General features: G+C 41.9%; 1 protein-coding gene across 1 annotated transcript; it reads right to left on the minus strand.

Moving 5' to 3' along the window:
• Window positions 1-305: 305 nt before the first annotated feature.
• On the minus strand, window positions 306-38759 carry LOC117346165 (vomeronasal type-2 receptor 26-like). The gene is made up of 3 exons (XM_033915569.1): window positions 38583-38759; window positions 35439-35565; window positions 306-1201 (listed from the first exon to the last, which is right to left on the minus strand). Exons 1-3 carry the CDS (start codon window positions 38757-38759, stop codon window positions 306-308), a joined length of 1200 nt encoding a protein of 399 aa, XP_033771460.1.
• Between the last annotated feature and the right edge of the window lie 33330 nt (window positions 38760-72089).

The following is a 72089-nucleotide window of genomic DNA, read 5'->3' on the forward strand; positions in this document are numbered from 1 at the left end:
ATTTGATACTGTATCACACATTTACATGGGTAGCGAAGAAAAAAAGTTGCCCCTAAAGACTAATTAAGTCTACATTAACAAGTTTGTAAGTGCTCATCTTCATGGATTAGCAAGCTAACACTGGACTATTCATTCCCATTACCCATCCCATTAAAAAAAATCTTCCCAAATAAATAAATAAACAAGGTGCAAATAGGACATGCTAACAGGAAAACTACTGCAAAAATTTGAATGCACTTTCTGATCAATCCTTTTCCCCATTTTAAGCGTGTGATAGCACTTAATGCAGTTTAGTAAAAGGGCCCCTACAGTTTTCTTAGTTCTTTCCTGTTGTTCCTTTCAGGCCTCAGCAGAATAATGTAACATTTGGGAAGAAAAATGCAACTCAGTATTCCACCACTGGAGGCCAGAATAGCAAAAATCTCTACTGCCACCATGTACTTTCCCTTGGTGCTCAGGTATGTTGGGATGAAGGAAATCCAGACACTGCAAAATACCAGCATGCTGAAGGTGATGTACTTAGCCTCATTGAAACTGTCAGGTAGATTTCTTGCTAGAAAAGCTACACTGAAGCTGATACCAGCCATAAATCCCAGGTAACACAGAACACAGTAAAATGCAACTATTGATCCTTCATTACATTCAATTAATATTGTTCCAGTTAATGACTTCATATTTAGATGTGGGAATGGGGGAGCAGTGAACAACCAGGCGAGACACAGGACAGTTTGAAGAAGGGAAAAGCAAAGGACTATAGAAACTGACACCCTGGAACCCATCCATTTTCGGAGGTTGCTTCCTGGTTTGGTGGCTTGGAAGGCCATGACCACTGTGATCGTTTTTGCTAGTATAGAGGAAAGAGTGATGGAAAATGTGATCCCAAAGGTAGTCTGTCTGAGAATGCAGTTCACTTCCTGTGGATGACCAATGAATATCAAGGAGCAGAGGAAGCAGAGCATGAGGGAGATGAGGAGAATGTAACTGAGGTATTGGTTGTTAGCTCTCACTATGGGAGTATCTCGGTGATGAATAAAGATTCCCAAGATGACAGCAGTGATGAGAAAGAAGAACATGCTGATGGAAGTTAAAGCAATCCCTAGAGGCTCTTCAAAAGACAGGAAAGTTACCACCTTTGGGATGCAAGCATCTCTTTTCTGATTGGGCCATTCATCATCAGGGCATGTTATACAGGTGTCCATATCTGAGAAGGAAGATTATTATATTATTACCTCACTCATGCTACCAGCAAGCAGATACCACAAACCACTGCACAAAAATGCAACTAATCCTTTCAATCTGAATCCTGATTCCATTCTGACCCCCAGCATCTACTGTCTACTGTCTCTAGTAGGTTAGATAGAGGGCATGAGTAATCCTCAGACATTTTTGTCTCTTCTCAAGCTCAAATTGAAAATAATGGATCTGTTCCATAGCTGTAGGATGGCACAACCTTATTTGATAACTTGACCTCTAGAGATGGTTCTGAAAGACTACAGCTATGGATCAGAGCCACCATTTTTAATCCAGGCTAATAAAGCAACATGAACAATTGGGGATCAATATTGCCCCAATGGTAAGGCATAAGGGATAACAGCAGTATGTGTTTGGGACATGATTTAGAGCTGGGGGCTATGGCCCTTCATCAGGTCAAATATATTAAGCGGGTCATATGACCCAAACCTCATTGAGATGGTGGGAAGGCTGGGAAGGATGGGCAGGAAAGTAGTATGGAAGTCTAAATTCTTCTCAGGGGTGGGGTGGTGGTTGGGGATGTTCTTAGTGATTATACTCATTTGGGATTGTTCTTGGAGGCATTATGTTTTTTAAGCTATTGCTATGATAGCTAGGATAGCTGCAGTTCCAGTGTTGTCAATGAATTTTCTGGACAGTATGGGGTTCATAATAAAAAAAAAAACGTCTAAAAAGTGTCCTAAATGGCTACTTGGATGAACAAAAAGCCTGATCGTCCAAGTACCCATAACCAAAGCTGCTGGTGCGGCTGCTTGTCCTGTATTGTTTTTGCACTCTTCCCAGCCACTTGTATTTGTTTGCATCTGTATTTCCCAGTTGCATTTGTATTTCCTGTATGTCCTTTGTTGCTTTGGTTGACCTCAATAAACATGATATTAAAACAATGAACTTCTTCTAAAGATGAGTGAACTAGGTATACATGGAATGGTTCTAAAATGGTTTTCAGACTTCTTCGGAAATAGAACCTATGAAGTAAGAAAGGGAAGTTCCCAAATATAATGCTTTTGTGGAGTGCCACAAGGCTCTCCACTGTCTCATTCCTTGTTCAACATCTACTTAAGAGCATTAGGAATAAAAAATCTTGTCTCCTCATGTTCACATATTTTTTATACAAAGACAATATCTTCCTACTTTGCATAGCCAAATATTATTTTGATGTTACCCTAACACAGACTATTGAATACCTGAGTACTTGGACATAAAAGAACTTCCTTAAACTTAATAAATTGAAGACCAAAGTGCTCTGGTTTGGTGACTATAACTCATTACTCTGTACAGATCTAGTATTAACTACATAAGATATCCTTAAGATTGAGAAAACTTCAAAAATACTAAGCATTATTCTAGATTCTTATTTTTCCTTTAGAGATCAGATCTATGCTTTGGTCAATTTTTTTATACTAAGACAACTAAGAATGATTAGATCCTTCCTATGCCAAAATTATTTCAGAATTGTTGCAGAAGCCATCTTACTCCCATACCTAGACTATTGTAACTCTTTGTACTATGGCATCACTGAGAAGAAATATCAGACATTGCAACTACTCCAGAATGCAGTGTCTAGATTAATTTTTGGGAAGAGGCAAATTTGAGGAGGCTAGCCTGCTATTGGGAGAATTACACTGACTGTTAGTGAAAAATAATAGTTCATTTCAATATTCCTTGCATGACCTACAAATCAATTTATGAAGATAACTCTAACAGACTTGTATTGGGCATCAAGTTTCCCTGCTGTTTCCATAACTCAAGAAAGACACAATACCTGAAACTGACCTTTCCTTTTCCCCACCAAGTTTAACACCATAAACTATTTAAATCTATGTTCAAATTCCAAAGTCCCAAAGTCTGGAATAGCCTACCACTATATTTACATCATAGAAACATAGAAAAAAGCAGCAGAAAAGGGCTATAGCCCACCAAGTCTGCCCATTCCAAGTATCCCCTCCCTTGAATTTACTCCCTTAAAGATCCCACGTGAGTATCCCATTTTCTCTTAAAATCTGTCACGCTGCTGGCCTTTATCACCTGGAGTGGGAGTCTGTTCCAATGATCCACTACTCTTTCGGTGAAGAAGTACTTCCTGGAGTCGCCATGAAACTTCCCTCCCCTGATTTTCAGCGGATGCCCTCTGGTGGTCGAGGGTCCCATGAGCCAGAAGATATCATCTTCTGACTCGATGTGTCCCGTGATGTACTTATATGTTTCATAAGAACATAAGAACATAAGCAGTGCCTCCGCTGGGTCAGACCATAGGTCCATCCTGCCCAGCAGTCCGCTCCCGCGGCGGCCCAAACAGGTCACGACCTGTCTAAATCACCAGTAGGTGCCCCCATGCCTCCTTGGTTTCCTAATTGAGTCCTATCTTCCTATCAAAGTCCTAGCCCTCCGGTCTTGCACCTGCACGACCTGGTTGGGTTTCTACATTTATTTTCTGGTTAGCTTTCTCAGTATCCCACGATCCCTTTATCCCTCAGGAATCCATCCAGTCTCTGTTTGAATCCCTGTACCGTACTCTGCCTGATCACTTCCTCCGGTAGCGCATTCCAAGTGTCCACGATCCTCTGGGTGAAAAAAAACTTCCTTGCATTCGTTTTGAACCTATCTCCCTTCAGTTTCTCTGAATGCCCCCTCGTACCTGTTGTCCCCTTCAGCCTGAAGAATCTGTCCCTATCCACCCTCTCTATGCCCCTCATGATCTTGAAGGTCTCTATCATATCACCCCTGAGCCTCCTTTTTTCCAGAGAGAAGAGCCCCAGCCTATCCAACCTCTCAGCATATGGGTAGTGTTCCAGCCCTCTTACCAGTTTCGTTGCTCTCCTTTGGACTCTCTCAAGTACCTCCATGTCTTTCTTGAGGTACGGCGACCAATATTGAACGCAGTATTCCAGATGCGGACGCACCATCGCTCGATACAGTGGCATGATGACTTCCCGCGTCCTGGTAGTTATGCCCCTCTTTATGATGCCCAGCATTCTGTTGGCTTTTTTTGAGGCCGCTGCGCACTGTGCAGATGGCTTCAGTGATGCATCCACCAGCACACCCAAGTCTCTCTCAAGATTGCTTTCTCCCAACAATGCCCCCCCCAATTTGTAGTTGAACAACGGGTTCTTTTTCCCTATATGCATAACCTTGCATTTTTCCACATTAAAGCGCATTTGCCATTTGTTTGCCCAGTCTTCCAGCTTGTCTAGGTCCCTTTGCAGGTCCTCACACTCCTCCCTGGAGCTAACTCTACCGCACAGTTTGATATCGTCTGCAAATTTTATAACCTCGCACTTTGCCTCCTTTTTCAGGTCATTGATAAATATGTTGAAGAGTAACGGCCCCAGCACCGATCCCTGTGGCACTCCGCTCGTGACTCCCCGCCAGTCAGAATATTGGCCCTTTACTCCGACCCTCTGCAGTCTACCCGACAACCAGTGCTCGATCCATCTGTGCACATCCCCTCTCACCCCGTGGTTCCACAGTTTCCTAAGCAGCCTTTCATGTGGTACCTTGTCAAAAGCCTTTTGAAAATCGAGGTAAATGATGTCGATGGGTTCTCCATTGTCCACCCTTATTCCCTCAAAGAAGTACAGAAGGTTCGTTAGGCACGACCTTCCCTTACAGAATCCGTGCTGGCTTGTTCTCAGTAGGCCATTTCTTTCAATGTGCTCGCAAATGCCGTCCTTTATCATAGCTTCCACCATCTTCCCTATAATTGAAGTCAGGCTCACCGGCCTGTAGTTCCCGGGGTCACCTCTCGATCCCTTCTTGAAGATAGGTGTGACATTCGCCAATTTCCAGTCCTCTGGTACCTCTCCAGCTTTCAAGGATAGGTTACAAACATGCTGGATTGTGCCTGCTATTTCTTGTCTTAGTTCCTTCAGAACCCTTGGGTGGATCCCGTCCGGACCCGGTGATTTGCCGCATTTTAACCTGTCTATCTGTTTGAGGACATCCTCCTTACTTACCTCTATGTGCTCCAATTTTTCAGCCTGTTCCCCACTCATGAGCTCCTCTGAGTCCGGTATATTAGATGTGTCTTCTCTCGTGAAAACCGACGAGAAGAACGTGTTCAACCTCTCAGCTACCTCTTTATCCTCCTTAATCACTCCCTTCCTATCCCCATCGTCCAACGGCCCCACCTCCTCTCTCGCTGGTCGTTTCCCCTTTACGTAACTGAAGAATGCCTTGAAGTTTTTTGCTTCCCTGGCCAGCCCCTCTTCGTATTTCCCTTTTGCTTTTCTAACCTCTCGGTGGCATTCTTTTTGGCATTTCCTGTGCGCCTGGTGATTTTCCTCCGTTGGATCCTTTTTCCATCTCCGGAAAGATACTTTTTTGTCATTCATTGCCTTCTTTACTTCTGCTGAGATCCAAATCGGGTCCTTTGACCGCTTGTTCTTGCAGCCTTTCCTGAAACTGGGGACGTATGTTTTTTGTGCTTCCTGCAGGGTGTCCCTGAATAGGGTCCAGGCGCTTTCCACAGTCTCCATCCTAAAGATGTTTCTGAGCTTCCTCCCCACCATTTCCCTCATAGCAACATAGTTCCCTTTCTTGAAGTTGAGCGCAGTTGTTGCAGTTCTCCTTACTATGGGTGTCCCCCTTTCTAATGTGAATCTGATCGCATTGTGGTCGCTGTTGCCTAGTGGTCCTCCCACTTCTACCCCTCTTGCAGGCCCCCCTAATCCGTTCAGGATGAGGTCAAGGGTAGCACTCCCCCGCGTCGGTTCCTTGACCAGTTGCTCCATGAAGCAGTCCCTCACAGCTTCTACAAATCCTGTTTCCCTAGTGCAGTTGGATTGACTCGTACTCCAGTCTATCCCTGGGTAGTTGAAGTCCCCCATCACTGTTACACTTCCAACCCTGCACTCCTGTCTCAGTTCAGCTTCCAGGTCATGTCCGAGTCCTTCCGGCGTGCCAGGTGGGCGATAGTACAGCCCCAGTTTTATGCCTGCACCCTTGTTTCCCGGCAATTTGACCCATAGCGATTCCAGCCCCTCTGCCTTCGTTGCCATATCCATCCCGACCGAGTAGATAGAGTCCTTTATATATAGTGCTATGCCTCCCCCCTTCTTGTGGGTCCTGTCTCTCCTGTAGAGCTTGTACCCCGGCAGCGCCACATCCCATTGATTTTCTTCTGTCCACCATGTTTCTGTAATTCCAATTATATCCAGGTCTTCCCCCTTGGCCACGACCTCTAGTTCATCCATCTTGGCCATGAGGCTTCTTGCATTTGCGTATAAGCACCGCAGGTCCCGTCGTTTTTCCTCCACCTCTGCATTCACCTCTGCAATCACCTCTGCATTCACCTGGGCCGCCTCTCCTGCTCCCTGTACTTCTGTTTTGCCCTTTGCGTTTACCCTCGTAGCTTTCAGCTTCCCCACATTTCCGCCACCCCACTTCCCCGCTTTTCCTCTGGGTTTTCTTGCCCCCTCCTGGGCCCCGGCCTCTGTTCGATCCCCCTTGCCTTGTGTAGCCCCTATAATGCCCTCAGCTTTCGCCCTCTTGCCACCCAGTCCCCCTGTGTCTCCATGCCCCTTAGTCTCCACCCAGCAAGCTCCCTTTACCTGTTGTTTCCCTCGCTGTCTGATCCTGAAATCCACTGGTCTCTCTACTTCCTCCGTGCAGTCAGCCCGTTCAGCATCTGTTCTGGATACTGTTGTCCGAAGCGTCAACATCAGATCAGCTGTCGGCTTTCTCCCTCTCCTCAGTTTAAAGCCCTCTCGATCTCCTTCCTCACATTGGCAGCCAGTAGTCTACTTCCCTCTGTGCTCAGGTGCAGGCCGTCCCGCCGGTAGAGCTTACTCTTTCCCCAGAAGGACGTCCAGTTCCTTACAAAGTGGAAGCCCTCCTCCTGGCACCATCTCCTCAACCATGCATTCACAGCCTGGAGGTCTGCCTGCCTTTTTGTATCTGCTCTCGGCATAGGCAGGATCTCTGAGAATGCTATCCTCCGGGTACTCCGCTTCAGTTTTCATCCCAGGACCCTGAACTGGTCAGTCAGCGTGGCCATGCTGAAGTTCTTCCGGCTCACATCATTTGTTCCGACGTGGATTATCACCGCAGTCTCCCCGTTCTCTTCTTTCCTCAAGTGAGTACAGCCGCAATTTTTTAAATCTTTCTTCATACGTGAGATCCTTGAGCCCCAAGACCATCCTGGTGGCCGTTCGCTGAACCGACTCGATCCTCAGCACGTCCTTTCGGTAGTGTGGTCTCCAAAACTGAACACAGTACTCCAAGTGAGGCCTCACCATGGCTCTGTACAACGGCATCATAACTTCAGGTCTCCTGCTGACGAAACCTCTGCGGATACACCCTATCATTTGTCTTGCCCTGGAGGAAGCCTTCTCCACTTGATTGGCAACCTTCATGTCCTCACTAATGATCACCCCTAGGTCGCGTTCCGCCGTGGTCCTAACCAAGGTCTCACCATTTAGTACATAAGTTCTACGCGGGTTTCTCTTACCCAGATGCATTATCTTGCATTTTTTAGCATTGAAGCCTAGCTGCCAAGTAGTTGACCATTGTTCCAGCAACAGTAGGTCGTGTGTCATATTATCAGGTAATAAGCTTTTGCCTACTATGTTGCAAAGTTTGGCGTCGTCGGCGAACAGTGATACCCTTCCTCTAAGTCCTTGCGTCATATCTCTTATGAATAAGTTAAATAGAATCGGGCCCAGGACCGAGCCCTGCGGCACTCCACTGATCACGTCCGATGCTTCGGATGGGGTACCGTTCACCACCACCTTCTGAAGTCTACCGCTCAGCCAATCCCCAACCCATGTAGTTAGAGTGTCTCCTAATCCTATCGATTTCAGCCTCTTTTCCTTGTAACTGTCTTACCGCTATCCTTTAATACTTTCTAGAATCTTAACATAATTGTAATGATTGATCTCAAATCTTATTGTTAAACACAATGAATCCTTGTTGACAATTGTGGGATATAAGAAACTATATGGTATGGTAGTTAGTCAAGTGAAATCTTGCCTCACCAATCTATTACATTTCTTCAAAAGGGGTAAATAAAATGTGCTTAAAAGTGAGCCAGTCAATATTGTGTATTTGGATTTTCAAAAGTCATTTGACAAAGTACCTCATGAAAGTCTCCTGAGTCATGGCATAGGAGGAAAAGTCCTATTGTGGATTAAGAACTGGTTAGGTTTAGTTTTCTTTTAGTTTAATAGGACTTGATATACCACCCTTCAGAACAAATCAGAGCAGTGTTAGCTAGATGCCATTGACTTGTGTTTGTGTTCTAGCGACTTGATGAACTACAGATCAAAAATAAATTGGTTTTGTACTAGTCCAGAATGGTCCTCCAGCATCATCCCCAAGTTTTTTTTCAACATGTCCATCTCTCTGATTGCAGGCTGCCCACTTCACTTTATTCCTTTGATCTTCTCAAACATAATGACCTTCTCTAATGATATTTCTCTTCTGGCAGTGTGAACAAAATACGTTGTACAGCAGTGTACAAATAACAAACAACAGTTTCTAAGAAAAGGAAGGGAACTACAATGTCATATGAAAGGTAAAGCATGGAGATAGAATCAGAGCATTCAAATATAGTAACTTAAAGACTGAAACCAAGGCAGGCAGCAGCAACAGAAAGATCTTGAAAAAAAAAAATTACACTGGAAGCCAAAACACACAGTAATAACTTTTTTAGGCATATTAAAATCAATAAGCTGTGGGAAAAATCACTTTTACTACTATATGACTGAGTTTCAAGTTTATTAGGTGTTTATATACTGCCTATCAAGGTTATGTAAGTAGTTTTTTAATCAGGTGCTCAAGTATTTTCCCTATCTGTCCTGGTGGGCTCACAATCTATCTAATGTACCTGGGGCTATTGAGGACTGCGTGACTTGCCCAGGGCCACAAGGAACATATGGATAAAGGTTAGCTGGTTGATATTGGGTATCTGGATTTTCAAAAAGCATTTGATAAAGTACATCTGAAAGCAGTGGCGTACCTAGGGTATGTGGCACCCGGGGCCCATCATTTTTTGACCCCCCCCCCCCCATGTAAATTTTTTTTTTTTTTTTTTTGCAATAACCATGAAATGGAATAAATGGTCAGAATAGAAACAGGCAGTGAAAATTTTCTTTTATTGAACCTCATATATGTAACCATTATTCCAAACATAACATAACATAAATTATGTCTAAATTGTCATGACATTAGAAGTACATATGGAGTAGTTGCAGGTGATGCTTGGGACAGTTCTGATTGTGTTAGTTCGGTTTTATGTGTTTTTTTAATAGAAGGGTTTTTATTTATTTTTGGTGGTGGTGGAGAGTACAAGGATCAAATAGCCTGAACATTGCTAAATGAATTGGTAAAGGCTGAACAGGAATGGGGAGGGGTGGGGGGTGATTAAGTGTTAAAGTTATTAGATGATCAGAGAGGGGAAGAAGTAAAGGAGGAAAAATTAGAGTGAACAGTTGGAGAAGTTGACAAGATCAAGGCAGTGGCCATTCTGGTTAGTAGGGATAGTGGAGCATATCTGGAGACTGAGTAAGAAGGTTAAAACAACAAACTTAAAAGCAACTTAGAATTCTCTTCCATTTTTGTTCCCATTATAAAAAAACACTGATAAGTTCCCAGGAAAAAAATACATTAAAATAAGAAGTGAAAACAAAGGCCCCTACAGATGAGAACATAACATAAGAATAGCCTAACTGGGTCACACCAATGGTCCATCATGCCCAGTAGCCCATTCTCATGGTAGCCAATAGTGCTGCCCGATTCAGAGAAAAATATTTCATTCGATTCGATTCACCCTGTTGAATCGATTTTTCGATTCGATTCACTGTTAATGACACCGCTTTTTAAGTTTAAACAAAGTACAACAATAAATTTCACAACAACAATAAATTTCAAAAGTACTTAAAAAAAAATCACATTTTTCCATTAAAGCAGTTCTGGAGACATTTGCTTGAACAGTCTTTTTTTCCCAGTCCATAAGCAAGCAATATGAAAAAGATTTCCTTAATTATCTACTCAAACATTTTTGCTATTTACTTTCATTGTACCTAGACTATTATTCAGTAGAAAAAATTTAGTTGTTCAATCAAGCAGAACATTCACTCATAGAAGTCCAATGTCCACACAGGATTTGATTGAACAAACTAAATTTTTTCTACTGAATAATAGTTTAGGTATACTGAATAGCAAAAATGTTAAAGCCACACAGAAAAGCAGTAAAAGTCAATAGGTTCTCCAAGTGGGAACAACCTGATGTCTCAGCACTTGAGGAAAAGACCACGTAATAATGTTTATAAGATAAATCATATAAATGATTATACTGAAGTAGGGTGTCCTCAGCGTGAGAGGTAAGCGAGAGGAGAGAATTCTCCAGCGCTTTACACAATAAGGCACAGGTTAATCACCCTGTGTGCACACCACCTCAGGTGTGCTCAAATTAATCAATGTGATAAATTAAACAGTGATAAACAATTGGTCAATCACAAGAGTGCAAGATCAAACAGGTTGTTCCCACTCAGAGAACCTATTGACTTTACTGCTTTTCTGTGTGAGTAGATAATTAAGCAAATTTCTGATAGCCTACAGAACTGATTCTCACCTTCCCTCCCCAGCCCCCAAGACTTACCAGACCCCCTCTGCCGATGTATTTACTTACTGCCTGAACTGGATATTAAATTGTGGGGAAGAGAGGAGAAATGCGGGGAAAGAGCCAGCCAAAACTAGTATTTGTTGCTGCTGAGTGCCGAGGTCTGCTGCACGAGGTCTGCTCGCTCGCCGCTTGACTCTCCCACTCCTTTTGTTTCTTCCGATGTAATTTACTGTTTCGCAAAACCGGAAGTTACATTAGATGGGAAGAGTCCGGCGGCGTGAAATAGTCCAAACTCGTCGATTCACCTGATTCGAATCGGTGAACCGATTCGAATCGTGAATCGGGCAGCACTAGTAGCCAATCCAGGTCACTAGTACTTGGTGAAAACCCAAAGAGTAGCAACATTCCATGCTACCAATCCAGGGCAAGCAGACACTTCCCCCATGTCTTAATAACAGACAATGGACTTTTCCTCCAGGAATTTGTCCAAACCTTTCTTAAAACCAGCTACGCTATCTACTTTTAACATAACTTCTGGCCACTTCATTTTTAAACTTAGATCTTTCCTTCCAAACAGAGACCTTGCTAGATGTCAAATACAGCACAAGGTAACTTCACACGGACTTAACTGTGCAGGAAATGAATCTCCTCATACACCCACCATATAGTGCAAAAATGTGCAAAGGTCTGTTTTTTTCTTTCGATCACTACATAGCCTAATGCCACACAAGCAGCGCTGTTACAAACATACTCTGAAGGTCAATGCTAAGGTTGACAAAGTTTCCTTCCTTGGACCAGAAGGAGATACTGACAAACCACTGGAAGAGATTCTAAAACAACTACCCAGAAATAACACCCAAAGACCCACTCAGTGTGTGAACCAGTTGAGTGGAGTGGACTAACTGGGGGTGGAAATGGGTCCAGAGTTTGCTCAGCAGAATTTCCCAGACTACCTCTTCCTCTCAACACACTGACATGCTACCACCACCACCAACACTAGGAACACCTCACCGAGTATGCCAGCAATGCTTATAAACTTTATAAAACACATTATTATATTTTCTTATAAAGCATATATTTTAACTGAACTCAGCCTTGCCATTTCAAGCTGTCTCATGTACACTTTTCAAATCTAACATATTGTAATCACAAAACAGAAAATAAAATTATTTTTTCTACCTTTTGTTCTCTGGTCAATATTCAAATCTTGTTGGTCCCAGACTCTTGTTGTCTTGCTTGCCAGGGTCTCCTTTCTCCGTGCTAACCATCCGTCTGCCATCTCTGTCCTCCCCTTCCGTTTCCCTTCCCTCTCCCGGAGATCTGGCATCTTTCATTTTTTTTGTCTCCATCCACAGATTCACCTTTTCTCAACTCCCCACCACCCCAGGATCCACCATCTCTCCCTTTCTGTTCCCAACTATCCTCCTATCCAGTATCTCTATCCCCCCTCCACACCATCCCCTGTTTCCAAGTTCTCTCCCTTTCTGTTCCTTCCCTCCCTAAATCCCATTATGCACCATCTCTCTCCCACTCCTCTGTTTTTAGACCCATTATTTCTAACCCCCAAAGTCTGGCATATGCATGTATCTTTGAACCCTCCCTTCCCTCTCTCCTTCTGTGTACTTTTACACCAGGACCCCCCTCCCCCGAAGGTCTGTCCCCCCTCTGAAGGGCTACACCCCACCCCTGAAGGCCTACACCCTCCCCAAAGGATTGTACCCCCCACCCGAAGGTCTGTCCCCCTCTGAAGGCCTAAACTCCATCCCTGAAGGCCTGCACCCTCCCCGAAGGATTGTACCCCCCACCCGAAGGTCTGTCCCCCCCTGAAGGCCTGCACCCATCCCGAAGGCCTGCACCCACCCCGAATGCCTGCCCCCCCCCCCGAAGGCCTGCACCCCCCCCGAAGGCCTGCACCCCCCTGAAGGCCTGCACCCCCCCTGAAGGCCTGCACCCCCCATCTGAAGATCTGTCCCCCCCTGAAAGCCTACACCCCCCCCGAAGGTCTTTACCTCCCACCCAGTGGTCTGTCCCCCCCTTAAGGCCTACACCTCCCTCTTAAGGCCTACACCCCACCCTCTTAAGGCCTACACCCCCCAGGAGGCCAGAGGGGAAGCAGGACATTGCAGCAATTCCCAACTGACCCTCCCCCCTCGCCCTCTAAAGCAGGAGCCGGCTAGCAAGAGGAAGTTGCCGATCCTGCTTTAGGGGGGGAGGGTCAGTTGATGATTCGGGAGGCCGATTTTGTGGTTTTTAAAAAATTGATTCGGTCAGAAAAAAAACAAAACAATAAAACCACCGCCAAGCAGTCCAGCGATACTCACCCTCAGTTCCTGCCTTAATTGCAGTGTCCCACACGGCTCGGGCTCCCTTTCTTGCTTCTACCCAGCCGGAAACCGGAAGTTGCTGACCAAGCTCCAACAGCGATGGGGTGTGTGGCCGTGGGGGAATGGAAGTTAAGAGAGAGGGCTCAGGCAGGATCACTTCGGGGACTCGCGGAAGCCTTGGAGTCGGGCCATAGCAGGGAAGTTCCCGGGCCATGACTCCAAGGCTCGAGCACCCCTAATGAGCTGGCACCCGGGGCGGCCCGCCCCCCCCTAGGTACGCCACTGTCTGAAAGACTTCTGAGGAAATTAGAAAATCATGGGATAGGAGGTAATGTCTTATTTTGGATTAAGAACTGGTTGAAAGACTGAAAACAGAGTAGATTTAAATGGTCAATGGAGAAGAGTAAATAGTAGGGTTCCCCAAGGGTCTGTGCTGAGACAGCTGCTTTTTTACATATTTATCAATGATCTAGAGATAGGAATAACAATTGAGATAACCAAAGCAACTTCATCTACTCTTTATCTCCTCTAGAAATTACCAGATATCTTCTTAATGTAATATGTTTTTTTGTAATTCTTTTGTAATCTGCCTTGAACCACAAGGCAATGGTGGAACAGAAATCTCTAATGTAATGTAATGTATATTTGCTGATGACCCAAAGTTGTTCAAAGTCATTAAATTGAAAGAAAACTGAAAAGTAGCAATGTATGTATGATTGGGAGACTGGACATCAAAATGACAGATGACATTTAGGGCTCCTTTTATCAAGGCGCGCTACGTGGTTAGCGCGTCGGACATTTCATCAGGCGCTAACCCCTGCATCAGCCTAAAATCCTAACGCCTCATCAATGAAGGCATTAGGTACTCCGCGCGTTAAACCGCTACCGTACCTTTGTAAAAGGACCCTAAGTGATCCAATCTGCTGTATTACCTCCCCAGGAATTTCCTATAAATGTCCCCACCCAAGTTGGCCTTAAGTTACTGTACTGTCCGGTCTTGTCATTATGCTACTGTATTGTATGGTATGGTATTGTATTGTATTACCAAATGTACATAATGCGAATATTGGCTTGTAACCCGTTCTGAGCTCCTGAGAGGTCGGGCTAGAAATTGAATTAAATAAATACATAAATGTGCAAAGTGATGCATTTGGGAAAGAGGAACCCAATCTATAGCTACAATATGCAGGGTTCCATGTTAGGAGTTATCACCCAGGAAAATGATCTAGGTGTCATTGTTGAAGACATGTCAAATTCCTGTGCTCAGTGTGTAGTAGTAGCTAAGAAAGCGAACAGAATATTAGAAATCAGGAAAGGAATGGAAAACAAAGAAGAAAATGTTATAATGCTCTTGTATTGCTCTAAGGTACATCTTGAATACTGTGTGTAGTTTTGCTCACAGTATCTAAGAAAGATATAACAGAATTAAAAAAGGTACAGAGAAGGGTGACAAAACTGAAAATAGGAATGGGATGACTTCCTTATGAGGAAATGTTAAATTGGCTAGGGCTCTTCAGACTGGAGAAGAGTTGACTTGGGGGAGATATGATAGAGGTCTATAGAATACTGAGTGTAGTGGAAAGGGTAGATGTGAATAATTTATTTACTCTTTCCAAAAATACTAGGACTAGTGAGCAAGTGATGAAGCTACTAAGTAGTAGATTTCAAACAAAGCAGAGAAAGATTTCTTCAAAGTATAATTAAACTCTGGAATTTGTTGCCAGAAAATGTGGTTAAATCAGTTAGCTTAATAGGTTTTAAGAAAGGTTTGGTTAATTTCCTAAAACTAAAGTCCATAAGCCATTATTGAGATGGATTGGGTTAGTCCACTGCTTATTCCTAGGATAAGTAGCATAAAATCTGTTTTACTACTTGGGATCTTGCCAGATACTCATGGTAACAGGATAATGGGCTCAATGATATTCAATATGTCCCATTACATCATTTCTTATGTTCTTATCAACTAGAGAGCAAGAATTGGAATGCCAAAGTAAGCAAGTTTTGAGAAGGGCGTGAACGCTGGAATGTTAAAAGATAGAAAGCAGAGAGTAAGGATAAAGGGCCAGTGCTGTATGTGGGAAAGAGATACCTGAAAGCAAGTGGAATGTTAAGAATTATAAGGAAAGGCTAGAGTAGCTAGGGCTCTTCAGTTTGGAGAACAGATGGCTGAATGGAGATAAGAAAGAGGTCTATAAAATACTGAGTGGAGTGGAATAGGTGGATGTGAATCTCTTGATAACCCTTACCAAAAAACATTTTGACTAGGGGGTATGAAATGATGCTAATTAGTAGTAGATTCAAAATAAACCAGAGAAAATATTTCATCAATGAATATGTATTTACAGTCTGGAATCTGTTGCCATAGAATGAGGTGACAGCAGTTAGCTTAGCAGGGTTTAAAAAGGTTTGGATAATTTATTAAATGCAAAGTTTAGAAACCATTATTAAAATAGACTTTGGGGAAATCTACTGTGCATTTCTATGATAAGCAGCATACAATCTGTTTTACTATTGGGATCTTGCCAGGTACTTGTGACATGGCTTGGACACTGTTGGAAAAAAGATACTAGGTTTGATAGAGCTTTGGCTTGCCTCAGTGTGGCATTTCTTATGTTCTCATGTTCTTAAGCATTTTCCTTGAGTAGTAACAGCAGGGCAGATACTGGATGGACCATTCAGGCTTTATACTTACTGCATGTTAATTTTTTAACCTAACTTACCTCCCTTTTGCAAATAAGTCCCCATCAGTTTTGCAAGAATGGGAGAAAATATTTAGATTAGTGAGCTCACAGTTTATACTGTGGGCTTATAACAGTGGCTGAGCCATCCGAGGGTTAATTGGGAAGGGATGGGATGGGGGGATTATGGATAGAAGGATTGTGGGAATAGGGTGGATGGCTGTATATTTTAAGGGGATGCTGGATTGAGTGGGTGGTTGTTGTGGTAGTGATTGGTTATGTAGGCAGGACAGATTGGATTGGGTAAGGCAAAGGGGGTGCTGGTTGGTTGGTAAGAGTGATGAGAATTGGTGGTTTTATTTTATTTTGGATGGGAGGGAGTGTGGGAGGGTGTTGGTAGGATTGGGAGTTAAATTGCTTACATTTGTCACTGTTAATCTTTTGTTGTTGGGATGAAATTTTCCTTTTACCTTGTGGTATTGCTGGAGTTCTTCATGTGCTGTCAGTCTTGTGGTCTGGTGGTGAGTGTGTTTTCTTCTTCGGGAGTTTTGTTAGTGGTTGTTTTCCTGCTGACTCGCGGTGGGTTGTGAAGCGACAGTGTGTCTGCTGCTGCTTGCAGTGCTGCAGAGGACTTCCGGTTTTCTATGGCAACAGACCAATGTCTTTATGTAGTGTGTTGGGTCCGTGGTGTGGTTTTCTGGGTGAGTTTATGTTCTGGTTTGGGGTTTTATGTGCGAGCGTGAAGGGTGCTCATTGAGGCATTTGGGTAGGGAGGTTTGCGAGTTCATGTTGGGTAGGTTTACAGTGAGCATGTGTGTACTAAGGTGCTAGGAGCTTCTTCAAGTGGAGTCTCCACCTCTTTTGGTTCCTGCAGACCTTTTGGTTTGGTCGAGTGCGTTGAAACCTTTTTGGTTTCCCGGTAGTAGGGCTGGATTTGGTACCTTTTATTTCCAGTTCAGTTCTGGGCGCTGTGACCGGGCAGTGTGTAAGTTCCGACATAAGTGTGCAGGTGCTCACCCGGCCTTTCATTGCCTTTCGTTGGAGGTTGAGGCCTGGGAGCCTAGAATCCTGGGTTCTTTGCTGGCAATGTCCCCTATAAATATGGAGCCACTTGGAATTGGTTGGGTGCTTACCCTGTGGAAGATGCTGCACAGTTGCTTTGAGAGGGTTTTAATGGTGGTTTTGATATCCCTTTTGCGGAGCTACTCATTTCGCATTGCTGTTGTAATTCTTCTGTACAGTTGCATGAGGATGTTATTCATCAGGAGTTGCAGAAGGAGTTGGAATTAGGTAGGATTGCTGGCCCCTTTTCTTCTCTGCTGTTTTCTGATTTGGTTGTTTCTCCTTTAGGTGTTGTGCCCAAAAAGGAGCTGGGCAAGTTCTGATTGATTCATAACATGTCTTTCCCTTTAGTGTCAATTCTTTCATAGACCCCCCTTTTTTGTTCTGTGCAGTATACTTCTTATGATGTGGCCATTGTGATGCTTTGTAGTTTAGGTTTGGGGCTCTTTTATCAAAGGCTTATATTGAGTCTGCCTTTCATTTACTTCCTGTTCATCTGGCTTCATTTCACTTGCTTGGGTTTAAGTTCAATAATCACTTTTATTTTGCTAAGTGTATGCCTATGGGCTGTTCTGTTTCCTGCTCTTACTTTGAAGCATTTTCCACTTTTATTCATTAGGTAACTGAACAGGTTTCTGGTTGTGGAACTGTAGGTCATTATTTAGATGATTTTTTGTTTGGGGGTCCTGCACAGTATTCTCAGTGTGCGGATTTGGTGGTGGCTTCTCATGCGGTGACACAGATTCTGGATGTTCCTTTAGCCTTGGATAAATTGGAAGGGTCTTCTACTCTGGTTTTTCTGGGCATTGAATTGGATTCTTTTCGTATTTGCGCTGCTTCTTATGTGGCTGGTTGTGGGGCTTCTCCTGCCTTGCTGTGTTAGATTGGGCACTGGTGCTCTGCTTGTTTTCGGCACTATGTGGTTTTGGTTGTGATTAATTTTTGCTGCTTCAGTTTTTCTTGCAGATACCTTGCTGCCTGATCACTGTGTATGGTTGTGTGGCCATTCCTACATCTTCTGGGTGCAGAAACAAGCACAGGAATCTCATTGGGGACTGAACCTGGGCCTTGTCCATCATGAAGTGTGAATTCATTGGTTGGGCTTGCGAAGAATACTGTGGGAGGCGAGGCATTTTTCTTCCCCTCAAGTGATTGTTTTGCATGTTGAGGGGAATGATTTATGGGGGGTTGAAAGGGGTAGATTTGATTTGATGCATGAAGCGGGACATATTGTCTATTGCCAGTTTTTTTTCTTGCACACGTTTGGTATGGTCCTGCCTCATTCCTCATCAGGTTTGGTGAGATGCTCGATGGGTGGAAGGCATTGAGTGTCTTAGGAAATGAGTCAGTTCTGAATTGTCTCAGTTTATAAGTTCGCTTGGGGGTTTGGTCTTATGTCATGACTTAACTTCTGTGGATTGTCCTGGTTTGTATAGCTCAGATGGTGTGCATTTGTCCAACACTGGACTTGATATTTTTCTTAGTTCTATACAAGATTTATTGGAAGTTTGTTATAAAGGGCAACATTGGCGCAGCTTTAGGGGGGAAGTAGTAACTAGCATGGCTGTCACCACTTGTGGTAGAAAAAGGATGAGTATGGGATGAATTCAGGAAGAGTGGGGATTAATAAAGTGATGTATTAATGTGTTGGTATCTGCTTATGTGCGAAACTGCCATGGGTAGTGGCAGGACTCTGCAACACCATGAGGCTTGCTGGGGGAGATTGGGTTGGGAATGTGAGGACTTTGTGAGATGGGGCTAGTTCGACACCGAATAGCTCTAGTATATGAGATGTTTAAACTATTAATAAATTTATACTGTAAGGATTTTAATGTTGTATAACATTGAATTATTGATAAGTTTAATAAAGCTGCAGCCCATGTTTTGCCATTAATTAGGTGTATTGTGGTTTTTGGTATGGATGTATAATTACAAGGATTGGTGTGAATGCCAGTATTATAAGCCCTCTTGGAACATGGCAATTTTCATTTTGTTATTTTATTAAACATTTATATAATGCCCAAAAGTAAGTTCTCCTTGGTTTTGGGAGAGAATCAAGATGGCGGATGGCAGTTAGCAGAGCTCTGATCACTCCAATTTCCTTTCCTGATTACCTCAACTTTTTTGTGATGTTTCAGCTGTCTTGTTGCTTCTTTTCATTCTTCTGTTCTTTTCCTACTGGCCGGTATGCCTCATTCAAAGAGGAAGGGAACTGTGAGAGCCATGAAAACTTCAGCTCTCACGTCTTCCCCAGATCAGCCAATGCTCCAACATTTCTTTGGGCGGCAGACCCCTGCTGAACTTCGGCCAGCCCAGCATGGATCGACTTCCACTGGAGATTCAAGGGAGCACTTGAATCTATGAAATCCTTGACATCTTTGTCTCCATCGATGATTTCTGCACCCCCATGTCCAGCAGGGGTGCAGAGTGGAGACTACAGCTCCAGGAAAGAGGAGGAGTAAACCCTGGATCTGAGTCTGGGAGGAGCTACACCCTTTGCTGGAGACCAGGATCAGTAGAAGAACTCTGTGGGACTTGGCATGCCTGCAGCAAGTCCTGGCATTACACTTGAGACACTTTTGGAGGCCATAAAGAAAATGGATGAAAAATTTGGGAAAACAGCTCACAACGTTGAGGTGCTAGTGGCTAAAGTGGATGATTTTTCCTTGACTGCAGAAAAAGTTAAACAGGAATGTTTAGATAAGATTTTGACTGAGTCTACTACTTTAAAAAATTATATTTCTTCGGTTATTAAGGAACAAAATTTGCTCGCAAAATTGAATAGATTGAGAATTTCAACCGTCATTTGAATCTTAGAGTTTTAAACTGTCCCAAAATACCAGCTGAGACACCAATAGAGGTCTTTAAAAAGTTCTTGATAGAAAATTTGAATTTTCCTTCAGACCAGATTCCACCAATAAATAAAGCATACTTCTTACCTATTTCTAAAAAGAATTCTGTACCTAACGGTATTCCTTCTGGTGAGAAAGTGGTCACTGAAAATGAGCTACAAAATCTGATGGCAGTTCTGGAGAATTCTTTTTCTGAAGTAAAGGAGAGAGCTACCTTGATAGTAAATTTCATCTTTGAACAAGACCTCAATGCTATTATGAGACTGTTTTTCAGAAATTCTTTTCTGTGGACAATGCATATGGTTATATCCTGATGTAACTAAAACTGTACAGGATAGATGAAGACAGTTTCTAGCTATGAGAGATGAAACGAGGGGGTTGGGTGCTTCTTTTATATTGGCCTACCCCTGTAAATGTATTGTTAAATGTTTTCTTCATTCCTGATAATATAAGATCTTTTTTGGACCTCAAGGGGTTAATCAGTGGTGAGGGAGGAGGCTCCAAAACTTGAAGACCGAGGGAAATAGCCATATTATAGAATATACCTTGAAAAGATTCTTATAATTTTCTCCCTTTAACTTCCATTTTCCTCTCTCACAGACTGTTGTGGTCTAAGGAAGAATTAAATTCCATTTTTTTCTTCTTTAATGTTGTTTCTTGAAGCTTTGTTTAAGTTTGGATATGATTCTTAATTTCTGTAACAAGTAGATTTACTTGTAATTTATGTTAAATTAATAAAATTAAAATTAAAAAAAGTAAGAACATAAGACTTGCCAACTCTGGATCAGACCCTGGGTCCATCAAGTCCAGTGATCCGCACACGCAGAGGCCCCGCCATGTGTACCCTGGCATAGTTTTAGTCCCCTTATCACTGTATACTTCTCAAGGGAGATGTGTATCTAATTTACCCTTACCCGTATCACTCTATGCCACTCTTAAGGAGATGAAACCCCAGGCAATAATAACGTGGGTTTGAATGAAGAATATAGTCATATATCAGTACAGCCTCAGTAAGAAGTTACCTTACCGATTTGCCAAACTTCATTCTATCTGGCTTAGATAATACTTTTAGGTCCTCAGCGGGCCACCACGCACTCAAGCTATTTCATTGTGTGTGGCTTTATGCTCCCATTCCTCATCGGACCCAGTAAACATTTTTATAAATATTTTAAAGACTTGATTTAAATATTATTTTAAATATATGCTAAGGATACTTAACTTTATGCGTTCGACGCATTTGCATGATGGTTTCTCTGAGCCCCCCCCCTTTTTTTCATATCGGAGGGGCAAGACTATTGGGCAGGCTCTGATTAAATCTGATAGTATAGGCACGAGGGCAGCACTCACTGGGCACACTACCTGCCACCAATGCCAATGGTGTAGCCTAGCGATAGAAGGGCTCCAATGGACTGATACGACCTGCAAAACCACTAGAGTTGTCTATATTATAGTTTGCCCATGTGAACTTGTGTATGTGGGGCGAACTAAGAGGGCTGTCAATGTGCGTTTGAATGAGCACAAGTCACGCATTAATACCGGGGCCATACTAGCCCCTATAGTTCAGCACTGGGTGGATAAAGGGCATGGCATCCAACACTTGAAATGGAGAATTATTGACAGTATTAGTGAAGATGAACAAGAAGGGGATTGGGAGGGTAAACTGAACTTACTTGAACAACGATGGATCTATCATCTGAATACGGTGGTCCCGAATGGTCTAAACAATGAGCTCGAGTGGGGCTCTTTAATATAACAAGTGATCCCGGGGGTTGACTATTTCTTTCATCCATGTAATAGTAATAAGTTTGCTAAATAATTTAATAAAACTCTAGTGATTCTGACGTTAGTCCCTGACGTCATTGTCGGGGTTACGCATAAATCAGCTGACTTAGAGCGTGACCGCCATTTCGTTTCTGACGCAATGGTGGAGAGAGCTGTATGAATGGTGAGAGCAAAGTATTTTAACGTTGAGAAGATTTAAGTGAAGTATGTTAGTATTTATATGCTGGGTTAAGATATTTATGAACACTTGTGTGTGTTTTATATTCACTTAGGGAGAGGGAGCCTTGATAAAGCCCTTGGAATTATACGGGCGAAACATGTTGGCGATTGCTGTTCCCTCCTGACTAGCGTCGAACGCATAAAGCTAAGTATCCTTAGCATATATTTAAAATAATATTTAAATCAAGTCTTAAAAATATTTATAAAAATGTTTACTGGGTCCGATGAGGAATGGGAGCATAAAGCCACACACAATGAAATAGCTTGAGTGCGTGGTGGCCCGCTGAGGACCTAAAAGTATTATCTAAGCCAGATAGAATGAAGTTTGGCAAATCGGTAAGGTAACTTCTTACTGAGGCTGTACTCTTAAGGAGATGTGCATCTAGTTTACCCTTAAATCCTAGAACGGTGGATTCTGCAATTACTTCCTCTGAGACAGCATTCCAGGTGTCCACCACTCGCTGCATGAAACAGAACTTCCTGATATTCGTCCTGGACCTGTCCCCCCTCAGCTTCAGTCTATGTCCTCTTGTCCGTGTCACATTGGACATTGTAAATAACTGATTTCCCTGCTCCATTTTGTCGAATCCTTTCAGTATTTTGAAAGTCTCAATCAGATCCCCTTGTAGTCTCCTCTTCTCAAGGGAGAACAACCCCAGTCTCCTAAGTCGTTCCTCATAGTCCAGGTTCTCCATACCTTTCACTAGCTTCGTTGCTCGTCTCTGCACCCTCTGTAGCAGTTTTATATCCTTCTTTAGGTATAGAGACCAATGCTGGACGCAGTATTCCAGGTGTGGTCTGACCATGGCTCTGTAGAGCGGTATTATAACTTTCTCTGATCTACTCTGATCTTTCTCTGATCTACTCATAATTGCCTTCTCTAAGTTCTCCTTCAGCTACCAAAACAGAAGGTGTGTGTTTAAGGCAAAATCTTAACAATTCTACTATAGACGTGATCAGAATATGTTATATTGTGGTGATGGTGTGGCTCTACTTAATTTCCATAAGACAAGATTAATGCATTTTTTAATTTCAGGCTATCTCTGTCCTTTGACTAGACTGTGGGTCTCAGTTTTCATACAAATATAGAAACATGATGGCAGATAAAGGCCTAATGGCCCATCCATTATGCCCTTCCCCATCATTATCTTCTCTTCTCCCTGAGATTTCACGTGCCTGTCCCATGCTATCTTGAATTCAAATACAGTCTTCATCTCCACCACCTCTACCAGGAGGCTATTCCATGCATCCACCACATCAAAGATAAGGAGGGCTCACGATTTTTTTTGTTCAAGCATCTATTTTTGCTAGTTATAGGAGTATAGTTAGTTATATTGATTGTTTTTACTATGTTATCCTTAGACATTATTAAACTTGCTAACCACCCTGGCTTGCATAAGCTTATACAGCATTTCTATGATAAATGGGTTAAACATACTTCTAAAAAAAACCCCCAAAATTCCTTCTCTGATTAGAAATGGCCAGAGGAAGGTTCTATTTACTGGAGTGACCTTGTTACCCTCCACACTACTATTATAAATGATAAAAATGGTAAATCCTAACTAGAACATTTGGGTATGTGGAAACTATGGTGCGAACACTGCCATGATCCTCCTATCTATGACCCTATTCCAGATAAGGACCAGACTCTTGTCCAAGAAACACCTACTGATATCAACCCTCCATACCAGCAGGATACAGCCTGCACAGATTCTGATATTTTGAATTCACCATCTTACTCTCACATTTCTCCACACTTAGCTGACCCAGCCACAGGCCTATTACCATCTCTGCAGCCTCCAGAAGGCAGTTATCTGCCCCTAAACTGCAACGCTTTAACCTGGCCTCTCTACCCTCTATTAATCCTACATCTGCCTATAAAATCAACGGCGTCGTAGATTTAATGCCTGTTAATGGCCGTATTAGCCCTGATTCTTGTATTTCTGACAAGTATCCTAAGGAGATTGACCCTTATGATAGTGATTGCCCTAATAGTCACTTTAAAGTCAGGGAACCTAATCCCTCTCTATTCCACCCAGATCCATCTGCCCCATTACCTCCCCAAGTGCAGAACTCTTTATCACAGCCCGAAGTGTTCTTTGATGAACTGAAATATAATCAGTGGCAACAACAAGAATCTCAGTGACAGAAAGATATGGAGGAACAAGATCGTATTGATCAGGAAAGACGTAGACAGGTGCCCAGCACCCAGGAGAGGAGCGTGGGAGCCCTTGCTCCGCCCCTCCCCCGGACCGAAACCAGTCTTCGGGAGCCTTGAAAAAGGACTCCCCAACGAAGTGCAGCCTTTTTCAGCTGCCCAGCACCCAGGAGAGGAGCGTGGGAGCCCTTGCTCCGCCCCTCCCCCGGACCGAAACCAGCCTTCGGGAGCCTTGAAAAAGGACTCCCCAACGAAGTGCAGCCTTTTTCAGCTGCCCAGCACCCAGGAGAGGAGCGTGGGAGCCCTTGCTCCGCCCCTCCCCCAGAACGAAACCAGTCTTCGGGAGCCTTGAAAAAGGACTCCCCAATGGCGTGCAGCCGTTTGGCGTGCCGACGAAGGTGCACAACAAAGGCACATGCGCCTTAGTGAGCGCCTTTGTGAAGCGCCGACACGGGAAGCGCCCCAACGCAGCACAGGGTGACTAGTAAATCTCCACCACAGTAACCAGCCACCACAGTAACCAGTCTCAGCAGGACTCCAAACAGCCTCAAAAGTCTCCTAGCGATAAGTATAACCAAATAACTATTAACCTCAATAATTTATACTGACTTAACATAACCATACATGACACTGCTTGGCTAGGTTTAACTGCATGACTACACAAACCTCCATGCTACTACAAACCTGCATGATTTTTGCCTGAATATTGTGAAGTTTAATAATTGCCTAAATACTGTGAAGTCTATAACTGCACTGCCTGACTAGGTGAGAGCACAAGACTACACGAACATACACGATATTGCGATCCTGCTTGTCACTGCATGAATACCGTGAAGTTGCATGAATATTGTGAAGCTTTATCATTATTATTATTGTAAAGTTTTATAATCAGCCTCATATTCATATTTGTACTGCGTCTCTACTATCACCAAGGCCATATCTGTTTCACCCATAGCCAAAATGAGGGCATCAAATACCACACAGATAGTATTATGCATCATCTACCTAACTTACTATAGATGCCAGTGTAACGACGAAAGACTCCCTGAACAAATCGCAATCCACATCTCCTGGCAAAGGCCACTCAAACAGACAAAACCAACTCCCTCTCCTCAAACCCTTTTTAACTGCTCAGAACTCGGTCCTTTTCAAATACCCGCAGTAAACCCTAAATATAAAGCATCCAAACAACACAGAAACAAGACCAAAAACAAAAAAAACTTAAAACAACTGAAACATATTGAAACCCCCACCCCCAAACAATACAGGAACTTCAAAGGATACTATCTCAACGCCCGGTCGGTGAGAAATAAGGCACACATCATACATGACTGGATAGAACACAAAAACCCGGACATCATATTCCTAACCGAAACATGGATGATCTCAGACACAGATGTCATTATGAAGGAAATGTTACCGCAGGGCTATAAAATCGTCCCAATAACTAGAAGCTGGAAAAGAGGAGGGGGCCTAGCGATAATCCTACTTTGACTTCACCAGAATGGACTCAAAAATCACAGAAGATCTGGAAATCATCACCTGCAAAATCACCAACCCCGAACTGGAAGAATATCTAATAGCCACACTATTCTACATCCCCCCCAATAAATGGTCAAGTGCAAAAGAAGAATTCTTTGAATACCTTTCATCCAATACCATAAAAGGCCCATACAACTTACTTCTGGGAGACATAAATGTTCACCTAGAGAAAAAGGAAAAACCGGAAGTGACAGAAATCGACTTGTTCCTAAATACCCTGGGCTTTGAAATTCCTGACAAAGAGGAAACACATGAAAAGGGACACCAACTGGACATCGTCACTTTTTCCCACAAAGACCCCGACGCAAAAAAAATACAATACCATGCAGGAAAATGGGTTAAGAACATATGGTCAGATCACTATACTTTCAATTTTGAATTATGTTGGCAAAAGAAACACTCAACAGCAAAACATATAAACAAAACCAGTTTGAAAAAAACAGTCACCTGCAGAAACATCACTAATCCAACAGAATTCTGGACCCATTATGAACTACACCCCAAAATAGAGGAAGAGCAAGACTTCCCCACTAGATGGGACAAATTCACAAAAGACACACTAAATCAAATAGCTCCTGTTCAATCATACAAAAAGAACACAAGGGCATCAAAAGAATGGTATGACGTCGAATTATTAGCCCTCAAACAAGATCTCAGAAAATTGGAAAGAGTATGGCAAAAAACAGACAAAGTGGAAGATAAAATTAAATGGAAACAAAAAATGAAAAATTACAAGAATCGGATCAAAGGAAAGCGTTATAACTGTTATGCACAGAAAATAGGAACAACCAATACAAACAGTAGAGAACTATTCAAACTAGTAAGCAAAATAACAGACAGCACACAGATACTACAGAACTATCACGATCAAATCCCAGAGGTCTCCACCCTAGCCAACCACTTTAGGAAAAAAATCACCGACCTCAGAGCCTCAATACCCCCTCCTCCACCCAATCTTGAATTCAACCTCAAAACGCAGAGTAGTGAATCCAAAGGCGATATGAGCTGGAACCACTTCAAGCCCCCAGATTGGAATAACTTCCTTGCACTCTTCAACAAATACTCCAAATCAAATTGTCTACTAGATGAATGTCCATCTAAGATCATGCAAGATGGAATACCAGAATTTAAGAGGGACCTATTTAACTGGGAACTTACTCTCTCAAAAACGGAACATACCTGGAAAATATGGGACACATCCTAATCACACCCATACCCAAAGACCAGAAGATCTCGCTCACACTGGCGTCCAACTACAGACCCATAGCGAGCACCCCCTTTTTCACCAAAATGCTGGAAGGGCTGGTCAACTTGGAATTAGTAAATCACTTAGATAAGTACTCTCTCCTAAATGATCACCAATCTGGATTCAGAAAAGGATTCAGCACTGAGACAGTCCTAGGCTCTCTCCTTAACCACCTATACAACCTTTTCAATCAAGGTTCCAGCGCCTTGATCCTACAGTTAGACTTCAGCAGTACCTTCGATCTCGTGGACCACGAAACTATGTTTAGGTGCCTCGACAAAATGGGAATATCAGGAAGAGTGTGGACCTGGTTCCAAGGTTTCCTAACCAAACGATCTTATCAAGTGGTCCTTGAAGAAAATTACTCTGAACCCTGGAAAAGCCCCTCGGGACTCCCACAAGGATCCCCCCTATCTCCCACCTTGTTCAATATATACATCTCTTCTCTAGGCCACCTTTTACAAAAGCTTAACCTAACTTATTATATATACGCAGACGACATCTCCATACTAATACCAATAACAAATGTGACCTCAACCAACTCAAAACATATCTCCTCCATCATGCTCGAAATAGAAAAATGGACTTTAAACTTCAAACTGAAATTAAACTCAGAAAAGACAAAGATTTTCCTTGCTAGCCCAAACGAGAAAATCTTCGCAACTACAATATATGTAAACGGCCATGATCACCCAGTACTAAAAACCATAAAAATACTGGGAGTCACCCTGGATACCCACCTGAACCTGACCGAGCACATAAACTCGGTGACTAAAAAATGCTTCTTCATCCTTTGGAAACTGAAAACCATAAAAAAATACTTCGACCCGCTATCCTTCAGAATATTGGTACAATCACTGATTTTATCCACCCTGGACTAATGTAACATTGTCTACTTGGGAATATCTAAAAAAAATGTGAGAAAACTGAGAATAGTTCAAAATACGGCCATCCGTCTAATATTCGGACTAAAGAAGAGCGATCATGTTAGTCCATTCTACAAATTCCTTCATTGGTTACCAATTGAAGCACAAATTCTATTCAAATTCTCCTGCCTCTGCTATAAACTAATCTGGGGACTGGCCCCCAGCTATCTACTACCTCACTTCGAATTCCACTCCTCTATTAGGCCTACCAGAAACCGTAACCTCTTTACTTACCCAAATATCATAGGCTGTAGATATCGCACCTTCTTTGATAGAACATTCAAATTCCAAGCAGGTAGACTGCAAACTTGGACAGGCTACTTCACTGATGCCGCCAGAGAATCATATAGTATCTTTAGGAAAGAACTAAAAACCACCTTGTTTAAGAAATTTATAACCTAACCAGACTTCTCCCCTAAAATCGGAGCCTCCTCCCATCCCAAGGAGTCCGTCTACCCTCTTCTGCCAAAATTTCTATCTTTAATTGTTACCAGTTTTTCCCACTGGTGCCCGTCCTTTGTTCAAATGTACCAAGTTAATAACTTACTTCTCATCAACATCTTATGTTATCTTTTTCACCTTCGCAGCCTTGCACCTTTGTAACTCAAAGCGCAATCTCCTTTCTCTTCTCCTACTTATGCTCTGAATATCGTCGACTGTATAATGCTAGTTTATATTAAGGCTTTCAGTAGTATGAGATAAACCAGGCACTTATCTTAATGGCCCAACGGAGGCCCAACCGTTTTGCTCAACGGGCTTCTTCAGGGGTGACGATAAGAAATAAAGAAATTGACATTATATCAGTATGTTAACGACAAATAAGGACATATACATTTTAATGTTATGACTGCTGATACTACATATTAAGATTTTGTTTTCAAATTGTTGCTAGCAAAAATACACGCAGCCTTACCGCAGGCAAGTTATACATTTTATTAAACACAATTGTATTTTATTGTTTGTCTTGATGTTCGCGATCTAATTTAGCCTTTAAAACAATATTTCAATGTGCAACAATTGGCTTAAATGGTTTTTGTGTCCTGTTTAAACACGGGCACCATCTTGTTTTCAAATTGTTGCTAGCAAAAAAACACGTAGCCATACCATAGGCAAGTTACAAATTTTAAATACAATTGTATTTTATTGTTTGTTTTGATGCTTGCGGTTTCATTTAGCCTCTTAAAATAATACATAATTATTAGAATATCTTAATATGTAGTATCAGCAGTCATAACATTAAAATGTATATGTCCTTATTTGTCGTTAACATACTGATATAATGTCATTTTCTTTATTTCTCTTTTTTAAGAACTTTTGAGCAAAGTCTGTACCGGCACTGTATTATCTCTTATCGTCATCCCTGAAGAAGCCCATTGAGCGAAACGGTTGGGCCTCCGTTGGGCCATTAAGATAAGTGCCTGGTTTATCTCATACTACTGAAAGTCTTAATATAAACCTGCCGGTTTAACTTGCTCTCTAGTGATTAGAGAAACTTTGAATCACAATATTTAAATATTATTATATTATATACTATATATTGCATTATACATAAAAAAAGAAAAATAAGCATTTTAAATAATCACACAGGGGTTTTGGATCGGTGATGAAAATCTAACCCCGATTGGTTATAACTTTATTGATTATGATCTAGGGGTTTTTTGAGATCCTTTTTCCTCTGTTTTAAACACATTATACATAATATAAGTGTTCCACACGTATTGGTTTGAGTCACTCATTTTTAGACACTTAAAAGAGTTTCCACTTACTTTTCAGTCTGACTCAGTAGTGGCAATTCTTATGTTCTTATGTTGAAAAATACGTCCAAATTTATTTTCTTTTCGAAAATTGTCTAACTATACGTCCTGCCGATCTGATCGTCCAAGTCGCTAAATTGTCCATCTTTACACCACATTTTAATCCAACTTTTTGTCCAAGTCAAAAATGTCTAGAATAAGCCCTGTTGGATGTGAGAGGGGTCTGCAAAGTGATGGACTGAACACCCAGACATGGCACTTAAATACTGGGGTACCTTACAGGGCACTGCTGTAAACTTCACAAAAAGAGTGCCATGTCATCATCTCACTAAAGCTCCCATATAGGTCATGGTGAGCCCCCCAAACCACTTCCAGAATCCCCTAGACCCACTTATCTACCACCCCAATAGCCCGTATGGCTGCAGGAGTCACTTATATGCCAGTACAAAAGGGTTTTGGGGTGTATAGAGAAGTGCACATATTTCAGTATCAATGCAGTGATTACAGGGGCTTATGGGCATGGGGCCTCCTCTCTATGGGTCCCTAACCCATCCCCAAGATGACTTAAGCTGCCTCTGTACAGGACGACTAGGCTTTCCTATGCCAGGCTGCCAGGTGATGATGTTCTGAAGGCTGAATTTTACAGGTATGATTACAATTTTTATGGGGTTGGGGGGGGGGGTCGGTGATCACTGGGGTAGTGTGTGGGGGTCTGTATGATGTGTTTGCTCTGTTGTAAAACTTTCGGTTATACATGCTGTATGACTAAGTCTAAGCATGCCCATGTCCCACATAACTCCTGCCCTCAACACTCCTCCTGAAATGCCCCATTTAGCTGTGGTTGTTCAGTGGCATTATGAAGGCCTAGGTCATTTAGAAATACATCCAAAACCCGGTTTGATTATCGGCACTTGGATGTCTTTCATTCTACAAGAATTATGCAAATTGCTGGGTATCGAACAGAAGCTCATTACCATTTACCACCCCACAGGGAAGCAGTTATGCTGAGAAAGTGAATGATTTTCTTAAAGTGGCCTTAGTACCTCCACACGATGACACTTCTGATGATTTCCTGGCCTAGTGTCTCTTTGCAATTACTGATCATATTTTCCCTTACTTATACTTTCACTTTTGACATTCTGACACCACCTGAAGCTCCCTTACCTGCTGCTACTCCCTCACCACATTTTCCCCCATGCACTTCATGTATCTTTCAAACCAAAACTGGTTCAGAGATCACACGTACACTGATGTACCACAAGCAATATGCATGCAACTCCACTCCTACTGAGTGTGAACACAATATTAATAATAATAATAATAATAATAACTTTATTTTTGTATATCGCCATACCCAGGGAGTTCTAGGCGGTTCACATCAATTAAACAAAACTTAATAAGAAATTACAATAAACTATACTTACAAGTAATGAAGATATTGGAACAAAAATTAACAAGAAATTACAATTGATCATAGTTGCAATTGATCATAATGAGTAGGTCCTTGGAGTTAGTGAGAAGGGGGAGATCAAAAAGAGGGGAGGAGGGGACCGGGAGAGTTGGGTCGTTTGAGGGGGGGGAGAGGGAAATGGAAGAGAGGGGATTAGGGATATTGAGCGTGGAATAAATGAGTTTTGAGTATTTTTCAGAAATCAAGGTAGGTGTGGGCCATGAGCAGAATTTGGGCTAGCCAAGGGTTCTGTTTGGCTGCCTGGAAGGCGAAGGTTTTGTCTAAGAACCTTTTGAGGTGGCATAGTTTTAGGGAGGGGAAGGCGAAAAGATTGATTCTGCGGGAGTTCTTTTTGTTGCAGTTCAGGTTGAAATGAGGGGTGAGGTAGCTCGGAGATAGCCCAAAGGCAGTTTTGTAGCAAAAGCACGTGAACTTGAATAGGATTCTAGATTCAAGGGGTAGCCAATGTAGTTTGTGGTAAAAAGGAGTGATGTGTTCCCATTTGTTTAAGCCAAATATAAGGCGAACGGCGGTGTTCTGGATAAGTTTCAGTCTCCTGATGGTTTTCTTCGTAGAGGCCAGATAAATGATGTTGCAGTAGTCTAGGATGCTGAGAATGGAGGATTGTGTCAACAGGCGGAATGAGGTGTCGTCGAAGTATTTTTTTATGGTGCTTAGTTTCCAAAGAACTGAAATGCATTTCCTGACCATAATATCAGTATGTTTCCAGGGATAGATGTTTGTCTAGGGAGACTCCCAATACTTTTAAGGTTTGTTTGAGGGGGAAGGCCATACCTTTCACTTGGATTGTGGTGTCTTTGATTTTGTCGTTGGGGGTAGCTAGGAAGAATTTTGTTTTGTCAGGATTTAATTTTAGTCTGTGGGATAGCATCCAGAATCTACCATATGTGTCCATCTCTACCCGAGGAAACAGCTGTCTGCTTTGACCTACAAATGACACCAGCTTATGCTTGGTATATACGCTCCTGTGATAACTCTCAGGAGGGTGGATTCCTTTGCAGATACAATAAGACATTCAAGATTAAACAATCAAATGTTTTTTTAAATTCCTCCTTCCACATCACCTTTGATGCATGTTGGCTTATAGGCAGACAAAAAATTGGTGATCATAAATGTATCAAATATACACCCAGATACTCCCGACTGAACAAATACATAAGCCTACAACACTCAAACAACAAAGCCTTTTATTGGTGTAGCTCTTGGAACGATGTTATTGCTGCAGCCTGGGCACCCAAAAATAAGGCTTAATCAGGAACCTCCATCCAATAATTGCCATCAAAATCAAATTCAACTTTGCAATCTGGTAACATTCCATGTGTTGGACCCTAAATCTTTCCTTACTCCATGTCGTTACCAGATTGGTATTGAGGATTCCACAAAAGACCCTTATGGGTACTTTGAAATAGGAATTAGAATTATGAATTCTATCACTACCCACCAACTTCCTCACACTGAAGAAATTGAACACAACATTGAATATGGCTCTGCAGCAACCAACCTTTTTCTCATGTTAGCTGAAACAATTGCCTAGACACTGAACATTACTGATTGCTATGTTTGTGGAGGAACCCACATGGGAAAGCATTGGCCCTGGGAAGCAAAAGAAGTTGATCTGACTCATCTTCCTTTATAGTGAACTTTACTAGGACTCCTTTATTTGTAGGTTCCCCATGGGTGCTAGAAGCCCCAATTCTTCCTACCCACTGTATTGTTAGACCACTTCCTACCCACTGTATTGTTAGACCTGGCGATTTTGCTGCAGGTTGATCCACTTGTTTGCATACATATACCTGGGACAGTGAGAATTCTTGCTGGATAACTTGGCCCAATGGAACAAAAAGCTTCTATGATGTGTTTCACTGGCTTCTAAGTAATACCCAGTACCCCAAATTACTTGATGACCCCCTTAAGTCAGAAGAACTAGCCTGCTCTGGATGGCCTATAATGGATATGTAGAAATCAAGCCTATACCTGGCTCCCTAAAGACTGGACAGGGTCATACACCCTTGGAGTAATTAAGCCAAGCTTTTTCTTACTCCCCCTTAATCATGGAGAAGCCTTAGGATTCAAAGTATACAAGTCTAGAAACAGAACCAAACGGGAGGTAAAATAGGTGACTGGAAAGAAAATTACTGGCCTCCTGAATGCATTATTAAGTACTATGGCCCTGCCACTTGGGCTGAGGATGTCATGTGGGGGTATATAACTCCTGTTTACATGTTAAAACGAATAATCAGATTACAGGCTATAGTAGAAGTCATCACTAATGCAACCTCTTTGGCCCTTAATGTATTAGCTAAACAAAATGATTAACTCCATAATACCATCTACCAAAACTGTCTAGCCCTTGATTACCTCCTGGCCTCTGTGGTAAATTTAATTTCTCAAATTGTTGCCTCCACATCGACAAGATTAGCAAAGTTGTTAAAGGCATTACAGATGGTATGAAAGATATTGCACATGTCCCAGTGTAAACCTGGAATGGCATAAAGCAGGTTGGTTCAGTTCCTGGTTCCAGGATATTGGAGCCCTTCACCCAATTCTTATCTTTCTTGCAATTATCTGCCTTATCTTCTTATGTATTCCTTGCTTTTTGCCTTGTTGTGTCAAAAACATTAAATCTACTTCAGAGCAGGTAACCAGTCAACTCTTGCTTTCTCATGCATATTATGAAACTCTCCCTTTCCCTGATGGATCTGATTATCTCACTATGCTTCCCCATAGAGCTATTAATGAACATCCCCTCCTAGGCCTAGAACTTGAGGTGGGTACATGCGCAGAAACACGTGTGTAATCTTTGAGTTTTCATGAATCCTTTTTCTACTTAGTATCTTGTATTATTGAATTATGATCAATTGATGCATTTTCACTTATATACAAATTTGTGATTTACTATGATTTATTGTGATTTTATGAGTCCTAATGAAGAAGGTACACTATTAGGTTGGGTGGAAATGACAATTGTCTTCTTAATTGTACTAAGCTTGATTCTTGTTTCTCTCCTCTCCTCTGACATGGACAGAACCTTCAGAACAACAATGAACATACCTTGCTTCTGATCATGGTGAAGCCTCTTCAGGTTTCAAGAGGGGAATGAGGGAGAAGATCCTCATGAGAATGAGGGTGAATACCCTCATGAGACCCCCAGAAGAGACATTCAAGAGAGGCATTGTGCTTCTGAATTGAACTCACACAAGATTTATGAACAGTGTGAAAAGCATATCTTTCCCTGTCAGCACAAACAAAATGTTTTTAAAATAATTTCATCTTTGCCCTAGAAGCTGTCTGCTCACTCACATCTGTGACAGCCCGAAGATGCTCATATTCTCATTACATACCCAGAATGTGGCATGTCATCCCCTCATCCATAAGATCACTAGACAGTCTTTGGAACTTCAGAAAAGCCGTGAAAACCTTCCTCTTTACAAACCCAGCTCCTTGAAGACCCACATCTATACCCCAGATGGATGGAATCCCAAAGACACCACCTAAATTACCAAACGGAATCTCGCTAAAATTCACTTGCTACTGCAAATATAACCTGAATTATTACCACATTCTCTAACAACAAAGATGCACCCACCTGCAAAGAAAAGCTATTTCACTTCCTAGTATATCTACACTGAAAATTCTGCAATTTAAACCACCCTATGTCCACTAAATCTGTATTTGTAAGTCTAAATGTTATATCTATACTGTAATTGCTATAATCTATACCCTTGTCCATGCTGTAAATGCTGTAAAGTCTATGTCTCACTAATATTTGTCCTATCCATAATATGAATGTACTCTTGTAACCCATTCTGGGCTCCTTTGAGAGGACAGGCTAAAAAATGACTAAATAAATAAATAAAATGTGACAAGTGTTGGATATTCTATTCTGGGACTTTCTAAGAAATGCTTGGGTCACCGAAAACCATATAACTCCAGGTCAGGATGACATGGTCAACATGAACCACAAGTGAAATTTGCTGAAAATTTACAATCAAGCTTAAGAGGGAGGGGGGCCCACTCTCAGGGATTATTGACAGTATTAAAAATGTATTGTCAGGGAAAATAGAGAAGTCATATTTGACACCAAGTGGCACCAAGCTTCATTATGACTCAACTGCAATTATGTATACCATCCAATCAGTAAAAATGACAAGTGTGACAATCCAATAGCAAATAATTTTGTAATTAGTAATCAGGTAGCACTCTTAACCACAGGCTACTGTTTGGTTATAAATGGTCCAGCTTAGTTCCTTAAAAGGTAGGATGGATTGGATAGCACATGACATACTGGTACTCTGTGCTTATCTTCTGTTAGCCTAACTGCTGTTTATATATCCTGATTGGATGCAATTTATTCCATGTAAGCTGACTTTTGTTCATTACTAATAAACATATATTATATACAGCAATTTGGTTGTCGGTGTGAGGTCATTCACTGGTAGGCCTGTTGATGGGAAGGGAGGAATCTTATCAGGAAAAAAATAGTCCCACCCATCCTGTGGAGCAATCAATTACACATTTTTGAGACTACATCCCTCCCTAATTTCAAGAGCAAGGACCATAATAGATACCCTAAATTTATTTGTAACTCTTGTGTTCCATGATATCACCCACCAGTTTGGTTGGAGATCTCTCCCTCTGCACACGGAATACAATCATAACAGCAGATAGGTTTTCCTTCCTTGGGTAATTTTCTGTAACCAGGATGGCAACTTGGATTGCATCTGAACTGTGGAGGTTTCTGAGGATTGAGAAAACATGTTGGGTAACTTCATTTGATAATAAATGGCTATTTCTAAAATGGAATGCTCATTTTATTGCTTTATTTTTCTTTATTTGTAAATTGTCCTGGTCATGTGTAACAGCATATTTCATGCTTATGAAGGCACTTGTAAAAATACCCCAAAAGTTTTGATTCTTATTAGCACATACAAAAATTAGACCAGCCTCAGATCAGATGTTACAACTTTCAGGGAGATACTTTTATAAAGGCAAATTAATCCCTCCCCCTGCTTTTACTAAACCATAGCATGGCTTTTAGCTCTGGCAACAGCGGTAACAGCTCTGATGCTCATAGAATTCCTATGATCATCAGATCTGTTACCACCGTAACCGGCACTAAAAAATGTGCCATGGTTTAATAAAAGGGGGTGGTAAATTATTTAGTAATATTTAGAGCTTAATGATCTAAAGACAAGTTATATGAGGATATAATTGGACATTCATAATTCATCACATTAAAAACAAAAACTGCAATGAAAACAAACTTTAAAAAAGAGAACAGCCAACAGATTTCAAAATAGGAAAATACCTACAAATAGCATCCTGCCCCCTCACATCCTACTTGCTTCCTGAAAAAGAACACCTTCAACTTTCAGAGTGGAGGAGTGGCCTAGTGGTTCAAGCAGCTGCCTCAGCACCCTGAGGTTGTGAGTTCAATTCCCATAGCATTTTCTTCTGACTCTAGGCAAGATGTTTAACACTTCATTGTAATAGGAACAAAATAAGCTGTAGTTGTTATGTGTCATCAACTCATGCGTGAGTCCTAGCAACATGATTGTAACCAAAGAGAAAAAGCAGCATATCAAGTCTCATACCCTTTCTTTCTATTTCAAATGAGCAGGAAGTGTGTTTCAACTGCATAGGCCGATGTGCCCATAACAGTTAATTACTGCCAATTACCCCCAATAATTGATAGTTTTTAATTGACTAATTACTATGGGGCTCATAATCAAAAATAAAAAATGTCTAAAAAGTGGCCTAAATAGGTACTTGGACAATCAAAAAGCTTGATCGTCCAAGTACCCATAATCAAAGCGGGTTTTAGACGTATCTAAAACCAGCTTAGGCCTTCCCCTGCCTCTAAACGCATAGAACAAAAAGAGGCATTTTTAGAGGAGGGGAAGGGGCGGGAGTTGGGCCGACCTAGAAATAGGCATACAGCAAGTATAACCAAAAGTTTAGGCAGGTTGCCTAGTCGGCACTTATACGTTTTGACTTAGACCAAGTGAAAACAGGTATAAGTGCCAAAAAAGGGGCCGCTGAGCTGATCACTGCAGCTCAGCAGCCCCAGCAACCTGCCTACTACAACTATTGCTGCAGGAGAGATGGCTCATCTCTCCTACCATGATGGCGATCGCCCACCCCTTCCGAGCTGCGGCACTTCGGGGTGAGCATCGTGGCAGAGCATCTCCCCTGCCGGCTATCCTCACCCTGCAGTTTGGGGGAGTGTGATCACCATCAAGGCTGGAGAGATGAATCATCTCTCCTGCAGCAATCAACCCTCACCGTGACTCGATCTGGGCAGGAGGGAGCCCAAGCCCTCCTGCTCAGTGACATCCCCCTTAAAAGATCAGGCAGGAGGGAGCTCAACCCCTCCTGCCCAGGTGATCCCCTATACCCCACCCCACTAAGATCTGGGCAGGAAGGATCCCAGGCCCTCCTACCTCGATGCAGCCCCCCATGACCACCCCCTAAACCCATGATCAGCCAACCGAAAACCTCCCCCCCACCCACCCACCAACCCACAAGACCCCCCCTGAGCCTGTGACACCCCACCCCTGACACCACCATACCTGAAAAAAGTTGACTGGTTGGAAGGATCCCAAACCCATCCATCCGGCAGGCCCAGGCCCATCTATCTGGTTGGCCCAGGCAGCTCAGGCCCTACCTGTGGGTGGGGTTTGAGGTACCTGGACCAATCAGTCCTTATGGCCCACCATTCTGAAGATGGTGGGCCTACCGGATAGATGGGTTTGGGACCCGTCTGTCCAACTTTTTTCAGGTATGGGGATGTTGGGGGTGGGGTGTCATGGGGTCAGTGGGGGGATCTCACGGGTCAGCGAGTGGGGGAAGGTTTTCAGCTGGCTGATTGAGAGTACGGGGTGGTCATGTGGGGCTGCATCGGGGCAGGAGGGCCTGGGATCCATCCTGCCTGGATCTTAGTGGGGGTGGGGGAGTCTCGCTGGTCGATGGGTGGGAGAATGTTTTCAGTGGGCTGATTGAGGGTATGTGGGGGCGGTTGTGGGGGGGATACATCAGGGAAGGAGGGCCTTGGATCCCTCCTGCCTAGATCTTAGTGGGGGTGAGGGATAGGGGGGTCACCTGGGCAGGAGGAGTTTGGGCTCCCTCTTGCCCGATCTTGTATGGGTAGTGTCACTGGGAAGGAGGGGTTGTGCTCCCTCCTGCCTGATCTTGTTGAAGGGGGGTTGCCTGGGCATGAGGGCTTGTGTTCCCTCCTGTCCGGATCATTGTTGTGGGGGGGGGGGGGTCACTGGGGCAGGAGGGCTTGGGCTCCCTCCTGGCCAGATCATTGTCGGAGGTGGATTCTGTAACCGGTGTTGTTTTTGACAGACACCGATTATAGAATCCAGCTTTTAGATTGACTCCTCCTTCGCCTAAAAGCTATTGTGTTGGGCGTTTGGGACTTAGGTTTTTTTTCATTGATTATATGTCTTAAGTGTAGACTTAGTGGTAGTCTGGACATTTAAACAGCTGAATGTAGAGGCAGGCCATTATTAAAAAAACCTCCTCCTTTCTACTTTCAGCATTTAGGGCCTTAGGCCTAAAAGGGACTTAGATATTTTTTTTTTTATTATGCCCCTCCACATGTATAGATCTGGGATCAGCACCCCAATTTAAGTGACCTATATAGAATCTGGAGGCCCATAAAGCCAAAATACACTATTCTTTTGACTATTTTATGACAAGTTTCATGATACTCATTTGAATCTGCACCTCTGATCACTTAAATCTCACCTGAGTGAAATAACTCTCCCAGATGATCACCTTCTCATCAATGACGAAATCCTGCCCTGGGGGAGCATGAGGGTTATAATGTCCAACAACTTCATAATTCCGTGTCCCATCAGGAAGAAGGATTACATTCAAGATATCATATCCAGTGGCGAGGTCTCCATTCTTATCCATGTACATCTCTTCCCCCAGACCGTTCTTAAAGTGGAAGTTCCTCAGATAATGATTGAGCTATGTGGGAAGGGTTAAATATTCAGTACTGCCATGTTAAACAATTAATTTTAAGCTACAATACATAAAACATTCATTATAACTATAATGAACTAATTTTAAAGCCATTACCAGTGGTAAAACACTCTCCATTGCCTCCCACTGACAGTCAGACACAACCTTGAAGTACGGACCATTCTTCTGAAGAAAATAACTTGAAAGTGACACCAATGGCAGATAGATATTTTCTTGCAAAAACATCAAAGTCATGATTTTGGAACCCCTGCATTGGATTGTTTTACTCTACAAATTGTATAAATGGATGAAAAGGAATTTAATTTTAGTTCCACTGGTTGGAATGTGAGGACAGTTTTAAGGTATTTGTCCCGTATATGATAATAGTAACAGACACAGGAGAAAATAGCTTCTCACACCAGAGAAATGAAAAGAACAGCAAAGGCAACCTCTGTGTTCTACAGTATTTTTATTCATTCACCTAAAGATTCAACATGTACATGTTTCAGCCTTAATGACCTGCATCAGAAGTCTGGGCACACTCAATATGATGTTACGCTAATGAATCCTAAGGTTAAATAAAAGCAAAAAAATCCTACTTGTTGTATTCTCAATAAAGCTAGTGATAAGACATATCACATATTTAGACACTTCACACTTGTCAATCCACATAATTATGCTCCATTGTCTGTTTTTTTTAAATTCTTTATTCATTTTCAAACTTACAATAAGTGTGACAATATGTCCAAACAAATTAACAATAAATATATCACTTAATCATCAATGGTATAAATAATATGCTCTTATCTCCCATCCTTCCCACCCTTTCCTATCATATAATCAATACCTTATACAATAAGTAACAATAAAATTACCCCCCTCCCTCTCTCACAATTGAACTTGTAAATTTAAGGGAAAAATGTCATCTAAGTACAATACTTTGTTAATGGCTCCCACACATCTTGAAATTTCCTGAAATATTCGCGCTGTATTGCAATAAATCTCTCCATTTTATAAACATGACATAAGGAATTCCACCAAAAATTATAATTTAATCTACTCCAATTTTTCCAATTATTCGTAATTTGTTGAATGGCAACCCCAGTCATTATAAGTAATAATTTGTTATTATTTGTAGAAATCTGACATTTTGCTCTCATTGCCATACCAAACAGCACAGTATCATATGATAATGCTATTGGATTGTCTAATAAACAATTAATTTGGTCCCAAATTGATTTCCAAAAATTCATAATAAATTGACAATCTAATATACTAAAACCCTAATCCGTGTATGCGTACTCCCACCTGCATGCTCCCGTTTTCCGTGCGCTGTAGGGCACCACAGGTAGGAGTATACATGCGCGCGAATATCTCTCTCTTTCTCTCTCCCCCCGAGGCGGATGTCGGCCGCGGCAGCTGTAGGCCGCAGTGGCTGTCGGCGGCTGCAGGCCACAGCGGCTTCGGCGGCTGCAGGCCACGGCAGCTGTAGGCCACGGTGGCTGTCAGTGGCTGCAGGCCTTGGCAGCTGTCAGCTGCCGGCTGCTGGTGACTGCAGGCCACGGTGGGCGAGCACGGAGCCAGTGTAGATGGCTGTAGGAGGACGAGCAGCATGTGAAGACTGCTGCACATGCTGCTGTTATCACCAGGTTCATAGTCAGGATAATGCCATTGGATTATCCTGACTATGGGAAGGGAAGGGGGGGTGGTAAGGGACTAAGGGAGCCGGACAGACCGTGGGAAGGGAAAGGGGGTAGAGGAAACGCTATTGATGCTGCACAGGGAAGTGGTGTGGGGGAGGGAAATGGAGGGGGAGGAAATGCTGCTTTGGCTGCTGCACAGGGAAGTGGTGGGAGAAAAATGCTGCTGCATAGGAGGCAGGGAGAGAGACAGATAGATAGAAAGACAGACAGACAGACAGCGGGAGGAAGGGAGACAGAAAGAAAAGAAGAAAGACACAGAGGCAGGGAGATACACAGAAAGACAGACAGACAAAGGGGGCCAGGGACAGAGACAGACAGAAAGAAAGACAGCGGGAGGGAGAGAGAGACAGAAATAAAGACAGACATATATTCTAGCACCTGTTAATGTAAAGGGCTAAAATACTAATAGAATAATAAATGATCTAAAGTCCATGCTTCGAGATGACAGTGCCAACATTTTGTCTCATAGATGCCGACACTGTACATCTCATCCTCCAAGTCCAAATTCAAGGCCATTGAGACGCAGTAATTTGATGTTTAATCTCAATGCTCCAAATGTCTCTCAGACCAGTGTTTGGTTTCTTTTTAATAAATTCAGTCAGCAATTTATACCACTGGGCAACATGGTGACCCAGGAAGTCCGCCTGTACTGTGAGCAACTTCAACATCTGTTTTATGTTTTGTGATCATTTTTGTGCACACTACTTTTATAATTTTTTAAAATTTAAAGATTAAAATTTTTAATTCTACATACACATATATATATACTAGTCTTTAAGCCTGTTACATTAACGGGTGCTAGAATATATGTCTGTCTGTCTGTCTCCCTGGCCCCCTTTGTCTATCTTTCTTTCTGTCTCTCTCCCTGTCCCTGTGTCTTTCTTACTTTCTTTCTGTGTCCCTCCCACTATCTTTCTTTCTTTCTCTCTCCCTCCTGCTGTCTGTCTTTCTTTCTATCTGTTTTTCTCCCTGCCCCCTATGAAGCAGCAGCATTTCCCTCCCCCACACTTCCCTGTGCAGCATTATTTTCCCCCAACCCACTTCCCTGTGCAGCAGCAGCATTTCCCTCCCCCCCACTTCCCTGTGCAGCAGCCACAGCAGCATTCCCTCCCCCTCCATTTCCCATGCAGCAGCATTTCCCTTCCCCTACCTCACTTCCCTGTACAGCAGCATTTCCCTTCCCCCAACTTCCCTGTGCAGAAGCTGCAGCAGCATTCCCTCCCCCTCCATTTTTCTGTGCAGCAGCAGGATTTCCCTCCCCCCTCCACGTCCCTGTACAACGGCAACAGCATTTCCCCCTCCCCCCTTCCTTTCCTGCGGTCTGTCCGCCTCCCTTAGTCCCTTGCCAGAGTTATTTTTAAGTTTAAAGGTGCCGCAGTGGCTCCTCTCATGATCCCAGCCTGCATCAGAAGCCTTCTCTGACACAGGTGTGGTTAATGAGAGGAGCCACCATGGCAGCTTTGAACTTAAAAATAAACTTCGGGCATGGAGTGTAAGGGAGCCAGCCAGACCGCACAACATTACTTTGGGGTTCGCAAGTGTGGGGCCGTTGTAAGCACGCATGCACACTCCTGCCAACCACGGATCTACGGATCACAGATCATGAATCACATAGGTAGGAGTGCACATGCGTGCTTAGCATTTTATTATCTAATATAATAAAACCCTAAGCCACGCATGCGCACTCCCACCTGCGTGCTCCCATTTTCTGTGAATAGTAGGGCACCGCAGGTAGGAGTGCGCATGCGTGCAAATCTCTGTCTCTCTTTCCCCCGAGGCGGATGTCGACCGCGGTGGCTGCTTTCTCCTCCCATTGCCTGCCAGTCTCAACCATGACCCCCCATCTCCATTGACTGCCCAGCCTCACACCTCTATCCCTTGCCTGATAGCCTCACCTGCCCCGCCTTCCTCTTCCTGCCAGTCTCAGCCGGGCTCACTCCTCCCCTCTTCCCTCCCCCCTGGCAGCCCTGAACCTGTTCTCCATTCCCCGAAGCCTCCGTCACCGCTCTACACTCTTCAACAAGATGGCGGGATCGCTGGTGGAGAGCAATGATGTCGGCCACCGTGGCTGCAGGCCGCGGCGGCTGTCAGTGGCTGCTGGTTACGGTGGCTGTCGGCGGCTGTAGGCCGCGGTGGTTGGCGGTGGCTGCTGGCAGCGGCTACTGGCGGCAGCGGCTAGCAGCGGCTGTAGGCCGCAGCGGCTGGCGGTGGCTGCTGGCCGCATCGGGCGAATCCGGAGCCAGTGTAGGTGGCTGAAGCCCCAATAAATAAATATGACAGTGTCACACTCAAGCATTCAAAAATGACAAAATGGTGCCCAGGGCTCTTGGAAGTCACTGCTACTTCCATGGTTGGCATTGTGAGTGGCATCAAAGGAGTGAATAATTGGTACTAACTAAAGAGTCTTCATTTGCATCTGAGTGTGACCAAATCACAAAAATGCAGAAACATCTCAAGTCAAAGGAATGTCCTGTAGTTACACAATGACTGACTCACAGTGTCTGTTCATGTTTATGCTTCATGTAACCTTTCTGCTCAAGCAGACACATGCTTATCTTTCACTGAGTGTTTTTTTTCTTCAATACACAGCTTCAAGAATGGATATTATTATCTAATATAATAAAACTCTAAGTACGCATGCACACTCCCACCTGCGTGTTCCGTTTTCCGTGCGCTGTAGGGCACTGCAGGTAGGAGTGCGCATGCGCGCAAATCTCTCTCTCTCTCCCCCGAGCCGGAGCCAATGTAGATGGCTGAAGCTTGGCTGTAGGAGGACGAGGAGGAGCTGCGAGAGCTCCGCAGAGGCAGGAGGTGATGGATTCGGGGGAGGGAGTGGGAAAAGGGAGAGATATTGGACTCAAGTGAGGAAAGGAGAGAGAGACAGATGAATGAGAAGGACAGAGGGGCTACTAGGGGGACCAGGAGAGGTGGTAGAGAATAGAGGGGGACAGGAAAGGGAAAGATGGCAAAAGGGGTGAAACAGGGCCAGAGAGAGATGGTAGAGGGTGTGAAAGGGGGAAAGGGAGAGATGGACATGGTAGGACCACTGCTGCTTTGGGGCACTGAGGGAGGAAAGGTTGGTACGTCAGGATTGCTGCTGCCGCTTCGGGTAAGTAAAGACCCTGTCAGGTGATAAATGCAATGGAGGATCTATGAGGGCCAAAGGGTACAAAGGAAATGGTGAAAGGTGAGGTGGTGGGACTGGGATCAGTGGGAGGCTGGGTACGGGCATGATAGAGCCGGGGCATGGGTGGGGTCAGAGTCAGGATCAGGATATAGGTGGGGCTATTCTAGCACCGTTACTGTAACGAATGTAACGGGCTAAAACATTAGTAGATATATATATCCCTTTTTATGCATATCTTTCTTATTTTGATTTATTAGGACCCCTGATGAATGCATGTTAACCGAAACACAAACCATGTTGGGTCCTCTGGTTTGTTTTAATGATGGTAATATTAACTACACTAAATTATGTGGTATAATAAATATAGCATGCATCCTGCAGCCTGCAATTTTTCTTTGTTTTTCCATGTAGTTTTCCTGATAACATCATAGCTTGCAAACAAATGCACAATTTACCTTTAAATTTGGCTGATCCCATCTTAAAAACTGCTGGATGACAATGATCCTGGCAGCAGTAGGACTAAAAGTACTTTTCATAAAGCTTTTTAACCTGAAACCAGTCAAACAAACTTTTGCCAGGATGTCCTAGATGGAACTTATATGCTTTCGACTAGACCTGTTTGACAAGCATCTAAGTGCCAAAAACATATCCAAATTGAGCAGATGACCACTGGAGGGATTAATTAATGTTCTCCACACTCAACCAGTGGTCACTAACCCCTTCCTAACCCCCAAACATGAATAAAATAGTATATAATCTATCTCTAGAACAGCAGCACCTGGTATGGGAAAGCCTAGTAAAATATCACACAGGTGTCTTAAATTGCCAAGTGGGTGAGCTAGTGAACCACAGAGAAGAAGAGCCAGGCCCCAAAGTCACTTTAACCAGAACATTTTTGGTGGAAAGTGTGAGGCCATCAAAACCCACCACAGCTCTGCTATACTGCCAAATCATAGTTACAAGATGTTAGAGTCCACCTTGGGGGTTAGCACCCAAGAAAAATATCTGGGTGTCATTGTAGACATTATGATGAAACTATCCAACCAATGTGTGGCAGCAGCCAAAAAAGCAAAGAAGATGCTAGGAATTATTAAAAGAGAGATGGTTAACAAGACTAAGAATGTTATAATGCCTCAGTATCACCTTGAGTACTGCATTCAGTTCTGGTCTCCTTATCTCAAAAAAGATATAGTGGCACTAGAAAAAGTTCAAAGAAGAGTGACCAAGTTGACAAAGGGGAAAGAACTCCTCTCATATAACAAAAGACAAGAGAGGTTAAAGCTCTTCAGTTTGGAAAAAAGATGTCTGAGGGGAGATGATTGAAGTCTATAAAATCCTTAGTGGAATAGAACAGGTATAAGGGGATCAATTTTTCACTCTGCCAAAAATTACAAAGACAGGGGACACTCAATGAAGTTACAGGGAAATACTTTTAAAACCAATAGGAAGAAATATTTTTTTCACTCAAAGAATAGTTAAGCTCTGGAATGCATTGCCAAGAGTTTTGATAAGAGTGGATAGTATAGCTGGTTTTAAAAAGTTTTGGACAATTTCCTGGAGGAAAAGTCTATAGTCTGTTATTGAGACAGACATGGAGAAACCACTGCTTGCCCTGGATTGGTATAAATTTTAGGCATGGATTCCACACCAAGACAACCTGGTTTTTTGCCAGGTACTAGTGACCTGGGTTGGCCACTGTGAGGATGGACTACTGGGCTAGTTGGATCCAGTAAGGCTATTCTTATATTCATAAGGCCTGGTAGATAGGTGGGTATAACTGGTTTTGGGGGAGTTTGGAGAGCTCACCATAAATTATAAAGTGGTTATGGTGAGATGTATTTGTGATACCTTTATGTGACGTTCAAAGCAGTGCCCTCTAAGATGCCTTACTGCTCTGTTGGAATGTGTGATTGGCCAGACCCTTCCATGTCCAAATGGTATAAATTTGGAAGTTTCCAACATGGACAATTTTGAGATAAAAAATGGGTATAAAGTTGGATGTCTTGGTGACTTAGATGTCATGGTGACTTAGATGTCAAGTAGATGAATTTCCAAAGAATATAATTTTGGACGTCTAGTAGTTCAGCTTTCAAAAATGTCTTTTCTTGAACTTCCAACTTTGGATGTTTTACAGGAAATGTCCAAAGTTGAACTCAGACATCCTATCAAAAAATAACCCTCTATGTTACACATAAAGATCTGGATTTTATAACTGGTGCCTAAAAAATCATTGTGGAGAGCTAGTCTATAAATGGTTCTTAGTGTTAGGATGAACACAAGCTAGAAAAAAACAAAATCTCCACAGAATCTACAATTAGAGACAGAATACTTTTGAGACTCCATTTTCTATGCTTAGGATCAGTAACCACAGTTATCATTAGGTATGGTCATTTACAATATCTGAAATATGGTACAAATACATACACCTAAATTAAGTGGAGATCCCACCTTATTCTATGACTACTGTATGTGTGTCACTTCAAGGAATGCCCCTGTTCCACCCATAAATCTCCCCTTTCCATGCCCTCTTTTTGGACTCGCATGTATAAGTCAGGCATTGATTCTGCCTAAATTTATGCATGGTGATTTTAATTAATGTCAATTAACACTAAGGGCTCCTTTTACTAAGGTGCGCTAGGGCTTTAACACACAGAATAGCATGTGCTACATTACTGCACACACTAGACCATTAAGGGATGCATTGGTGTGCATTGAGCTGGCGTTAGTTCTAGAAGCGTAGCGCGTGGCAATTTCCTGTGTGCGCTAAAAACGCTAGCACACCTTAGTAACAGGAGCCCTAAGATTTGCTTGTTTGAAGGGAATACATTCCATGATTTTATTGGGTGTGCAGGGGCTCTCAAGTGATGTGGCCATCTTGTGTCTGTTCCAGATCAACCCTCCCACCCTAACATGGGTTTAAAATTATTTAAGCACTGAGTATCATTGGATAGGGTCAAATAAATTATTTAAATGGCTATATGCTTCTCCTGGTCATTTAAATTGCTCTGAATATTTGTGTTTGGTTGATTATAATTATTGAGTATATTTATCAAAATCAAGGGGGGAAGATGGTGTTTAAAGGGTGACTCTTGCTACTCCTATGAAAGCTTTCCTCTCACTCTGTGCCAAAATATACCACTCTTTTCCTTTTGAATAAAGAATTCCTATAACAAATACTAAACTTACTTTCCATGGCAAAGAGTACAGAACTTCCCTATTTTCTCTAGTCCATGTGGTACCATTTCCTGAGCCAGACATGATCATTTCATGCAGTGCATGTGCCACAGCATACACAGCATTGTACACACTGTAACTGCTCCTTAAGTATGTGTTGTAACAGTAAATTACGGTTCCAGTCTTAATTGTAGAGTTGCAGTATCTTCTGATGATCTTTGGGCATCTGCTGTTACACAACTCGTCCCACCAGTTTTCAGAGAAGTCGTCTGTTGCCAGCTTGATAGGTTTCATCTCACTGATAAATTTAAAAAAATTTGGCATGACTTTCCTATATGGTTTGAATAAAAAGAACTTGTTTTTCATTTTAAAATGCAGATTTTTGATTAATTCTATTTCAGCTATAGTGATAGCAACCTGACCAGTTTTCTCTAAAAGTTGAAAAAACAGTGTAATCTCTAATGAAATTCCAAAGTGTTTGTTAAGGTAGTAAATGATCACAGAAGATGATTTTTGAATGTCTCTTTTAATTTTCAGTACTTGTGAAACTGGGATTGTACTGTGGTGAGGAATGGTTTCATGGAATTCGATGCAGCCTCCGTTCTGTTCAATCTCTTCTCTCAGGATCTGGACAGCTTTCATGCTGCTTTCATCATTGCTTGAAATGATACTGACCCATTTCCAGCCAAAATACTTCAGTAGCTTGCCTATCCCAGCACAGAGATGCAACTCATTGGGGACAGTCCGATAAAAATAAGGATGCTGAACAGGGTCACTCATATAAAGGTTCTGTGAGATGTAGCTCACCTGTCATGAAAAATAAAACAATTAATATATCACCCTTTTTCATCAGTCTTAAAGAACAGATCCTAGGATCTAATAGTCCATAGTTTGCAGGAGGTTCTGTCTAGGCTCCTTTTAGTCTCCTTTATAAAATTGCTCTTCATGAAGGTCATTTTATAAAGAGACCTATACTGAACCTGGTATTGCATGCTTCCCCCTTTGGGGAATTTTAGCCATTTACATATAGACAGCTTCCCGTTAAGCTGACCCTTTTCCAACCAAACTTCCCCACAAATCCAGGGACACTCCTAAGAGGGTGGCACATACATTTATTTAACATACCCTCAGGATTGTGCCTGAATTCACAGAGATGCCAAGGATGAACCATCCCAAAGGATGAGATTTATCACACCAAGGAATGAGATAAAATCATTTTGGCAGCTTGATACAGATACATTCATTTTGAGGATGGTTTTTATAGGGTAAGGGGTAGAATGTATGGTAAGATTAAGAATCTCTCTGACCTGCGGGTAGTGATATATCTGGAACAAGTTGTAGAATCCATATGATTCCTCATCTGCAAATCCTTCAATGATGGCAGCCACTGTGCGAAATAAATTGCACTTGAAATTTACCACCATGTGCTGTCCTGCCAAAATTTTCAAAGCTGATTCGATTATATTCCTTGCATACCCGAAAGACTCTTCAATATGGAGCCCCAGTGTGATGTTGGGCAAGAGCTCTGAGTTGTTGTTAATTTCCTTCACTGCAAAAACAGAGGCCAAGAAGTTGTAGGTATTTTGTGGATAATAACTGTAATGACATTAAGATCATAATTTCATAACAGGCCACCTCGAAAGACTTGCAAAAATGCACATATGTATGCATATTTAGTTTTAATAGAAAATCAGATTACTATAAGAAACTATGGGCCTTTTACTATTCCGTGTGAAAAAGAAACCTGATGTAACCCCAATGCCCTTCCAGTACCTCTTTTGTACACATTCTAATTCTGATCTAATTAGTTAGCAATGCACAAGTGCTGATGGATTAGCACAGCTGTGCCCACCCTCTTTCCAAAATAACATGCTCCCAGCACTAAAAACTACCACTTGTAAAAACTTAGCATGTTATAAGCATGTATTAGTGTTCACCTCATCTAGTAAAAAGGCCACAATATCTCAAAGAACATAAGAACAGCCATAATGGGTCAGACCAATGGTCCTTCAAGCCCAGTCTCCTGCTTCTAACAGTGACCAATCTGGGACACACGTACCCAGTGGAAATCCAAATAGTAGCAACATTCCATACTAGTGATTCCAGGTGAAGCAGTGGCATCCTCCATGTCTGTCTCAAAAAACATTTTCAGTGTCACTAACCAGTTAAATACTTCAGAAAATCCCTCTCAAGATGTGTAAAGTCTTACCTAGGATTCCCTCTTAAATGTATTTATTTTATAAACTATGTGACTGCACCTGCTATTTTGGGTGGGTAGGTTGATTGAAAAGGCAAAATCCCCTGCCTTCTTGTGAAAAAGTCATGTACATTCTCTGCTTTTTTCATCTTTTCAAAGCAAACCTCTGGGAAAACCTTCTCACTGGGTGCCTAAAGGTAGAAGAAAATGTAGTTTTCACTGGGCAGAGGACATTTTTAGACCACACTATCAAGGCATGTTCATCTGTTTTAAAATTGATAAAAGTGCTAAAATAGTAAACTGCAAATAAAACAAAATAATGATAATATATTAGCAGTGTATGGAAGCTCATTGTTTGGCAAGTTGTTATAGTTTATCATAAGTTTCTGTTCAAAGGTGAATAAAAGTATTCATAGACTCTGAAATGAAGACACCCAAATCTCTAATGTGAACTCCTAAAAAGACATTAACCACCAAAGATCCTTCATACAGGTACAAATTAGAACTGCAATTCAAAGTCAACAGATTGTCATGGAGCAACTCACAAATACTAGCTACTTACCTTGAGAATTGAGCAGATATTATGTTGCTAAAGGATTTAGTTAACTTAACACCATTCAGTTGAACAAATCCACCGATTATAATATCCCCATCCATGTAGTAGCCCTCTTCTGAAAAGTTCATATACAGCTTCGGACATTGGCACTCAATGGTCTTCCAGAGATGAGTGTAAAATATCAATAAAATCAAAAGGAAAAGAGCATTCATCTTTCAAGGTGAGGAACAATTGCTCTATCTGATCTATCACTCTGGGAAATTTATAGTAAAGGATTCTGCATAGGTCATGGTGATTGTCACCTTTTCAAATCTATGTATTAAGTATTAAGCCAGAAGTTTCAAACTGACACTGAGAAGACCTTTTCATGGACAGAGATCACATTACAGATGGACTAGAGAAGACTCCTACTGATGTTGATGTGAACTCTGATCTGAGCAAATATCCTGCAGCTGTGTGGGCACCGTGTGATCTTTATATGACTCTGCTCCAGAAAAGTTGAGCCTCAAGAGATATTGTCCACTGACCTGTTCATTTAATATTAACTATAGACTGTTTTAATTAACTTGTTTTTTTGAACATGACCTTGCAAGATAAAAGTGACCTTGCAAGATAAAAGTTCATTTGAAAGGAGTGCTTTGTGAGGAGTATAATAATACCAACAGGGGACTTGTGCAATTGTTTTATTATATAGAGAAAATAAGTAAAGTAGAAATAAATTCCTATGATTAGAATATACCAGATATGCAATCCTCTGAAGGCAAGAGCAGGGTTCATTGCACATAGAATAATATCTTCAGTCTTAGAGTCAATTTATCAGTTATTCAAATTCAGAAAATACAGAATTTTGAGGATATTTCTTGCCATATTGAAAGGGAATTGTGCTGTGTTTGTTTCATATATTTTGAATTTGATTTAGTTGAAACAGTACTGAATCCAATAAAGTTGTTTCAGTAGTAAAATCCCTCCTGATTGTACTGATATTACATAAGCAGCCCCTCCCTCCCCATCTCTATCTCTCTTTTCCATAATCTCTTGCACAACAAGCAAGATGCTTAGGAGCCTTTCACTAAAGTGCATCATGCAATTAGGACTAGATTCTCTATATGGCTTTGGAAAAAAACCAGAAATGCTCAAATTCAATAAAATATGCCTAATGTTGGGCATTTAGATCGGCCTGCCTAGCTTATTTGTTTAAAAGACTTAATCAGTATTATGTAATTCATGCAAATTGCATGTAATTGAATGTAACCATTTTGAGGTAATTGTCTAATCCAAGGCACCTACGTCAAAGTCCAAGCCACCTACCTGAAAGTAGGCATGGTTAGGGGTGGATTGTGGGCATGTTTGCCCTGTAGGTGCATGTTTTGGACTTAGGTGCACTCATTTAGGCCAAGAAATAACCAACTTTAATAGGTTGTGCCTAATCTTAGGACACCTACCAATGCTTAAGCCCACTTTATGTACCTCAAAGTGCAATTCTCTACAGCATGCCTAGCTCTTAATAGAGCTGCACATAATGATATACTCAGTGCCTGTGCTATTCTATAATTGGCACTCTGATTTATAAACAGCTGTATCGAATATTGTTCATTTTCATACTTTAATAAAATAGATTTAAATATAAAATCATATTTGCATTCATATATAAAAACATAATCACAGGGACAGAGATGGAGTCTGTATTGTTGAAAGTATTTTTTGATGTAATCTACAGTTCTACACCACCACTACTACTAATAATTTCTAAATCACTGCCAGACATACACTGCACTGTACATCAAAACATAGAAGAGACAGTCCCTGCTCTAAAGAGTTACAACCTAGTCAGGACAGACAAACTGGACAAGAAGGTGCATCAATACACAGTGGGGGAATTACCAAGGGAATGATACGAGAGATATTGGTGCACACAATGTTAGTCTTTGTATAACTTTGAATGTTAGATTTTGCAAAGGTGATAGTTTTTTCACAACAATAAAGAAGTCAAAAGGAAAAGTAGCAAATGTAATAGGTGACTCTCAAAAAGGAGACCAAGTTGTGACATCATTCAGCACAAAGAATGAGCACATGAACGTTGGTTAAGGATATTTATTGCACTAATGTTTATCAGAGGAATGTCCAACCTCAGTCCCTCAAACTATTTATTCAGTTTTATATACTGTTCTCCCTGGAGTGCTCAGAATGCTTTAGAAGAATTTATTCAGGTACTCTAGCATTTTTCTCTTTCTGTCCCAGTGGGCTCACAATCTATCTAATGTACCTGGGGTAATGAGGGATCAGGTGAACAATCCAGAAACACAAAGAGCAGTGTGGTTTTGAACCTACAACCTCAGGGTGTTCAAGCCACATCTCTAAACACTATGCCATATTTTCAGACATACAATGGTAAAAGGCAGTGAGAAAAATATTGTCTGCAAAGATGACAAAACAAAGTTCACAAAAGCATGGTAAAAATGTAACATGACAAAGCATGGTATGGTGAGACATAGCATGGCAAGCCTAACCACTGAGCACATAGAGGGGCATAATCGAAAGGGATGTCTAAGTCCGTTTACGTCCATATCGTAAGTCGTCCAAAGTTAAAAAGAGCCTAAGACACATTTTCGAAAGATACGTCCAACTTTTTTTTACTTTCGAAAATCGTCTAATTATACGTCCTGCCGATCTGATCGTCCAAGCCACTAAATAGTCTATCTTTATTCCACATTTCCGTCCAACATTCCGTCCAAGTCCAAAACGCCTAGAACAAGCCATATTGGACATGGGAGGGGTCTGCAAAGTGATGGACTGCACACCCCGACATGCCACCTAAATAGTGGGGTACTTTACAGGGCACCACTGTGAACTTCACAAAAAGGGTGCCATGGCTTCTCCTCACTACAGCTCCCTTATAGGTGATACTGAGCCCCCCCAAACCACCTCCAGAATCCGCTAGAACCACTTATCTACCACCCCAATAGCCCGTATGGCTGCAGGAGCCACTTATATGCCAGTAAAAAAGGGTTTTGGGGTGTATAGAGCAATGCACATGTTTCAGTATCAATGCAGTGATTATAGGGGCTTATGGGCATGGGTCCTCCTCTCTATGGGTCCCTAACCCACCCCCAAGATGATTTAAGCTGCCTCTGGGCTGGACAACTAGGCTTTCCTATGCCAGGCGGCCAGGTGATGATGATCTGAAGGCTGAAATTTAAAGTTGTGAATAAAATTTTTATGGGGTGGGGGGGTTGGTGATCACTGGGGTAGTGTGTGGGGGTCTGTGTTATGTGTTTGCAGTGAGTTTAGGTGGGTTTTTGTGACTTAGACCATATTTTAAATGTTTTACATGGTTTAAGTCACAATATCCAAGTTCCATCTAGGCTCTATTGTTAAACTTTAGGTTATACATGCTGTACGACTAAGTCTAAGCCAGCCCACATCCCGCCCAATTCCCACCTTCGACATTCCCCCCAAATTGCCCTGTTTTGCTTTGGATGTTGAGTGGTACTATGAAGGCCAAAGTCGTTTTTAAATACATCCAAAACCCGGTTTTATTATTGGCACTTAGACATTTTTGAGAAATGTTCATCTAAGTGCCGACTTAAGCAGGTTTTTGGATGTTTTTCTCTTTCGATTATGAGCCCCATAGTGTATGCTATTGTTTGGCTGGTTTTACTTTGTTTTTGAAACTTTTAAATTTCTTGCTGTTTTATGTTTGCTAATTGACAATACTTTAATAATCAAAATAAAAAAAACGTCTAAAAAGTGTCCTAAGTGGCTACTTGGACGATCAAAAAGCCTGATCGTCCAAGTACCCATAAGCAAAGCTGGTTTTTAGACGTATCTAAAAACAGCTTAGGTCTTTCCCCTGTCACTAAATGCACAGAGAGAAAAAAGGTGTGTTTAGAAAAGGGGAAAAGGCGGGCAGTGGGCAGGAGGTGGGCCGAACTACACCTAGGCGTACAACAGGTATAACCAAAACAGTTTAGTCGGCACTTAGACCTTTTTGACTTAGACAAAATAAAACCAGGTCTAAGTGCCGAAAAAGGGGCCGCTGAGCTGATGGCCGCTGGCGACATCAGTTCAGCGGCCCGGCAACCTAACCATAGCGGCAGGAGAGATGCCTCATCTCCCCTACCGCGATGCCATCACTCCTCTACCCGAACTGCCGCGACCCGCGGCAGTTCGGGTAGAAGAGTGATGGCATTGCGGTAGGGGACATGAGGCATCTCTCCTGCCACGATACATCACTCCCCCCACACACACAACATCGGGGCAGGAGGGAGCCCAAGCCCTCTTGCCCCAGGCACCCACGGCACCCCCGACAACATCAGGGCAAGAGGGAGCCCAAGCCCTCCTGGTCCAGGTGAACCCCTAACCCCACCCCCAACTACATTACAGGCAGGTGGGATCCCAGGCCCTCCTGCCCTGGATGAACCCCCCTCCCCCCAATGTCTGTCCCCCAGAACCCCCAATCGGCCCCCCTCCAGCCGATCTGCGACCCCACGGCCGACACTACAACCCCCCACCCCCCTTCCCCGTACCTTTTTAACGTTGGTCGGACAGACGAGTGCCAAACCAGTCCCTCCGGCAGGCAGCCCAAAGCAGAATGGGGCCAGATTGGCCCAGCTGTCCCAAAGCCCCGCCTACTGGTGGGGCCTAAGGCGCCTGGGCCAACTAGAATAGGACCGGGAGCCTTAGGCCCTTCCTGTGGGTGGGGCCTTAGGCACATGGCCCGGGTTGGGCCCCACCAGTAGGCCCCACCAGTAGGCGGGGCTTTGGGATGGTTGGGCCAATCCGGCCCCATTCTGCTGTGGGCTGCCTGGGCTCCGCCGATTTCCGCATAGGGAAAGGTAGGTGGTGGGCATAAATGATTCTAAAGTGACACAAGATGGGGACTTGAAATGATATACATACCATAGGAGGCTCTGAAGATTGATCTCTGCAGTGTTTATGATATGCCTACCATTATAGGTTTGCTTAATTATTTACACGTTGAAAGGGAAGGTGTAAAGTTTGTTCTAAATTAGGAAGCGAGGGAGAGATTGATATTCAGAAATATTTTTCAGACTTGGTCGTGATAACTATTGATGTCTGATTTAAAAGACTTGTCTTATATTAAGATTTCTTTGATCATCTTTGAGACCTATTTTTGCTATTGTAGGTAACACCTACAGGTCTGCAGCAGTTGGGTTAGACATTAGTAAAACCCAATTCAAAATAGCCAAGCAATTGTTAGTGAATCAATCGCTTGGCTATTTTGCATGGGGTTTTTATTAATTTGCTTGGTTGGATTGGATCGGGTAGAAGATTGGTCTGGCAGCAGTTTAGTGAATTGGGTCAGGGTTGGGGAACGATTGCAAAACCAGTATAATTAGTTTTGCGATTGTCATTTCAGGATCAGTAGGTTTAGTGAATCTAGCCCTTAATCATTTACATGCAGAGAGCTTCATGATAGGCTGACCCTCTTCCTCCCACCTTCCTTCACAAATCCAGGGATACTCTTAAGAGGGTGGCAGATAAGTTTATTTAGCAATCCCTCAGGAGTGCCCCTGAATTCACAAAGTTGCCAAGGAGTGAGATCGAAGTCTAAAGAGTGAGATTTTTCAGATAGTATACCCAAGATATAAATCTAGAATGACTTCAAAATTTATTTTAGGAAGCATGAACTCCCCTAAAATGGCAGGTCAGGAATCTTTAAGTACTGCTAGAGTCATTACTCTATTCAGTATTTTATAGAACACTATTATATCATCATCATAATTTAAGAACATAAGAGTAGCTTTAGTGGGTCAGACCAATGCTACATCTAGCCCAGTATCCCATCTTCACAGCAGCCAATTCAGGTCACAAATATCTGGCAAAAACCTAAATAGTAGCAACATTTTTTGCTACTGATCCAGGGTGAGCAGTGGCTTCCCCACATTTGTCTCAATAGCAGACTATGGACTTTTCTTCCAGGAACCTGTCCAGCTCTTTTTTAAAACCAGTTAGGTTGTGAGGGCGTGGCTTGGCAGCTCACCATGATGGATGCATAATCACTTCACTCCTCAACTCCAGGTGTCCTTTGGGGGTTATATTTTGACTTGTTGGTTCCTTTTTGGGGAAAAATAAAAAAACAAAGATTTAAGGGAAGGATAACTTCGACCCGACAAACAAAACTTGAAGCAGCATTTTCTGGAAGCAATGCAAAGTGATTGAAGGCAGACCCGGCAACTCCCTCCAAAGTTCCACTTCCTAAAGAGATGGCTGGAAAAGCCTCAGATAATACAGACCTGATAATTGAGCTCCAAAACATCAAACAGCTGCTGCAGGAGAATGAGGTAAAATTGGCTGAAGTAAAAGAGGAGGTGGCTAATTTAGCAAAACAGATGGAGTTGGCAAATAACATGTGGCATAGATTGAAAGTCGGGTTGAGAAAACAGAGGTGGTTTTGAAGCAGTGCTTAAAGGATCATTCTGTGGTGCAAGGTCTTGTAAGACAAATTGAAGATTTTGAGAATCTGGTCAGACGAAACAATGTATGGGTACTGAGACTTGTGGAGGGATTGGAAGGGAAAGATGTGGTTATCTTTTTGGAAGGATTGTTACCAAAATTAGTCCACTTAAGCCCTAAATTTCCATTGGAAATCGAGCAGGCACATAGAATTCCAATGAAAGCAAATGGCCGGGAGAGGCCCATGACTGTTGATCTTTAGAGTGTTGAGGTTTCAACAAGCCCTTGAAATCCTGAGGCTGGCCAAAGCTAACAGAGAATTAAAATATAAGGACTCCAAATTATTTATTGTCCCAGATTTTGCTAGGGCTACGGCCAATAAATGCAAACAGTTCCTACAAATGATACCTAAGCTGAGAGAGTTAGGTGCTAAATATGGCCTTTTTTTAATGTGGGTCACATTGGACAACAAAACAAATCAGTTTGAGGACCCAGAAAAATTGGTGGAATTTTTGGAGCAGTAGAGGAAACCGATGACTTCATAGATTCAAATGTTGAATTTTAGTTGGTGACCATATTACATCAGAGGTTGCTGGCATGTTGAACTGAGCAGTGATAAGATCTATTGTTTACATTTGACAGAATAACTAATTAACTAAGGATATAAGATTTTGTATAAAATAAAGGGTTTACAAAATGAAAGTCACTAAGAGATATTTGAGGTCTTGAAAGTGCTATTAGCCCTTAAAGGGTGAAAAACTAACGGCTGATACAACTGCAGAGTCTTAATGAGAAAATATCAAATGAAATGTCTTGAAAGTTAAAGATTCATATCTGAAGCTGTGGAAGAGAGAATTTTCTGACAGGCAATGGATATATGTGGCTAACTTGTCATATAGCAATGGATGAATAACTTATTCAACTGTGTTACAAGCTGTAGGAAGAAGGTCGTTAAGGTTGTAGTTCAATGAATTGGTGACAGCATGAAATGGATGAGTTTTAGCTCAGAGAATTGGCAGCTGCACTTTCATGATAGTGGACAGAGAGCTATGTATTGAAATGATTCAGCTTGAAGAATTACAAAAATGTTTTGTTTTGATTTTTTTAAAAATTGTTTATTCATTTTTAAAAACTTTCAATAAGTGCAATATAAGATAAACAAAGAAAAATGGGGAGACCCAATGATCCACAGTGAAAACAATCCACCGATGAAAACAAAAACAATCCACCGGTTGGATTTTTATCACAGTATTTTTTATCATTGTACTCTTTTAATTGAATTTTCATGGTTTTATATGTCAGTGTTTAATAAATTATCTCCAGAACATCTGTATCCATTGTTTTCAATATAAGATAAAAACAGTTTATATTTTAAGATCACTTAATATTCTATCAGAAACTAATTCAAATCTAATATTCCACCCCTAATACCCGGCTGCAGTCCGGCCATCGGACCAACGGTCGGCTTGGGGGCCCATTCCAGCGGGGCACCCGACACTGTCTTCGCTCCTCCCCCATTCCAGCAGGGGAGAGCCGACGGAGGAGGGCTGCAGTCCGGCCATCGGACCAACGGTCGACTCGGGGGCCCGTTCAAGCTGGACTTCAGTTTTGACTGTTTTGATTTTATTTTCACTTCTTCTTTTTAGTTTATGATATATTTTTTAATCTCACTTATTGTTTTACCACTTATTTTGTTTTATTTTATCATTCAAATTTCATTTAAATTTCCCCAGAAAACTAGCTTTGGTTATGGGTACTTGGACGATCAGGCTTTTTGATCGTCCAAGTAGCCATTTAGGACACTTTTTAGACTTTTTTTTTTAATTATTAATCCCATAGTGTGGACAACTCTGTTTAGACTTGTCTTTTGTCTATATGGAAAAAGATTTTTTAGTTGCTGAAGATGATACAAACAATTTTTAAAGTTTGTTTGAATTGTAAGGATTACTCACTCTGTAAAGAAGAACACCAGATTCATCTCGTGTGATATAACATTAGTTGAGCTGATGTCACCTGCTGGTAATATTTATTGAATGATGGTGTGGGTAAACTGGGGGGCAGAGGATTAGGGAAATATATGAGATGTTGTCAAGGGTCTGTAGAATTAGGATTGACAAGTTTATAAGAGGAGGTAAGAAAGGGTTAATAGACAGAGCTTGTAAGAAAGAAAAATGATTAGGGAGGTTTCTAAGATGATGGGGTGGAGCAGTCACGTGATTGGTTGGATGTTGTGGCAGGCTGGAGTGAATTCTATGAGGAAAGGGGAACAGTAGAGTATTCTCTTCAGGAAAAGATTATTCTCTTCAGAGTATATTAATTCTTACTAAAAATATTCTTCATTGTGATTTTAATGTTAGAAAGTTTGGTTTGTTTCGAGTAAGGGATTTTTTGCCTTGTTAACCTTCTCTGTGTCTGTGTTTTAGTCAGGGCAGGCTATTTTGTCTATCAGGTGCTGGATTTGTTGCCTGAGGAAGCAGAGGCTGCAATGGAGAGGGGCAGTTTGGGCTGTTCTGTGGAGGTTTAACAGCCTGGCAGCACAACAATCCCCTGTGTGGAGCAGCAGTTAGCACTGGGGTACCATTTGGTGAGTTGTCTACACGGCCGTGGGTAGAGTGGGTTGGCTGTGAGGGAGATGGGATGTGAAAGGTGTTTGCTTGCCAATGTATGGTATGTGAGAGAGGGACTTACCTGTTGGGGTTATTTTTGTGTGACACAGCGAGGTATTTCTGTTGAGGTGTAATTTTGCCAGGTTGTTTCTTAATAGGCTAGTTTGGGGGAGCTGGCAGGTGGTTGGTCTTTAGTTCATGATGGTGGTAACTGGCTGGTCTATGTGCCAAACGGTTGGGCACTTCTGGAAAGGTTTGAGGCTTTGATGCTAAATTCTGGTGTTAGAGGTAAGGAGAGAGTTGGGAGGTGCTGATGCTGCATTTGGGTGTTTGTTTTTACAGCTAGGCAGGGTTGTAAATTTGCGGCCTTCGCAGATTTGGTGTTCCTATGTCTGGGAGCTGAGGAGCACTGGCAGCTGCCTTTGCAATAGTTGCATGCTCAGCGGCTGCATGACTGTATGGCATCACCATTTTCGCAGCATTGTGGTTTTTAATTTTGTTTGGAGTGTCAATAAGAGCCATCTTCCTAATTCTCCTTTTGTGCTGTGGCCTTTCTGGGTCTCTTAGGTCTTCCTGTGACTGGCGTTTTTTCTGTGGTAATTCAGCATGGTGTCAGCTGTCCTGATTCATTAGCTTAGCTGGAGAGGATCTGTTATTGGTGTTTCAGGTACATTCATATTATGTACTTGTGGTGTTTTTCTGGGTGTGTGGTATATGTGTGTTGGGGGAAATAAATTTCTTGGTGTCTGTGGAAGGGGGGGGGGGGTCATTGTAGTAAAGTTGAGGGTTTGTGCTGGAGAAATTAAAGGGGAACATTTTTAAGGTTTTAGTGGGGAATCATCTAGGTAAGTGGTGAGCAAACCTGAACAAAATTATAGTAAGGGTAACAACCCATTGTGTATGTCATGTATAGGTGTGCAATGAAGCTATTAAGTACTAGATTTACAACAAACCAGAGAAATATGTCTTCACACAACATGTGATTAATCTATGGAATTCATTGCTGGAGAATGAGGTGCAATCAGTTAGCTTAGGGGGGTTTAAAAAAGGTTTGGATACTTTCCTAAAAGAGAAGAACATAGGGCCTTATTGTGATGGCTTGGGAATATCATCTGCTTATTCCTATGACAGGCAGCATAATGTCAGTTTTATTACTAGGGCATGAAATTTAGATAATAGGATCTCACTAGGTTCTTGGGTCCTGGGTTAGCCACTGTTGGTAACAGGATATGGTTCTTGATGGACTTTTAGTCTGTCCCAGTATCACAATTCTTATGTTCTTCTGTTCTTATGAGGTGCAAAGCATCAGAGGCACTATTGGATAGAGTTAAGGGGAGTTGGTTGAGTAGTCTGGAAAGTGAAGATGGAAATGGAAGGATAAATAGCTGCCACGGTAATGATGAGGACAAGATATTTTTAGATTTATTAGGGATAGGAAGATATGCAAAAGTGCATTGTGGAACCCAAGGGTACAAGGGGGCAATAAGTAGCAGCTGATAAAGGGATAGCTGACTTCTTCACTAATATTTTCTATTCTGTGTTCACAGCTGAAGTGTTTGAGTATACAAACACCTCATGTGACTGGGGCAGGAGGTGTGATAGACCCTGATTGATTTTCAGTGGCTTGGGTTTGCGAGGGTTCGTTAGAACTACAGGTGGATACCGTGAGGGGAATGGCTGGTACATCCAAGGGTACTGCAGGAATTTGGGGGTAGTTCTTGTGACTCTGCTGACTGATCTCACTGCTTCTTTAGAGTCGGGAGTGGGTAATGCAGGAATAGAGCAGGAAGGATGTGGTTTCCCTCCACAACAAATGGAGAGAAGGCAGCACTAGGGATATACAGGCTGGTAAATTTGACTTTTTGGTAAGTAACTAAAACACTTTTATAACAGAGCTTGGAGATTCACTAGAGGCGGGTTTGGTTCAACAAATCTGCATACTTTCTTTGGGTGATCTTGGCATCAGATAAGGGGAGTGTGATGAATATGGTGTAATTTTTACCATTTTCATAGTCTTATCGTACTCTCAGTGTTCTCGGTATTGGGGGCTCCACTGGTGGTCTGGGAAAGGAACTAGTTGGTCAGTAAGGTGTCAGTGGGTTGTGGTCCCAGGAGATGGTTATGCCAAGGGGGGATCTTATTGGTAGTGTGTTTGAATGTTATTGGGCTTGTTATTTTCACAATTTTGTAAGTGAGATTGTTATAGGGTTGTAAGTAAGATTTGCCCTTTTGTGGAGGAGGCCAAAGCAGTAATGGACCAGACAGTCCTGATGGTGTGTCTAACAAGGACAGGCTTAAGTTTGTAGAATGGCTTCATATATTGCAGCTCAGATTTCATGTTCAGAAATGCCAGGTCATGTATTTGAGTTGCCAAACCACAAGGGCATGGTGCGATTAAGGGGTGTACGAATGAGGAGTGGGGGTTTGGTATGATTGTATGTGATGAGCTTCAGGAGGCAACCAGGTTGTAACAGTGCTAGCAAAAGCTGGGCAGATGTTTGGGTGCACGGGGATCAGTATGGCCAGCAGGACAATGGAAGTTTGCTGCCCTTCTCTAAAAAATTTTGGTGAAACCTCATTGTGAATTTTGTGTACATTTAAGTTCGGTTCAAAGGAAGGCTACTACAAGGGTTGATGGTCTATGTCCTATAGGATATGGGAACTGAGTTCATGATCTCCATCTGTATACTTTGAGGAAGGACATGAGAAGGGAGATAATAGTGATGTTTTAATACCTATGTGGCCTAACTATGCATGAGATGACTCCCCTTTTATTAGACAGCAAATCCAGAGTAAGAGGGCAGAGGATGCAGTACAGCAGTTCTGGGCTCTGCAGTACTCTATGGCACTACGTTGCTACAGAAGGTGAGGTAGATGCATGAAATAGTTTTGGAATTCCAGTAGGTGTAGGAGTAGTAGATGTATGAAATAGTTTCTGAATTGGGGAAGGCATTGGATAGGCACATGGACTCTCTGGGAGAGAAGAGGAGTTAATTGTTGCTGTGGAGGGGTATACTTGCTGGACATTTTGGTCTTTATCTGCCCTTATGTTTTTTTCTAGGTGGCTTTGCTTATGGCCTCAGACTGAGTTACGAGGAACTGCAAGGCGCTGGCTAGGTGCTGGGAGTCAAACTGCTTTGTTTGACTCATTTTCTGCAATTTTGGATGCCAGAGGTGTATTGCTCCTTTCTCATATGGAACAGCTTGTTCTATTAGTACTGTATAGTTTGTTTGTAGGATGATTTGGGGAGATGGGTCACTGTACATTTGCTGGTGTGAGGATTTTATAGAAGTTATGAAATTGGTACTGAAATTGGTTGTGGGTGCTTGTGATCCAGTGTCCTTGTGCAGGGTTTACTTGTTTGTTTTTAGTAGGAGGATTTGGTGACATTTGTTTGCAGTATTGCCTGATGTTTGCACTTCATGATTTGTAGTGGTGCTCTGGCAGTTAGCCTTTTTGCGGCACTTGGCAGCTTATTGAGTGGATGAGCTGGCACCTTCTTGACCTGCTATTGTGTTCATGGGGTAGCTGTCTGGAGATGTTGGGTTGACTGCAGGTTAAATGCAATTGCCTATTCCCTGGTCACCTGCTTTGTAAGGATCAGGAATTTGGATTCTTTTGTACATGTGTGTGGAGTAACATGAATATGCAGTATCATGTGTACCATTTTAGTGGGCTGGGGAGGATTATCTTAGCTGTTTCTGATTCCAGTGGGGCATGGACTATAGATTTTATGGTTAGCTGTATGGAGCATTTGTTGAGAGTGACTCTTGTTAATCCTTTTCCAGCAAAGACAATTTCTTAATCTCCTATTCTGCTTTACTTCTGATTCTTTTGGTGGGCTGTGACACTTGTTCAGCAAAGGGAGAGGCAGGATCTGTTGTCTGCTGTATGTATTTTCCCTATTGCCCCCGCTCCTTTTGTTTTGTTTGGTCCTCTATGTAGTGTGTAAGGAGGATTGGGACATGGTTGCTATTGAGTGGTTGCATAGATGGGTTTAATACTGAGCTTTTGGAGTTATGGATAGCTTTTGGGGGTTTAGAGTGTTATCTCATGAGTTTGTTGCAGCTGTTTTCCCTGAACATTATTGTCCTGATGCTGTCTACCTTTCAGGCATAGGTTTGGCCTATTTTATTGGGGTACTCATTAGGATTTGTTGGAGACTTGTTTTAAAGCTGTTGGCCGCAGCTTATGTGGTAGGGGAGCGGTGACAAGCTCAAGGCTGTCACCGCTTGTGGCGGAAAATGGGGTTTGGCCCAGTTGGATCTGTGAGATGAGCAGTTAATAAATAAATAAATGTAACACTCGTATGCGATACCGCTACAAGGGGAAGCATGGCCTTGAATCTCTGTGGGTCATGTTTGGGGGAGGTGAAGCATGGCCTTGCATCACCATGGGTCATGTTTGGGGGAGGGGTGGGGAAGCATGGCCTTGCATCACCATGGGTCATGTTTGGGAGAATTTTATAAGCTTAAAGACTTAACGGGAGCTAGTTTTGATACTGAATAGCTCCCTGGGGGTGTGTGAAATATGCATTGGGGGTTTGTTGGTTTTTGGACAAGGATTGTATTGTAAGTGGAGATAATATTCAGATAGATAATAAAGCTGCACGGCCAAATATGTATTCCAATAAAATTGAGTTGTGTGATTATTGATTGATGATTAGCTTTCAGTTGCAGGCGATGGGAATGCGAATGCTGATGTTACTAATTCAGAATGCTGATTTTGACTTTATCTCAATTGTTGTATTTATGCTTCATCTGATAAATAAAAGAAACAACATCAAAAAATTGTTAGGATGAAAAACTAAGCTGAGCAATTTGAAAAAGAAAACAAACAAAGCACCACAAAAGAATTCTTCCACAATGCTAGAAAAGTCCACTTTAAAAAACAATAAAACAAAACTTTGTTTAATTTTTGTAATTGTTTGCAAAAATTAGACAGTTCTAAGTCGAATAGATGCTGGCATTGTCACCTTGAAGCTGAGATGTTAGATCATATACTATTCTATTGTCCATTGATACATAGTTTTTGGGAATCCATTTGGAGTCAAGTAAATAATTTATTGGAAAATCTGATGACTTTATCGTATGATACGATATTATTTAGCACATCAATGAGAGCGAAGAGCCAAATATCATCTAATAATAATAAATCACTACTTATCATGACAGACATGATCATGTTGTTTTTGACAGACACCGGTTACAGAATCCAGCTCTTAGGCGAAGGACTGGCTCCTCCTTTGCCTAAAAGCCCTTGTATTGGACGTTTGGGGCTTAGGCGTTTTATTGCTTCATTATGGACAAAAAGTGTAGACGTCGTGGAGGTGTACTTGTAGACGTAGTGGTGATCTGGGTGTTTAGGCAGAGGCAGGCAATAATCAAAACAAGGACGTTTGTTTTGGTTATGGACACTTTCCCTGCTTCTGCTTTGAACGTTTAAGGACTTAGATGTTTTTATGATTATGCCCCTCTATGTTAGCATTACAACTAGACTACTTAAGAACATAAGAACATAAGAAGTGCCTCTGCTGGGTCAGACCAGATGTCCATCATGCCCAGCAGTCTGCTCACGCGGGGGCCCACCAGGTCCAGGACCTGTATAATAACCCTCTATCTATACCCTTCTACCCCCTTTTCCTTCAGAAAATTGTCCAAACCCTTCTTGAACTCCAATACTGTAGCTTGTCCTATCACGCCCTCTGGAAGCGCATTCCAGGTGTCCACCACCCATTGGGTGAAGAAGAACCTCCTAGCTTGGTTCTGAATCTGTCCCCTCTTAATTTTTCCGAATGGCCTCTCGTTATTGTAGTTTTCAAAAGTTTGAAGGATCTGTCCCTCTCCACTTATTCTATGCCCTTCAAGATCTTGTAAGTCTCTATCATGTCCCCTCTAAGTCTCCGCTTCTCTAGGGAAAAGAGCCCAGTTTCTCCAATCTTTCGGCGTATGAAAGGTTTTCCATACCTTTTATCAAACATGTCGCTCTCTTCTGAACCCTCTCGAATATTATCATATCCTTCTTTAGGTATGGCGAACAATATTGGACGCAGTACTCCAGATGCGGGCGCACCATTATCCGATACAATGGCAGGATAACTTCTTTTGTTCTGGTTGTAATACCCTTGTTGATTATACCTAGCATTCTATTTGCTTTCTTAGTGGCCGCTGCGCACTGCGTTGATGGCTTCGTTGTCTTGTTAACTATTATCCCCAAGTCCCTTTCTTGGGTACTCTCACTCAATATCAGTCCTCCCATCATGTAGCTGTATCTCGGGTTTCTGTTTCCTACATGCCAGACTTAACATTTCTCTACATTGAATTTCATCTGCCATCTCATCACCCACTCCCCTAGTTTGTTCAGGTCCCTTTGTAAACCTTCGCAGTCCTCTATAGTTCTAGCCCCACTAAATAGGTGGGTGTCGTCTGCAAATTTTATTACTTCGCACTTCGTCCCTGTTTCTAGATCATTTATGAATACATTGAATAGCAGCGGTCCGAGCACCGATCCCTGCAGAATACCACTCATGACCCTCCTCCAGTCCGAGTAGTGGCCCTTCACTCCTACCCTCTGTTTCCTACCTGCCAACCAATTCCTGATCCATCTGTGTACGTCTCCTTCCACCCCATGGTTCTTCAATTTCTGAAGTAGGCGTTCATGGGGTTCCTTGTCAAAGGCTTTTTAAAAGCCTAAGTATACAATGTCAACGGGGTCCCCTTTGTCCATCCATTTGTTAATTCCTTCGCAGAAGTGCAATAAGTTCGTTAGGCATGATCTTCCCATGCAGAAGCCATGTTGGCTTCTTTTCATAAGTTTATTCCTTTCTAGATGCTCCTCGATGATATCTTTAATCAGTGCTTCCGCCATTTTCCCCAGAACTGAGGTCAGACTTACCAGTCTGTAGTTCCCTAGGTCATCTCTTGATCTCTTTTTAAAGATGGGCGTAACGTTGGCTATCTTCCAATCCTAAGGGATTACACCTGTTTAGAGGGATAGATTACAAACTTGCTGTAGTAGTTCCGCAATTTCTTCCTTTAGCTCTTTCAGCACCCTAGGGTGGATTCCGTCTGGGCCCTTGTGATTTGTCAGTTTTTAATTTTTCTGTCTGTGTACGTGTTCTGCCACTTATTTCTGTCAAATGGGATGATCAGTAACACTCAAAAAAGCACACAGACAATATAAAGCATAAACAATAACACTTTATTATACATATATAAGAATTAAATACCTTCACCGTATCCCAGGCAAACACTCTCCCTTCACAATTGGAGAATCCTTGTGCAATTGATAGGTGAGTAGACATGGGAGACTGACCCTTTAGACATCTTTTAATTTTGTCCCTTGCGACGTCTTGGATTCTGATGTCAGGGTCAGAATTCTGGTCTTATATAGGATGCAAACTGCGGAGTTGATTAGTCCTGCTCTTTTGTTCCTTGTTTTGACAACACCTAGGTCAAGGAGGTGTGGCAGAGACCGGCCCATCTGGCTTTATTGTCCTTCTGATGTTAATTGAGAGATAGGATGTCAGAGAAGCAGACTTTGATGTTATCTAGGAGGTGTTACAGAGTTTCCCATCTGGCTTTCCCTTTGATGCTGTTTGGGTAACTCCTAGGTCAAAAAGGTCAAGATAGCAGATACTTGTCACTGTCCCTTTGATGCTGTTTTGTACTGTCCTTTTGAGGTTAATAAGGAGGTGTTTGCAGAGACTGGTTTACCATCTGTCTTTACTGTCCTTTGAAGATCAAGGAGGTCAGGATGTCAGATAAACAGACTTTACTGTCCTTTTGGGGTTGTCAAGGTAACACTCAGATAAGCAGGTCAAATAAGCAGACTTGAGGAGATATGTCATGTATTATGCTGAGTTCATTTACTCCCTGGGTATAACAGTACGTCTTCGAGGTTTACTTCCATGGTTGTTAATTTTTCTTCTTGTTCCTCTTTGAAGATTTGTTCAGGTTCCAGTATGTTGGATGTGTCCTCATTTGTAAATACTGACGAAAAGAACGTGTTTAGTCTTTCTACCACTTCTTTCTCCTCCTTCACCACACCCTTCCTATCTCCGTCATCCAACAGTCCCACCTCATCCCTAGCCGGCTGCTTCCCTTTAACGTATCTAAAGAACGGTTTGAAATTTTGAGCTTCCCTGGCTAGCCTCTCTTCATATTCTCTTTTTGCTTTTCTAACCACAAGGTGACATTCTTTTTGATACTTCCTGTGTTCTTTCCAGCTCTCCTCGGTTTTACCCTTTCTCCATTTTTTGAATGAATTCTTCTTATCACCTATCGCTTTCTTCACTTCTTTAGTTATTCATGCTGGGTCTTTTGTTTGGCTCTTTTTGCACCCTTTTCTGAATCTGGGGATATACAGATTTTGCACCTTGCTCACCGTATCCTTGAATAAAGACCAGGCTTGCTCCACAGTCTGCCATTTCTTTGAGCTGTGCCTAAGTTTCTTCCTTACCATTACCCTCATTGCTTCATAGCTTCATTTCTTGAAGTTGAGAGTTGTCGCTGTAGTTCTCTTTCCCTTCGATATTCCTACTTCAACTTTGAACTTGATTATTTTATGATCGCTGTTTCCTTTTTTTTATTTTTTATTTTTTTAGTTCAATAGTTTTTATTGAATATTATAAGAAATTTACAGAAAGCAGTTCAAACACACAAAATCTGAATAAGACACAATGGTATAGAAAAAGTCCATATCTATAATCATTTACTTACAACCAGATTAATAAAAAGAATCTAGGGTATGTGTAACTGCTAATAGAAGATATATGAAAGGCAGAAAAGCAGGGAGAGTGAAATAAGAGAGAGGGAAAGAAAGAGGGAGAAATAGAGAGAGATAGATAGATAGAGAGGCAGAAGTGTCTACTGGTTAGAATGAACATATGAGTCTAAGAATGACCAAGGTGATTTATTTTGCACCATGTTTGTGGAGAGTCGAGAAATCATGTTTTTCTCATATGCATAAGATTCAAATTTGTGATACATGCTCAGAGAGTTCCACCAAAAGGTGTAGTCAAGTAGCGAGGATGATTTTCAATTTTTCAGAATATGCATAAGAGCTGTTACAAACATGGCATCAATGAGTTTAGGTGGGCAGTTTGTTTGTGTGAAACAAGGGTCTTGAGAATGAAGAATTACAATGTCCATGGAAATCTCTTCTGAACACTTAGTAATAGATTTTATAGTGTCCCAAATACGAATCCAGAAGGAGTGGACTATAGTGCAATGAAAAAGCATGTGATCAAGAGTTCCAGACTCTTTCAAACAGTTCCAGCAGGTGGAGTCTTGTTTTAGCTTCGCTTTCCACATGCGATATGGGGTCCATACTGCATTCCACATAACGAAGAACATTGATTGCGAGACTCTGGAAGATAGGAGAGGACGGTTTGTGGAGGACCAGAAAAGTTCCCAATCTATATCAGAAAGCGTAGTCTGCAGAATCAAGTCCCATTGGTTCATTGATTGAGGTGAAAAGGTGAAAGAGTGATCCCTTAGAATACTATAAAAAAGAGATATCGCTCTACCCTTCATTAAGGCCAGAGTAGACCAGTGGTGAACAGTATGGATAGAGGTCATAAAGTCATGGCGCATATGTACCTTAGACAGTATTCCAGTAAGCATGAGCCATTGGGAATGTATAGAGGATGGAAGTGAATATGCAGAACAAAAAATATCAAAAGGAACGATTGAGGTGGAGGAGATCAATTGATGAGCAAACTCGACTCCCGCCCGTTGCCACTTTTTCCATGAGAGGGATCTACCTTTATTTTGAATTTTAGGGTTATTCCAAAGGGACATGAGCGGGCTTTCACTAACAGAGATCTCAGCTGTTGCATCTAGAAGATGAAAAGCATGCTGCGTTGCACTCAACAAGGAATACTTTCTCAAGTGTCTAGGTACTGACATCGTAAGGAAGCAGGAAACGCACAGTGGTGCACATAAAAAGTGTTCCATTTCAAACCATGCTGGTTGATCCTGAGGATTAGAATTAACGATCCAATAAGCTCCATATTTGGCTAAAGATGCGATATAATAATAATAAAATTCTGGTAAATTTAATCCGCCATTAATCTTAGAGGCTTTCAGCTTGGCGAGAGCAATATGGGGGTTTTTCTTGTTCCAAATAAATTCAGAGATTTTCATATTGAGCCAATGAAATAATTTTTTCTGGCATAGGAGGGGAAGCATGGAAAGAGTGTAATTAATTTGCGGGGCTAAAGTCATTTTAATGGAGGCTATTCTACCCCACCATGACAAATAAAGTGGGGACCAACGAGTTGTAGTATTTGAAACTAAATTTTTGATTTTGGATATGTTCAAATCCTGGGCGTGTACTGGATCTTTATGAATTAGGACCCCCTAAATATTTCACAGCTCCATGCAACACAGAGGAAGAAAAATGGGATATCAATACTTCTCAGTGACAAGCTATCCCCAATTATTCATTCTGTTAAAACAGATTCTGACGGAAGGTGGTGTCTAGTATATGCTGCATTGCACTCAGTAGATTTTGTGCTCCTTAATATTTACGCTCCTGTTTTAGATCACCCGGACTTTTTCAAAGATCTTCAGCTGGCATTAGTTGAATATGGTTCTTGCTCTCTGATATTAGGAGGTGACTTCAACCAAATTCAGGACATTTATATAGATTGATCATCTTCTTGCAGACCCTCAAAGTCCAAATCTTTCTCAGCCCTACATGCTTTAATGGAAGCCTTCTCCCTTGTAGATCCATGGCGTTTATTGCACCCGAAAAGTAGAGAGTACTCTCACTTTTCACCACCACACAACACTTACTCAAGAATTGATTTCTTTCTTCTTTCCCCCTCACTTATTCAAGACGTAACAAATACTATCATGATCGCTGTTTCCTAATGGTCCCACTACTTCCACTTCCTTTGCAGGTCCTCTTAGCCCATTAAGGATTAGATCCAGAGTGGCATTCCCTCTCTTTGGTTCTCTGACAAGCTGATCCATGAAGCAGTCCTGTATAGCCTCCAGGAATCTGGTCTCCCTAGCGCATTTTGAGTTTAATATAGTAACATCAAGTTTCAAGTTTCAAGTTTAATATGTATTTGATTAATCGCTTTGTCGTTATTCAAAGCGATGTACAAGTAATTAAAATTACAATATAAAAGAAATATTAAAATAAATAGAGACTAACGGGACAAAAACAATTTTGACAAGAACTGGAAACATAGGGATAGGTAGGGGAAGAAATTACAATTTATAATATAAGAGTGAGAGACAAAAAAGGAAAACACTTAGGGAAGGGATAAAAATGAAGATGATTAAATATAAGATTATTTAAAGAAGAAAAGATTAATTCTGAGACTTTTTTTTTTTTAAATTTGTTGAGAGAAAAATCTTGGTGTTAAATTGTGAAGGCGTCGTTAAAAAGAAAAGTTTTCAGTTTACATTTGAATTTTTCTAAGTTAATTTCTTCTCGTAAATAACAAGGGAGAGAATTCCAGGTTTGGGGAGCAGTGACTGAAAAAATAAACTGACGGCGCGTATTTATTATTTTTAGCGAAGGAATCGTTAATAATTGCTGTTCGGCTGATCTTAGAGTTCTATTAGAAGTATAAGGGATTAATAATTTATGAATAAAAGCCGGAGTTTTAAGAAGAAGAGATTTAAAGGTGAGCAAGCTAAGTTTGTATATTATTCTGTGGGTTACTGGAAGCCAATGGGCTTCCTTAAGAAGAGTTGTTATGTGATCAAATTTTTTAGCTTTTGAAATAAGCCTAATGGATGACATAGTAGATGACGGCAGATAAAGATCCGAATGGTCCATCCAGTCTGCCCAACCTGATTCAATTTAAAAATTTTTATTTTTTCTTCTTAGCTATTTCTGGACAAGAATCCAAAGCTCTACCCGGTACTGTGCTTGGGCTCCTACTGCCAAAATCTCTGTTAAGACTTACTCTAGCCCATCTACACCCTCCCAGCCATTGAAGACCTCCCCAGCCCATCCTCCACCAAATGGCCATATACAGACACAGACCATGCAAGTCTGCCCAGTACTGGCCTTAGTTCAATTTTTAATATTATTTTCCGATTCTAGATCCTCTGTGTTCATCCCAGGCTTCTTTGAACTCAGTCACAGTTTTGTTCTCCACCACCTCTCTTGGGAGCACATTCCAGGCATCCATCACCCTCTCCGTAAAGTAGAATTTCCTAACATTGCCTTTGAATCTACCACCCGTCAACCTCAAATTATGTCCTCTGGTTTTACCATTTTCCTTTCTCTGGAAAAGATTATGTTCTACGTTAACTTGTATTATATAAACTTTCAATAAATTTTCATGGTAAAAAAAAAAAAATACCCTTCAAGTATTTGAATGTCTGAATCATATCTCCCCTATCTCTCCTTTCCTCTAGGGCAGTGGTTCTTAACCTTGTTGGAGGTACTGAACCCCACCAGTTTCATATGCGTGTTCACCGAACCCTTCTTTATTGGAAAAATAAAATATGATTTTTACAAATTCAAAACATAGGTATACAGTGAGGGAAAAAATAATATCAATTTTGAAAAGTTTATCCAAGTTTATCCAAGTTTATTAAATAGTTTGATTAAACGCCTACTCTACATTCTAGGCGATGTACAAAATAGTACAAATGTTTATAAACATAGAGAATTACATATACAAACAATAGTTTAAAAACAAACCACAAGCAAAATAAAATATTAATTTCTAAGTACGATATGGGAACAATAGGAAAGTTCTTTAAAGGGTACAATCTATATTAAATTCAAAATACAAAGGAAAAAACATTAGGTGGGAAAAGGAACTTAAAAATAAGGCAATAAAAAGTAAAAAGGGATCATTTATTCGTTAAAAGCATCGATAAAAAGGAAACTTTTAAGTTGAGTCTTGAATTTGTCTAGGTTCTTTTCTTCTCTTAAGTAAAGTGGGAGATCATTCCAAGACTGGGGAGCAGACACAGAAAATAGTGAGGCGTCTCGTATTGATGACTCTTAATGAGGGAATGGCCAATAAATGTTGGTCCTGAGATCTCAGTGTTCTTGAAGTAGTATATGGAATTAAAACTCTAAAAATAAAAGCGGGAGTTTGAAATATTAGAGTTTTAAAAGTTAGTAAGCAAATTTCATATAAAATGCGGTGTGCAATAGGGAGCCAGTGTGATTCCTTAAGCAAAGGTGTGACGTGGTCAAATTTTTTTGCTTTGTGAATAATTTTAATAGTGGCGTTCTGAATTATTTGAAGATGTCAGATTTCTTTTTGTGACAAGCCTTTGAATAAGGCATTGCAGTAATCAAGTTTGGAAATGACTAAAGAATGTATTAGAATATTGAGAGATTTTGCGCATAAGAATTTAGCAACAGAACGAATTTGACGTAGTCTGAAAAAAGTAGATTTGACCACAAAAAAGTTCTCCTATATTTCGAATAATAATAACATAATAATGAAATTTACTGCAAATCAGTGTGACTTCTGCTGTTGCCTCTCAGAGAGCAGTTCAGAAATGCGCGG

Source organism: Geotrypetes seraphini, chromosome 12, assembly GCF_902459505.1.
Source record: "Geotrypetes seraphini chromosome 12, aGeoSer1.1, whole genome shotgun sequence".
NCBI lineage: Eukaryota > Metazoa > Chordata > Amphibia > Gymnophiona > Dermophiidae > Geotrypetes > Geotrypetes seraphini.

Coding starts and splice junctions, on each gene's coding strand:
- LOC117346165 (XM_033915569.1), bottom strand. CDS start 38,759: ATGTACATGGATAAGAATGGAGACCTCGCCACTGGATATGATATCTTG. Junction 35,566..38,582: donor GGGAGAGTTATTTCACTCAG/GTGAGATTTAAG, acceptor CTCAATCCTCAG/AAACCTCCACAGTTCAGATG. Junction 1,202..35,438: donor AGAGATCTCCAACCAAACTG/GTGGGTGATATC, acceptor CTTCCTTCTCAG/ATATGGACACCTGTATAACA.